Below are 70,899 nucleotides of genomic sequence, written 5' to 3'. Positions count from 1 at the left end.
GAAATGTGAATTGATTTGGCTCACTGAGATGAGCAGCTGCCCTGATTCTGGTCGACACAGGTTCGAGTCTTACCCGTGGTCAGTAGCTGTTTTTGATACTGGCGGTTTCCCAGGGCAGCATCGTGGTGGGGGTGGCATCAAGGACATGGGCAAAAAAAGTCGCTCGTATTCATGCTGCCCTGAAATCATGCCAGCGAATTTTGGGGATGGCATAGGCACGGATCAGTTTTCTATCACCCATTTGCTGGGAGTAAGGGCGCCCTCCGTTTGCGACGTGCGCCTGCTGCTTGCGGCACAGAGAGGAGAGGGCGGGGCGCCGGGGGATTCGCAGCATCTAATAGCCTACCCGCAAAATAAAACAAAATAAAATAAAACCCAACAAACACGAGACATAATGATACAGATTTATAATTTGAATTGATGTTTTTTCGAAATTCTATAAGCGAAAAGTGAGCGCGAGAGCCTTCGGTGCGCCTGCTTGCTACTGAAGTCAAAGTAAACTGTATTGTCATCTCCGCTTCATATAGTACAGTACATAGAGAGACGAGACGATGAGGCTCCAGTTATGTATCCTGAAACAATCAGAATCACAATCAGAATACTTTATTAATCCCTAAGGAAATTATGTGGGTCACAGTTGCTCCAAGAAGAAATGGTAAAAATAGTAACAGTAACAGATAAAACTCCAAACAATACATTATGTTACAGGTCTTAGACATTTAAGAAATATCAATAATATATACAGATTACTCAATTATAAATATCCAGGATTGACTGTGATTATAAATAAATATCAAGAAAATTGCCAAGAATATTACAGAGTAGAAAAGAGCGTGTGTAAAAAGGGTGTAACTACTGCAGTGTTTACAGTGTATTAGATGGAGGAGTTGTACAGGGAGATGGCCACGGGCAGGAATGATTTCCTGTGTTGTTCCGTGGTGCTTTTTGGTAATCTCAGTCTCTCATGAGCATGTTCCTGTGAGTAGCCAGCATGTCATGCAGTGGGTGGGAGGTATTATCCATGATTGTCCTTATCTTAGACAACATCTACCTCTCAGACACCACCCTAACAGAGTCCAGCTCCATCCCCACAACATTACTGGGCTTTAGGATCAGTTTATTTAGTTTGTTGGCATCTGTGACCCTCAACCTGCTGACCCAGCAGGTAACAGCATAGAGGATAGCACTGACCACAACCGAGATAGAACATTAAATAGTAGGGATAGTGAAAACTTCTGTTTACATTTGTTAGCCACTTGGCTATGATAGTAAACAGTAGACACTGATGTAGCTTACTGAATCTTTCGGACTGTGTTCAGCACAATATTAATTAGTGATTGTCAGTTGTTGATTTGTCCTATTCTCATTGTGTGACGAATTATGACGGCTGTTTGTTAGCCGTTTGCATACTATGCATACTCTCTCTCTCTTCATACATATGTGTGTGTGTGTGTGTGTGTGTGTGTGTGTGTGTGTGTGTGTGTGTGTGTGTTTCTCTGGTTAAATTCAGTATGGTTCTGACAACAGTTTTTACAATAAAATATGTTAATGTACAATCCTTAATATGTTTTATGTGTGGTTGGGGGGTGGGGTGGAGGGTATCGGGGCACCAGAGGGAGTGTTCGCCTAGGACGCCAAACAGGCTAGGACCGCCACTGCTCGTGGCAGTTGCTGCACAGCTTTCTTGCTAGCGCTCGTTCTGCATTCTTGACACTCTTCACTTTACCCTTTCAAATAAAGCTGTCTTCAGCAAACAGTTCAGCTTCTACACCTCTTCTCGGCAGATATTTCTCCTTTTTCAGCTTTTTTCGGCAGATAATTTCCGCTACACTGCATTCACGCTGCATTTTCACAGGAACTTTTTCTAGTCTTGTTTAGTATCACTTCGATTCATTAAGACAAGAAAACATTTACTCCAATACAAGAGAAAAAGTGGAGGTCCCACTTTTAACAGTGTAACCTTTTGGACAAAACATACTTTTGACTCTCCATTTAACATATTCCATCCAATGCTGACAAAGCATATCAACAGATACCCTGTTTTCTTGTCCCAATTTGCACGTTTGTGTGATTTGTTGATATTTTGTATTATTTTCCTATGGTTAACTAAAAAACTTTTGAAATGCTCTATCCTGTTCCAAACAAGTTTGACTCTTGAAACATCTCCTAGAAACCACTTTTAAAAGGTTCAATCAGCTCAGCTTCTCTCACAATAACACTACCATGTGGTCAGCCACACAGCTACATTTCAGAACACACTGCCTGTCCTTTATATTGCATTCAGTCTTCTCCAAAGTTAGTCCATATCACTGTTGGAAGACCTCAAACATTACCCATATGTTTGATCTAAGATAAGTTAAAATATCTGGAGGTGATCATTCAAAGCAACGGACAGTACAGATGACAGGTACAGGCAAGGTGGAGTGATTTGTGACAGAAAGGGATTAGAAAGAGTAAAAGGAAAAGTTTACAAGATGGTAGTGAGCTGGGTATTATGCATGGCATGAACAAAATGGAGGAACTGAAAAAAAGCTTACCGATGTCAAGCATAAGGGTGCTATAAATATTGCTGCTTGCTGAGACTGTACAAAAAAAAGTTAACACGTTTCACCGTAGCGTCAGAGAAACCAGCCACAGAGAGTAAACCAGACAGTTTAGTTTCCACCACATTCTACTTTCCTAAGAAGCCATTAGACCCAAATCATTTTTAAAATTGTTTAAAAATATGAAAGATATGTAATATGAAAATAAGTTAATATTGGCACCAAATTTAACTAGCACTAATAAACATGAAATGAGCAGATGGAGGTGAAAGATCTCAAGGCGCGGAAGGAGAAGTAACTATTTAGTTAGTCACTTGCCAATAAAAGAGACCAAAAGTTATAAAGTTAACAATTGAGCTGTAATATCCCAGGATCAGAGAAATTATTATTGTTAGAATATCATGTAGCTTGTTCAAGGTTATCTTAGGAAAACAAAGGAATTTGTACAGTTCAAAATATGTGGTGTCATTTGAGATTCATATGAAGCTTTTATCTTTCAGTTGTGACCACTTGATGCTGTGTAACTTCCTGAATCTACTTTGTTTTTACACATCGTGATGATCAGATAAAGCTCACTGTCAGTTACCCTGCTAAGAGGAACTTATGCAGTCAAAATGATGATCTCTTAAATATTAGTTGGTGTTTAAAATGCATCAACAATTTACAAAGAAGTGTTACACAGTGCAAACAATTTGTCTCAGTGTCACTAATCTACTATCCTTTCTTCTAAGAAGAAAAAGAGCATGAACATGGAAATGATGTCAAATCTAAATGCAGCGATATCTTAAAGACTACTTACATGTTGTAGTCTATGCAGAATTAATCAGTATGGAGTTTTAATTTGGATATTAAAGGAAAACGTATACATATGTCACCCCTTTTCTGCTCTTAGGGTGCCTCTGACCCCACTGCAGCAAATACACCAATAGTGAAATCTACTGGACTTTGTAATGTAAGAAAGTAATCAGTGAAACAAACAATGAAAGCAGCATAATCAATGCTTCAAATGTGGTGTTGACTTTTTTTTTCTCGTTTTTAGTAGCATAACTCTCAGGATAACATTGCTAGGAGGCACCAAGTCCTGCCCCATCTCACCTATGGTGGCTTTTGTTTTAAATGTGTAAACACACCTCTGTGCACCAAGATAAAAGCAAAATGTTTGTAAGTTACCCAGCTCAATAAATTCAGTTCAATTCAATTCAATTTTATTTATATAGCGCCAAATCACAACAAAAGTCACCTCAAGATGCTTTATATTGTAAAGCAGCTACAGAGAAAAACACAACAATCATATGACCCCCTATGAGCAAGCACTTTGGCGACAGTAGTAAGGAAAAACAGGAAGAAACCTCCAGCAGAACCAGGCTCAGGGAGGGGCGGCCATCTGCTGCGACCGGTTGGGGTGAGAGAAGGAAGACATGCTGTGGAAGAGAGACAGGGCTTAATAACAGATATGATTCAATGCAGAGCGGTCTATTAACACATAGTGAGTGAGAAAGGTGACTGGAAAGGAAAAACTCAATGCATGACAGGAATCCCCTGGCAGCCTACGTCTATCGCAGCATAACTAAGGGAGGATTCAGAGTCACCGGGTCCAGCCCTAACTATATGCTTTAGCAAAAAGGAAAGTTTTAAGCCTAATCTTGAAAATAGAGATAGTGTCTGTCTCCCGAATCCAAACTGGAAGCTGGTTCCACAGAAGTGAACTGAAAACTGAGGGCTCTGCCTCCCATTCTACTTGTAAATAATATAGGAACAACAAGTAGGCCTGCAGTGCAAGAGCGAAGTGCTCTAATAGGGTGATATGGTACTACAAGGTTATTAAGATAAGATTGGGCCTGATTATTTAAGACCTTGTATTTCCTTGGAGGCCATCTTGTCTTGGTGGTAAAGAGGAAAACTGCCTCAAATGCAGCTCTTTTATAGGAAATGGGCTGGCAAGAGTAGGAGTTTGGTTGGTCAACCATTTGCAGAAATTTAGTCATTAGAGATGTGTAAAATGACCTTTAAAATATGTATTTTCATACATGACACGTCTACTTTCATTTTTGACAAGTGATTGATAATGTTAGGATTATTTGTGAAAACTAATCTTCTTTGTTTGTCCCTCTCTGGAAGGATTATGTCATGGGGCGGTTTGAACTGAGAAGGCGTGGTCTGAAAGGGTATAAAGGTGGACTTAGAGAAAAGAGAGAAAATCGTTTGGGAGTCAACACCTCTTTTAGTCCACACTCCAGTTGGTGGTGGTAATACACCATTTTGTTGTTTGCCAACTGCCAATAAAACTTAAAAGAAGAAGAAGAAGAAATGGATAGGCTGCCATTTTGGAAGTTTCTGTGTGTGGGTGTAAAAGACTGGCCAATAAACTCTGTTCCATCAAGTCAGAGTGATGTCTGCTGTTTTCCATTCCACACCTCTCTGTGATCCAAATATATAATATAATGGCAATGGCATCAAAATAATGCATAATGTTTGTTTGTGTCATGTCCAGTGCTGTAGCAGGCAGGATGGGGACCCAAACGCAGGACTCAACAAAGTAGGCAGCTTCACTGCTGTAGAAACAAACTCCAACGCGTTATTAACTCATTCACTGCCAGCCATTTTCAAATCAGGTAACTCCCCACTGCCAGGGTTTTTGAGCATTTTTACTCATTTTTGAAGAGCCACAGAAAACTGTGTGTTATGATCATATAAACGCTGAACCTACCAAAATGAAGAACAGACTCTCTTCTTTCATCCAAAAAAAAAAGCTTGTTTCTACCATTTTCCATTCTTTAGTAATCAGCTGTAGAGGAGAGGTGGGTTCCACCAAAAATGCCTGTTTTGACCAAAAAAAGGGAGAAAACGAGCTTTTTGTGAAAAATACATTTCAAGCAGAAAAGTGCCTTTGACACTAATATTTCTTGCTCTGTGACACCTCTAACATATAAAATAGTTATTCACTTCTATAAAACAGAAATAACACTGAGAAAGGTTATGTTTTATCAAAACAATTTATTTACAAATATATGAAAAAATAAAATGTATTCTAGCCCCTCCCATTGAAAAACGTAATTGACGTCTATAGACGTCAATGGCAGTCAACATAAGTTTTTCAATTGACGTCTATAGACGTCAATGGCAGTGAATGAGTTAAGTAACGCGTTACAGTAACTACGTTATTATTGTGGTAACGAGCACGGTAACTAGTTATTATGCCAAAACCAGGAACGCGTTACTCGTTACTGGGATTTAGATAGGCTCGTTATTCGTTACTTCGTGTGGTGGCTATCGCGGAGCTTCCACAGATTCAATAACATTAGCAAGTGGTGGAGGCCAGCAGGTGGATGAAGGAAAAGGGAGGTAAGAGGAGAGACCCGAAGCGGCCACTGGTCCGAGTGTCAGGTGAACTGAACTTCACGTAAGAAGTTATAACCTGCAGTCCATCTGGGTCAGATATGAACCAAGTTTAGGTGGAGTTTATTTTCGTTGTGCTGACTTTTTCTAGCTAGCATGACGGAGTTTACAGCTGGGTGGGTGCTATGTTACTGATGTTGAACTTTATTTTGTTCATAAGGTTAATTATTAGAGTTGCCAACCGTCCCGTAAAAAATGGAATCGTCTCTATTCAGAGAAAATATTACGCGTTTCTTATTGAGGTGAAAAGGAACATTTTGTCCCGGACTTCAGCTAGAATGGAAAAAGACACAAAGCTGGAGTTTTTCTGCGTCTTTACGCTGTCAGCTGCCTCTTCTCCTCTCATTCTCTCCCCCCTCTCCTGTTTCTACTTCAATCATGAAACTGATCAATGATCAGCTGATCGGCTTTTGTCTCTTGTTTACAGTGGAGCAAAAAAGTATTTAGTCAGCCACCGATTGTGCAAGTTCCCCCACCTAAAATGATGACAGAGGTCAGTAATTTGCACCAGAGGTACACTTCAACTGTGAGAGACAGAATGTGAAAAAAAAAAAAATCCATGAATCCACATGGTAGGATTTGTAAAGAATTTATTCGTAAATCAGGGTGGAAAATAAGTATTTGGTCAATAACAAAAATACAACTCAATACTTTGTAAAATAACCTTTGTTGGCAATAACAGAGGTCAAACGTTTACTACAGGTCTTTACCAGGTTTGCACACACAGTAGCTGGTATTTTGGCCCATTCCTCCATGCAGATCTTCTCGAGAGCAGTGATGTTTTGGGGCTGTCGCCGAGCAACACGGACTTTCAACTCCCGCCACAGATTTTCTATGGGGTTGAGGTCTGGAGACTGGCTAGGCCACTCCAGGACTTTCAAATGCTTCTTACGGAGCCACTCCTTTGTTTCCCGGGCGGTGTGTTTTGGATCATTGTCATGTTGGAAGACCCAGCCTCGTTTCATCTTCAAAGTTCTCACTGATGGAAGGAGGTTTTGGCTCAAAATCTCACGATACATGGCCCCATTCATTCTGTCCTTAACACGGATCAGTCGTCCTGTCCCCTTGGCAGAAAAACAGCCCCATAGCATGATGTTTCCACCCCCATGCTTCACAGTAGGTATGGTGTTCTTGGGATGCAACTCAGTATTCGTCTTCCTCCAAACACGACGAGTTGAGTTTATACCAAAAAGTTCTACTTTGGTTTCATCTGACCACATGACATTCTCCCAATCCTCTGCTGTATCATCCATGTGCTCTCTGGCAAACTTCAGACGGGCCTGGACATGCACTGGCTTCAGCAGCGGAACACGTCTGGCACTGCGGGATTTGATTCCCTGCCGTTGTAGTGTGTTACTGATGGTGACCTTTGTTACTTTGGTCCCAGCTCTCTGCAGGTCATTCACCTGCTTGCCTATTGTAGATTCACTCTTCCCAGTCTGGTGCAGGTCTACAATACTTTTCCTGGTGTCCTTCGAAAGCTCTTTGGTCTTGGCCATGGCGGAGTTTGGAGTCTGACTGTTTGAGGCTGTGGACAGGTGTCTTTTATACAGATGATGAGTTCAAACAGGTGCCATTCATACAGGTAACGAGTGGGGGACAGAAAAGCTTCTTACAGAAGATGTTACAGGTCTGTGAGAGCCAGAGATTTTCCATGTTTGAGGTGACCAAATACTTATTTTCCACCCTAATTTACGAATAAATTCTTTACAAATCCTACCATGTGAATTCATGGATTTTTTTTTCACATTCTGTCTCTCACAGTTGAAGTGTACCTCTGGTGCAAATTACTGACCTCTGTCATCATTTTAAGTGGGGGAACTTGCACAATCAGTGGCTGACTAAATACTTTTTTGCTCCACTGTATTTATCGCCCACTTTGCGCCAGAAAGAGGAAACCAGCGGATGTCGCGATAAACAACAGCAGCACTTTTAAGCTTGATCAGCTGTTGTTAGAATTTATTTAATATTAATTTCTAGTATCAGTTGATGTTGACTGGAGCCACAGCTGTAAACCTGCTGGTCATGATATCGGTTTGAATATGTGGTGAGAGGGAAACATGAAGATGAAACCAGGAGATGTCCTTACTGAATCATCAGAGCTGTGATGGAGAAACAGGTTTACCTTTTAGTTAACATGAATGAGTTGAAGGGAAGTTATGAACTGTTTCTGAGAGACAAATAACACCAGGATCCTTTTCTAAGTAGCTGACAGCTGGTAACTGTGCAGGGGCGGATCTAGCAAAGTGTTGCCAGGGGTCCATGTAGGGAATTAAAAGGGAAAGGGGGGCACAAGGAAATACTTTCCTATTCTCATTTAAAATGTCTCACTTTTAAAAAAATAATTATCTGAGTCTTACAACAAACAATTGATAGATTGATACATATATACCATCAGAACAGTGTACATCACTGTCACAACAGTGTTTATTTTCATTCAAAGGCTTTATGATTTTTCCTATACTGGTGGGCCGGTCTCTAGTCAAAATGCCCGGGACGATTTTTTTGTCCCAGTCCAGCCCTGTATGCAGCTCATCTGCAGTCTGGTGTTACCTACATCTTCCTATTCGGAAGGCAGAATTTCCGAGTTCTGAGTACAATCGAAAGCACCACGACTGCAGTTTTTGTGTTGGATGTAAAAAGCAGGCTAGGATAGAATCAGGCGTGGGATTTCTCTCGTGGAAATGTGCACATTATCTTTTCCTTTCTATTGGTAGGTGGCACAGTGCACTTGTGGCAAGTAAGCAAGCTAGAAGACTGGCAATCTTGCTGGGTATCCAGTTACGGAAGCAACACATTAACAAGAGAATTCTGAGTAAAACCAAAGTTACTTTCCCTAGTAACTAGTTACTCTGAAAGTAACGAGTAACTTGAAGTAACTGAGTTACTTTTGATAGAAGTAACTAGTAATGTAACTGAGTTAATAATTTAAAGTAACTTACCCAACACTGCTCATGACAACAAACATATACTGCTGGTGTGTAACATGTTCATGTTCAGAACTGAACATGCTACATACCAGACAAGGAACTATCAAAATAAAACAGAAAACATGAGACACAGACTGAAATGTGGACTTGACACTGGGACCGAGGACGACTAGGTATGAAAGAAAGAACACAGGGGAGAGGCACAGAAACACAACCTAAATTCTAGAAACTACAAAGAATAACTGAGAAACAAGACTATGACATGAATAACACTAAATCAAAGAATATGTAAAATAACACCCAGTAAAAACCCATTTTTATTTATATCTAAATACACAATCAGCATGAACTAGCAGTTACAGAAAATGTAAAGTGATTACCTTTAATAAACACATAAAACAGACAACTTGATTAATGTACCCTTGACAAGCAGCAGACAGTTAATAATGAAGAAATGGGCGGGGCAAAGGTCTCTGTATTTATGCAAGGCCCTAAAGGAGAAGCAGCTATTTACTTCACCACTTGCTAATATGGTTACAAGAGGAGCATAGTTAAGAATTACAGTCTGTGTTGGACAGTAACCACCCAGGTGCTGAGAAATCATTTGTGTTTTTGTCAAAATACCAACAGAGGTGAATGTGTAGTATGTGTGCCAGTTACGAGTCCTGAAGACGATGAAGCTTTTATCTCTTATCTCAGACCACTTGTTGCTCTGTGTCTTCCTGAGTCTACTTTGGGTAAGTTTTTTTTACCATTCACTTTGATGGTGATCAGATAGTGAAGCTCAGTGTAGGTTACCCTCGACAAAAGGAAACAGTGCAGTCAAAACCACAGTGAAGCCTAAATGCATGACATGCTTCATTATGTATTTGAAACACTATAGTTATGTTTTGTGAAATACTGGTTTGTACAGAAATACAAGAACAACAAAATCTTGTTAAACGGCATGAAAATTCTGGACTTTTCCAGATTTTGAAACATGAATTTATTCCTTCTTTGCGACACCGATCTGTTTCCTCTGAGAACAAAAAGAGCACGAAAGAAGAAAATTCAACAATATCTTAAACACTTACACGATACAGACTTAATGATTTAATCAAATCAGATGTGGAATTTTAAAGAGTGTGTCCGAGGAGAAATGTGTTAGATATTTCATAGGCCAGTAACTGTAAGTAACTGTAGCTATAATATACAATATAATAATACATATGATTTGCATTTTTAGTAAAAGCAAACACTTAATTAATAGATTTTTTGCCAGCTCTGTGATTTTTATGTTACAGATGTTGCTAGTTGTAGAAGCTGACACATAAAATGCTAAAATAATTTGACACTGACTTAAGGTTTCTCAGAAACAGAAGAGTGTAGCTCACCTAATATTTTTTGAACTACAACCACTGTGTGTCTTTTCTTTTTCCGCTCCAGATAATGTTGACAGAGTGAATGTGACCACACAAAATGAGAACAGTATAACTCTGACCTGGAACAAGGTTAACAACATCTCAACATACATACTGCAATATGGTAATATAAGAGAAGATATTAATAAAACTGAAGAAGGACCCATAGTACATGTGGTCACTTCTCTGACTGCTGGGACAAACTACACATTCACTCTCTTCACCACGTCTGATGGACTCAACAGCAGTGGATACAGATTCAGTGCTGTGACAGGTTAGTGAGCACTGAATAAAACATTCAGTCTAATTAAAACATAAACAAAATACAAGATGTTGTTGGGAACATTGTTTTAGTTTCTTTTGTGTGTGTTTTTCTATTCTAGCTCCTCGTAATGCTGAAGAATTCGAGGCCGTTGGTCAAAATGAGACCAGCATAACTCTGCAATGGAAAACAGTCTCCAACAGTGACAGTTATCTACTTGTGTTTAATGAAAGAGAGATCAGCATTAGTAATTCTGAAAAAGAATACAGAGTGTTAAATTTGACCAGTGGAACCAGATACACTTTCACTCTCTTCACTGTGTTTGGAAATGTCAGAAGCAGTGGAGTAAACTGCATCGCAGTCACTGGTAAGATATATTTTCTCTAACATAGACAGATAAACCAGGATGGACCGGCTCATTAGTACTTGAAACTTTAGCTGATGGAGAGTTGTTGTTTTTTTTAAATCAAAGCCACTTTCCTCTGTTATCTTTAGCTCCACAAAGTGTTAATAATGTGACTGTGGTGCATCAAAATGAGATGAGTATACCACTGGAGTGGAACAAGGTTAAAAACATCCCAGAATACATCCTACAGTATAATAACATAAACATTTGTTCAATTTTCCAATTTGAATATGTCAAATACTAACCCGACCTATAATCCTAGACTGCTTACTGCTAACCTGGTGGAGGCTAACAGATTAAAAACATCTAAAACAGTCATAGTCCTTTAAAATGTTCCACAGTTGATGCTCCTCTACAACATGAACAAGGGCAGAGCTCTATAATGATGTTTAAGGTTTCTCAGAAACAGAAGAGTGTAGCTCACCTAATATTTTTTGAACTACAACCACTGTGTGTCTTTTCTTTTTCCGCTCCAGATAATGTTGACAGAGTGGATGTGACCACACAAAATGAGAACAGTATAACTCTGACCTGGAACAAGGTTAACAACATCTCAACATACATACTGCAATATGGTAATATAAGAGAAGATATTAATAAAACTGAAGAAGGACCCATAGTACATGTGGTCACTTCTCTGACTGCTGGGACAAACTACACATTCACTCTCTTCACCACGTCTGATGGACTCAACAGCAGTGGATACAGATTCAGTGCTGTGACAGGTTAGTGAGCACTGAATAAAACATTCAGTCTAATTAAAACATAAACAAAATACAAGATGTTGTTGGGAACATTGTTTTAGTTTCTTTTGTGTGTGTTTTTCTATTCTAGCTCCTCGTAATGCTGAAGAATTCGAGGCCGTTGGTCAAAATGAGACCAGCATAAATCTGCAATGGAAAACAGTCTCCAACAGTGACAGTTATCTACTTGTGTTTAATGAAAGAGAGATCAGCATTAGTAATTCTGAAAAAGAATACAGAGTGTTAAATTTGACCAGTGGAACCAGATACACTTTCACTCTCTTCACTGTGTTTGGAAATGTCAGAAGCAGTGGAGTAAACTGCATCGCAGTCACTGGTAAGATATATTTTCTCTAACATAGACAGATAAACCAGGATGGACCGGCTCATTAGTACTTGAAACTTTAGCTGATGGAGAGTTGTTGTTTTTTTTTAATCAAAGCCACTTTCCTCTGTTATCTTTAGCTCCACAAAGTGTTAATAATGTGACTGTGGTGCATCAAAATGAGATGAGTATACCACTGGAGTGGAACAAGGTTAAAAACATCCCAGAATACATCCTACAGAATAATAACATAAACATTTGCTAAATTTTCCAACTTGAATATGTCAAATACTAACCCGACCTATAATCCTAGACTGCTTACTGCTAACCTGGTGGAGGCTAACAGATTAAAAACATCTAAAACAGTCATAGTCCTTTAAAATGTTCCACAGTTGATGCTCCTCTACAACATGAACAAGGGCAGAGCTCTATAATGATGTTTAAGGTTTCTCAGAAACAGAAGAGTGTAGCTCACCTAATATTTTTCAAAAGGACCGATAAAAATACTGAAACTGAAGCCTCGCTCCATGTTTCTGTGTCTGACAGAAAATGTTGTTACAGTTTCTTGTTTGTGCGTTTTTCTATTCTAGCTCCTCGTAATGCTGACGACTTTAAGAAAAATGGACAAGATGAGACCAGCATAACTCTGGAGTGGAAAACAGTCCCCAACATCGACAAATACATTCTTGCATTTAATGAAAGAGAGATCAACATTAGTAATTCTGAAAAAGAATACAGAGTGTTAAATTTGACCAGTGGAACCAGATACAATTTCACTCTCTTCACTGTGTTTGGAAATGTCAGAAGCAGTGGAGTAAACTGCATCACAGTCACTGGTAAGATATATTTTCTCTAACATAGACAGATAAACCAGGATGGACCGGCTCATTAGTACTTGAAACTTTAGCTGATGGAGAGTTGTTTTTTTTTTGTGTGTGTGTGTGTTTTTTTTTAATCAAAGCCACTTTCCTCTGTTATCTTTAGCTCCACAAAGTGTTAATAATGTGACTGTGGTGCATCAAAATGAGATGAGTATACCACTGGAGTGGAACAAGGTTAAAAACATCCCAGAATACATCCTACAGTATAATAACATAAACATTTGTTCAATTTTCCAATTTGAATATGTCAAATACTAACCCGACCTATAATCCTAGACTGCTTACTGCTAACCTGGTGGAGGTTAACAGATTAAAAACATCTAAAACAGTCATAGTCCTTTAAAATGTTCCACAGTTGATGCTCCTCTACAACATGAACAAGGGCAGAGCTCTATAATGATGTTTAAGGTTTCTCAGAAACAGAAGAGTGTAGCTCACCTAATATTTTTTGAACTACAACCACTGTGTGTCTTTTCTTTTTCCGCTCCAGATAATGTTGACAGAGTGAATGTGACCACACAAAATGAGAACAGTATAACTCTGACCTGGAACAAGGTTAACAACATCTCAACATACATACTGCAATATGGTAATATAAGAGAAGATATTAATAAAACTGAAGAAGGACCCATAGTACATGTGGTCACTTCTCTGACTGCTGGGACAAACTACACATTCACTCTCTTCACCACGTCTGATGGACTCAACAGCAGTGGATACAGATTCAGTGCTGTGACAGGTTAGTGAGCACTGAATAAAACATTCAGTCTAATTAAAACATAAACAAAATACAAGATGTTGTTGGGAACATTGTTTTAGTTTCTTTTGTGTGTGTTTTTCTATTCTAGCTCCTCGTAATGCTGAAGAATTCGAGGCCGTTGGTCAAAATGAGACCAGCATAAATCTGCAATGGAAAACAGTCTCCAACAGTGACAGTTATCTACTTGTGTTTAATGAAAGAGAGATCAGCATTAGTAATTCTGAAAAAGAATACAGAGTGTTAAATTTGACCAGTGGAACCAGATACACTTTCACTCTCTTCACTGTGTTTGGAAATGTCAGAAGCAGTGGAGTAAACTGCATCGCAGTCACTGGTAAGATATATTTTCTCTAACATAGACAGATAAACCAGGATGGACCGGCTCATTAGTACTTGAAACTTTAGCTAATGGAGAGTTGTTGTTTTTTTTTAATCAAAGCCACTTTCCTCTGTTATCTTTAGCTCTACAAAGTGTTAATAATGTGACTGTGGTGCATCAAAATGAGATGAGTATACCACTGGAGTGGAACAAGGTTAAAAACATCCCAGAATACATCCTACAGAATAATAACATAAACATTTGCTAAATTTTCCAACTTGAATATGTCAAATACTAACCCGACCTATAATCCTAGACTGCTTACTGCTAACCTGGTGGAGGTTAACAGATTAAAAACATCTAAAACAGTCATAGTCCTTTAAAATGTTCCACAGTTGATGCTCCTCTACAACATGAACAAGAGCAGAGCTCTATAATGATGTTTAAGGTTTCTCAGAAACAGAAGAATGTAGCTCACCTAATATTTTTCAAAAGGACTGATAAAAATACTGAAACTGAAGCCTCGCTCCATGTTTCTGTGTCTGACAGAAAATGTTGTTACAGTTTCTTGTTTGTGCGTTTTTCTATTCTAGCTCCTCGTAATGCTGACGACTTTAAGAAAAATGGACAAGATGAGACCAGCATAACTCTGGAGTGGAAAACAGTCCCCAACATCGACAAATACATTCTTGTGTTTAATGAAAGAGAGATCAACATTAGTAATTCTGAAAAAGAATACAGAGTGTCAGACTTGACCAGTGGAACCAGATACAATTTCATTCTCTTCACTGTGTTTGGAAATGTCAGAAGCAGTGGAGTAAACTGCATCGCAGTCACTGGTAAGATATATTTTCTCTAACATAGACAGATAAACCAGGATGGACCGGCTCATTAGTACTTGAAACTTTAGCTGATGGAGAGTTGTTTTTTTTTTTGTGTGTGTGTGTTTTTTTTAATCAAAGCCACTTTCCTCTGTTATCTTTAGCTCCACAAAGTGTTAATAATGTGACTGTGGTGCATCAAAATGAGATGAGTATACCACTGGAGTGGAACAAGGTTAAAAACATCCCAGAATACATCCTACAGAATAATAACATAAACATTTGTTCAATTTTCCAATTTGAATATGTCAAATACTAACCCGACCTATAATCCTAGACTGCTTACTGCTAACCTGGTGGAGGTTAACAGATTAAAAACATCTAAAACAGTCATAGTCCTTTAAAATGTTCCACAGTTGATGCTCCTCTACAACATGAACAAGAGCAGAGCTCTATAATGATGTTTAAGGTTTCTCAGAAACAGAAGAGTGTAGCTCACCTAATATTTTTCAAAAGGACTGATAAAAATACTGAAACTGAAGCCTCGCTCCATGTTTCTGTTTCTGCCAGAAAATGTTGTTACAGTTTCTTGTTTGTGCGTTTTTCTATTCTAGCTCCTCGTAATGCTGACGACTTTAAGAAAAATGGACAAGATGAGACCAGCATAACTCTGGAGTGGAAAACAGTCCCCAACATCGACAAATACATTCTTGCATTTAATGAAAGAGAGATCAACATTAGTAATTCTGAAAAAGAATACAGAGTGTTAAATTTGACCAGTGGAACCAGATACAATTTCACTCTCTTCACTGTGTTTGGAAATGTCAGAAGCAGTGGAGTAAACTGCATCGCAGTCACTGGTGAGATGTAATTTCTCTATATTTTCTCATTTTTTGGGGGAACATGCTTATATACTAGCTTCTCGTAACATAAACATTTGTTAAATTTTCCTATTTTTGTCTGATGTACATTTATAACATTAGACAGGGGACATTAGAATTTGAAATTTAATTTTTATACTTTCTAAAGGCTTAGGAAACATAAATGGTTACTTAAGGATGAAACATTGTGAATCAGACTTTGTAAAATTGTCTTTATTTCATCTTTAGCTCCTGATATAATATATTTAAATGGACAATATAAGTCCAAGTCGATATTCTATATTTTCCTTCTGGCCTGCAGTGCCATTTATTCATCCTGGCTCCACCCACCAACCATATCTCTGTGAAGAAGGAAGTGTGCATCTAACCCTGATGATAGGCTTGTGCTTGTGATAGAGCAGCAAATATGGATAATGTGCTCTTAGCGAGCAGCATGCTTAATTATTATATTTTATACAATAATTATCTAATTATTATATTATTAGTACACACTATTTATTTATTTAATTTTGACTGATCTGATCACCTGATTGGAAACATACATTGATGCTGAGCCATTTAGCTCACACACCTACTCAGACTTAAGTATGTAAAAGCTTGTGATAACTGAACTAGCTCTATACTCCTGTATGTTACACAGTCACATGTAGCTATTTCATTTTAAAAGAAAAAGATGAACAAATTCCACTTCTGAGTTTTGTTTTTTCAGTTCCACCAGTGGTGCCTTGGGTCAGTGTGACTGAACGATTTGCTAACAGCATAACTCTAGAGTGGGAGAACATGAATAAAGCCTGGCAATACGAGCTTCAAATCAATGGTGGTGTGTCAGATAGTGTGTCAGACGTCTCCTCAGATACAATCAGAAAAGTAGTGACATCTCTTCAGCCTGGATCACAGTATGATTTCAGCTTAACCACAGTGTTCGCTGGACTCAGGAGCACTCCTTATACGAATTTCACAGTAACAGGTAAAAAAAATTATCTCTGTTAGACTTTTATAACTTTTTCTTGTCTCTTTTCAATGAGTTGTGTAAAAAAGAAGAAGCAGGTTCATGCATATAACTGTTTTCTCCTCTATTTCAGCCATCGACTGTGCCAGTGCAGACTGGAAAGTTACCAACTCATCAATCAAAGCAAAGATTGAAGGCTTGTTCTCGACCGCAACGGCCCGTAATGGATCTAACGTTCATGTCAGTGATGGACGTGAAAATGTGTCGTTTACTGGACTTTACCCTGGTGCCACCTACAATATCTCTCTTGTCTATGAAAAGTCTTCCAGAGTTTTCCTGCAGTGTGAACACAAATTAACAATTCGTGAGTACAACAGAAACCATTTGAAGGACTAGCATATTTTTAATCTGTAAATTAGTTTTTAAGATCTTAAAGTATTCACTCATATTGGTTACAGAAAGGTTATCTGTGAATTTATTTAATTTAATTTTTAATTTTTAGTTTTCACCCTTGCATTCAATTTTTAATCTTAAAAAGGTTTATTGCAGAAAAATAATTTTGTTAACATACCTACATACCACAGGTTAACACAGTTACATAATATGATTCAGTATTAATATATGAGCTTTAACTAACTATCATTTTATTACTAACTGAAGAATTCATTCTGATGAATTAGCTCAAGAAATTAAAAAGGTTAAAACAGAAAATGAGTAATTCTTTCAATATCTAATGTGTCAATGTTGAGGTCTTTATTTTCTAGTTTTTATATGAAAATCCCAAAAATTATAATAAACTTTTTAAACTGTAGGGTACTGCTTTGAATTAAAAGTAAAGCAAATAATCTTTCTATTTGAGAACAAATTTTAAAATGATGCACTTTTCATAGACTCTGTTTTATAGTATAAAAAGTTTAATTATACTCACTGTAAGTCATATATTTTCTGCTTTAGTTGTGACTGTAAAACCTTTTTCTTGTTTTACTCAGTTCCTCCTAATCTAAATGCTCACTGTGAGTACTGGGCAGCTGGATACTCTGTTCTTATTAAATGGACAGTTCCAGAGGGCGAGTGGACCAATGCGGAGGTGAATGTGGCTGGAAAGACTCACACAGTAGCTAGTCCTGAAACTGAGATCATAATCGATGGATTCCAACCTGCCAAAAAATATAAGGTGTCTGTAACTTCACTGTCTGGGGTGAGGAGTTCTGAACCGCATGTGTTTTACTGCCAAACTGATCCAAGGGGTGAGTAAAAGTAACTACATTACCATGTTACTGCTTGTAATCATAACAACATACAGTATTTTCAACTTTGACTTGATTACAAATCGTTTCATTTCACTCAAGTTTAAAAATAAACCTCTACATTTTTTAACTTCGTTGTATTTTAATAATGCTTTTGCTCCCTTTAGAAGTTAATTTACTTGAGTTATCTTCGTCTAATATGAAATGTGTGATCTGAAAAACCTCATTTTAACAAATATGCAAAAAGCTTAGAAGTCATAAAGAGAGCACTGTATACTGTCCCTAAATGCCATTTCATTGACACAGCTATTAAATTTGACAAAACATAAATAGTCTGTCTCAATGCTACAACACAAAACATCCCTAATTTAAATTTAACTGGCGCCCACTCAGGTTCATTTGTGCTGAGACTCTTCCGCCATCTAGTGGTCTTCAGTCCTTACTGCTTTTCTACTGGTCTGCTTCTGTCTATCTACTGGAGCAGGAAGATGACAAACAATCCAGCTGTCTCCATGGAGATGACCAAGTGTGATGGAGGAGGAGATGAATTATATGAAGACTATGACAATGTCACAGTGCTTGGCACCGAGCATGACTTCTAAGCAGAAGAGACCAGTTATGTACTTGGTTAGTTTAAAAACTAGATAAAAAAATATTCTACTAAGTACTCTAAGTACTCAATTTAGATTAAAAAGTACTCATTTTTAGGCAAGAAAAGTACTAGTTTCATATGGCGAAAGTATTGTTTTAGTTTAGTTTAGTTTAGTTTAGTTTAGTTTAGTTTAGTTTAGTTTAGTTTAGTGCGCTCTCTGCCCTGTCTTAGAAACCACACTTTTTCCCGTGGAGGAAATGTAATCTGAGGAGCTGTCCTGTCAGCACTTAGCTTTGGCACAAATTGATGCAGAAGACACTGCCAGTGCCAAAGTGCCTTTTGACTTTGCTTCATGTGATCTGTGTGTGTTTGTGACCGCTTAGGCTTTCTCTGAGGAGAATCTGTGAATTGCTTTGTTGACCGGTCTCTGCTGTGTTTGTTCCTGTGTTAGTTAGTAGTAGCAGCCCGGCACTTACTTTAAGATTCATCTTTAATAAAAACCTTTTGTTTTTGCTCGTGATTGTGTCTCACTGTCTCCTTTTTTAGACAATTGTGTTACTTCTCCACATAACCCTCAGTGTTGCAAATTTCATGATACTTCCCATGTCCTCTGTTTGCATCTATCACCTTCTGAGCCTTGTTCAAACACTGCATGTTGATAGATTTAAAAAAGAAAAATTTAGAAGCATTAGAATGAATGTCCTGTGATCAGTAAGATGGGAATGTTACTGTAAAAGTTCACCCTGTGTTCAAAGAGGGGGAAAAAAATTGCAATCGAAGCAGTTAAAAAGAATGCGCTCTCTCATGTTTAAGAAATCTGTTTAACCATGTAACATTAATATGATGAAAAACTTGTTCCAAATCGGCTCTATAGGAGTTTACTTTTATGTAATATTGTTATAAAACCCCTGATGTCTTCAAATGATCCAAAATTTTAGTTTGTAGTGTTTGCTTTTATTTTTAAAGACTAATCTATGGTGCAAAAATATGTCCATCCAAGCCGAACAACTGCTGAACATCTGGCTGTATTGCAGAGGAGCTATTACAGTTTCCAGATTTGTTGGGATATGTTGTTCCTAATGACAACCAGTAGGGGGAGACAGAGACAGCTTTTCCTTACCCACAAATAAAGCATGGTCCACATTTCTATTTGACAGTTTATAGTAGGAGTCACAATGGCACAGTATCAGCAGTAAAAGAAGATATATTTAATTAAGTTATTTTGTTGGTTTTACTACTACTAATAATAATAATAATAATAATGCTCAGATTATGACTTCAGTTAGACTTCATACAGATCCCCGTGCAGTTTATCCATGAAAATTCTCAGTGCAATCCTGTAATTACTGATCCTTATTCCAGTGTTATGAACATATGTCAGCACTAAGTTTGGGTCCATACCTTCTGCCTAATTTACCGCCTATCATATCTATGTGCTCGCGTGCAGCCTTGTTCATTACTTCTCAGGATCTGCTTTCATCTCACCCGTCTAATCCTCTAACTAACTCCCCTGCTTCCTGTTAACAAGGTAAGGTTAAGAGTGAAGAGGTCAGGCAGCTGAGGTACAGTTTGAACAGTTCATCTGACACTGATGGATTAACGTTCCCAGGAGAGTATAGAGAAGGGGAAAATCTCCTGGAACGAGAAGAACGTTAATGACATGCAGTGGTTGCAGCACTGAAGGACAAGATTGAGGAAGGGACCAGAGAACCCTATAGAGGCCCACAGTGTTAGTGACACTACATACTGATTGTCATGGTCCGGGTGAGTGCCGGGTTTTTCCAGAGTCCACGTTTCCACCTCTAAGCTGAGTTGCTTTGATTTGTTTTGTTTTTTTGTTGTTTTTTTTACATAATAGAGATATAATTAATACCATCATGTTCATTAATGTGCTCATCCTGTCCAGAACAGAGGGGGCCTATTAGAGATGGAGATGGATAAAAAGATAAATCTGGTTTATTTGGTTTCATTTGAAGTGGAACCAGATTCCACTGTTGTTTTAAAAACATTACTTTAAAGTAAACACATTTTTCTTTATTCCTTTATTACTAGTTTTATATAGAACTTGTGTTCCCATTTTATATACTGTTTTTGGTAGATTTTTGGTCTTTTCCCACTAAGCAACATTAATAAAACATACTTATATTTATTTATTTAAAAGTTTCAAATGATCAATGCATTTGGTTTATTATCATCATGTGATTGATGAAACAAAGTATTTCAGACACAGATGTAAACACTTGGGCACTCTGGGACACTTCTGACACCACAGTGCATGGCATGCACGGCATGTACTATTTAATGTCAGCACTGCAATCAGCGCTTCAGTGAGTCATCTGCTTGCACATGCAGGAACACAAGAATCATGAGGCAGCCTTGACATGAGGTTTGGCAGGTTGCCGGAAACAGTAAACACCTCAGTCTGCCGTGGAGAGCAGAGAGATGATCACAAGAACGGGCTTACAATCAGTGACATGCTTTTTTCTTTTAACCCGACCTGTTCACATTGAGGCATCTGTAATGGTGAACGGTTTATGAGGAAGTGATGTGGGGCATGAGCACAGCTGAGCCTGGTACGATGAACCAAGGAACCTCCACTCAGGCAACTCCCTGTCGCAGTATTTGGGTCACACTTAGTCACATTAAATCCGGTTTTCAGGATTAAAACTTGAACTTGAACTAGTTTTGCATGTGTGCTGATATGTACAGTGATATGGATGTTGCATAGCAATTGTAAATGCATTTTAAAAAGTGAAAACAAAAAGAATCTATCCTCTTTTCAGGTTGCATTAGTATTTTAAGTAACAGAATTTTAAGAACATTTTACCATAGTAACAACCTTCGTAATGATAATAATTTAAAACAGTTAAATTCATATCTAAAGCTACTTGTAACTGAATTTATTAGTTTTTTATTATTATTTGTATTGCTGTAAGGACATAAAGTATCATATCTAAAAGCTAAAGTTGTTTTTTTTAGATTGGTACTTAGAATTTGTATGTGTGTGCGTTTGCATAGCTTTGCTCCCACATACATCCACCATAAGTACATCAGCACTGTCAGTGGGCAATGTACAGAGATCACTGGAGGTGATGTAGAGAGAATAGGGTGGGGTTTACTTGGTAAAAGGGGCGTCCTATGAGACGCCGAAGAATCCTTCTATACTTTAAAAGGAAAACATGCATACACAGCTCTCATTACAAACCTCCTGCCTCCCCTTCTTTTCTATTGGTAACTTTTATCTCTTATGTCACCACCAATGATGATTCCTTCATCTCTGTCCTGCACCAAAGGTATATAAGCACTGCATTAAGTTGTCACATAGTCCAGTCAACGAATACTCTTCATCCTCAGTGAGACCAGCCACATCAGGTCGAGATAGACTCAAGCTACTCAAATAGCAAGCTGGTATCAAGATGCCTAACACCAACAGAATCATTTCGGAGACGAGGAAGGCAGAAAAAGGTGATTTTTTTAAATATATTTTATCTAAAGATATATAACTTTTTTTTCCTTTCCTTTTTCCAGCATGTACATACTACAGTGATATGCTTTAAATGTACTCACTGAGGTGAACCAAACTGCATTTTCAGCAGTGAAGTGTTTTTCATCCTCACAGGCAGATCCTGAGAGAACAGTTGACCAGAGTTTGTCTGTATAAAAATGTCTTTAAAAAAACCTATATTTATTTACAATACTTTCACATTTCTGCTTGTTGTTGATGGGTTTATAATGGTATTATTCCCTGGGAGCAATGGTTTAAAAACAAAAAGCATCATCTGCCTGAACCAGATGTAACCCATGGGAATGCATTTATGTATTATACTGTAAGTTACAAGAACAGCTTCGAAAATGGTCACATGTTTTCAGCCTCCACTGAACAGATACTGTCTTTACAAATAGTGTCTTTGCAGATCTTATCATAGCTTATAACTTGTCTGTACTCATCTTAACTAATGCAAAACAAAAGTCAAAGGGTCGACAGAAACACGGTAAATGAATCAGTACTATAATTTAGAAAAAGCCAAAAAGAATACATGTATTACAGTTCCAGGTATCATCTACTGTTTTTTGTCTAGTCTGTTTTCTGTCACCACAATTTTCAGATATATTGCAGCAGATATTTTAAACCATTTAGATATGAGCAGCTACATGTTTGTAGATTAATATTCTGAGATGATGCGTGTTGATATAAATACATCCCATTACTTTTGTTTTTGAAGGTTCATATCTTAATGCAGTGAAGATTAAGTGTCCTTACCAAAACACTGAGACTGCATCCTTATGCGTGACAGCAAAATATCACTTTCATATCTGGCTTAAGTGCCTGTTATGCAACAATTAATCAGTTAGAAATTAAGAGGGAAGTGATTTTGCTAAGATCAGCCTTCTGCATTATTAATTTTAGGGATGCCCATGTTGCATGTGTTGCAATCCATTATCTTCACATTAACTCTGACTTTAATTCAGCTAGGTGTGACTTGACACTTGGATGACTTTCCTATGATCTTGTGGCAATAAGCTAGCTTAGGATCTAGATCCCCAACTTATCTGATTTGCACAGACAGATCATGTCACTCTTCTCATCTCATAATCTGCTTTGAGCTTCACGCTGCACTCTAGTGTGACTGAAGCCAACCCCAACAGCATCTGAGATGTCTTGGTCATTCCAACTGCCTGGCATGAATCCACCACTGACTCTGGAAAGCATGCAATCTCTGATGTGATGATCTGACAAAGGCAGATGCTTTTCTAAGTATACCCAGTTTTCCTGTGGTTCACTTCATCACCGCTTGAGATGCACCTGTCACCTAATATTTATACCAGTTAAGAATATTGATGTTAATAAAGGTTTCTTTGGTTTCAGGAAAAAAGGCCAAAGTGGTAAAAACGCCCACAGGTAAGACTTGAATCCTACCACAGGTTGGATTATCTTTTTGATTTTCTTTTTTAAATCATGCCTTCTTTAAAGGCTGGCCCCACTATGGTTCATCTAACGTTTAGTATCTCCTGATATTTATTGTTATTTTACTCAGCAGAGAAGATCCCAGGGTATGAGACAAATATCCCTGAACCCAAATGTAGAGCTGATCTTATCAAATGTAAGTTTGATTGTGCAGTTTTTTTTTTTATAATTCTTTCCAAGCACCATTTGTTAAGTTATTGTTTATTATTATTTATTTTTTGCTTTGTCAGATTGGATTAACTTGTCTCTGGATGACAAAACAGCCAATAAAATGCTGTGGATCACAGAAGGTGGTGCCAAAGTGGCCAGAATGACTGATAACCTCACGTGTCCTGTCTTGGACAGACCAGAGCGATATGAGTGCGCTCCACAGGTAGAGTATGAGGATGCATTTAGCCAGAAATGGCATACATTACAAATGTATTTTCTGCTCATTTTAAATGTTTACAATGGTGTAAAATTAGATGTGCTTGGAAACAGTATGTACCCCAAGTTTATTTCAAACCTGAACCTACTGGTGTTGTATTTCCAAAAGGAGAAAGCAATGCTGCTTGTATTATAGTGACATTATCACCTCTGTGCATAAGGTTCTTTGCAAAGAGGGAATCCTGGGAAGCCGAGGCTACTGGGAAATGGAGTATTCTGGATGGGTTGTGATTGGAGTCGCATACGAAGGAGCTGGAAGAAGGAACAAGGATGGGCCCTGTGGCCTGGGAGAAAACGAGGAGTCCTGGGGTCTCGGCTGGAGTGGTTCCAGCTATCATGCCTGGCACAACGGTCGCATTACACCGATTGTGGAGCTTCCCAGGTGCTCCACAATAGGTGTATATGTTGACCAGCCTGTTGGTGTCATTGATTTTTATGCTGTGGAGGATGTGATTGAGGGAGGAGAATGCAATGGGAAAAAGGAGGTTAAACTTTTGAAGCAGTTTAAGAGCTCCTTAAAGGAGAAAATGATGCCAGGTTTATGGGTAGGAACAAACTCTGACTGTGTAATCAAAAAGAAGGAGGAATAAAGGAGTGGAAGCATAGAGGCAGATTATAATCATATCTAAAATTGAGTGGAGCTGAACTCTTGTTGGGTGAGGAGTGAAGTAGCTGTTATCCTATTGCAATAAAGCTGCAATAAAGCTGTTTTATATTTTACCAAAACACTACAGTATCTCTGAGGAAAACAGAAAACATTTTAATCAAGGGAGCAAAGTGCAATTAGAAGATATTCAGAAAGGAGTCACCTTCTGAATGTTGTCCACACTGTTGGATTTTTCTGAAAACACAGGACCACTCAAGGTTTATACTAATATATATGTGTGTATTTGTATTTCTCTATTGTTATTGTTTGCTAAGAATGTATATTTAGTTAGACATAAGTGTATGTAAAATGTTAAATATGAAAAAATGTTAATCAAAAATAAAGTATGGAAAAAGGAGACTTTTTTTCTTTTTTTTGCTAATGTGAATGTTGCTATAGTATGAAGACAGCAAAAATATGCAAAAAAACAAAAACAAAAAGTAGGGACAGAATCAGGATTTAAGCAGTACAGTAGTACACTCACAAGGTGCATGTTAGACTCATTGTAAAATCAGACCAAGTCCCAAATCTAATTGTGATTCCCCAGAGTGCTGCTATGGAAATTACATAAGGCTGGTGTCTAACTGTGTAGTAGGTGTAAAATTTCAATTGGCATAAATGAAATATAAATAAATAAAATCCAAAAGGGATATTGCAACAGAATTAAAATGATGAATCTAAATATTTGAATTAAAGCTTATTTTCTTACCTGGCAGAAAGACTTTCTCTTTATTCCTATTATCTAATATAATCGGTATAATTTAAATTAATTAAACATGCAGCATATTCAAATTTGGATAAATTCGGGATTACATACAATTCATCTTTTTGAGATTTGTTTTTGGTTCTATACTGAAAATGAAATTAATTGCACGTTTTCTGTCTGTGGTCAATGTCTGAAGCTTTTTAAGTAGTTAAAATAAAGTCGTATGCACAGTGTTAAGTTTGCACAACATAAAACTCCTTCAGTGTTGTTCAGTAAAGAAGACTGACTAGAAACTGCTTCCCTGGAGTTTAAAGGGGCTCACTTTGACATGTGAGATGCTCCAGCTCGAACATTAGTTTCTGTCTTTGACAGCTTGACCTTACCTCCCACTGCTTTCAAAACTAAAGCATCAGCTTAATAGGAACTAAAAGTGGCACTCATTTAACTGTTATCCTGCCCACAAGGCACCCACAGACGTCAGTGGTATATCAGCTAAATATGCTGCAATTTTTTTAATGTAATGTAATATTTAGACAGAGATACTGACCCCTTGGAAGACCCCAGTTGGATGTTAGACATATTGATATAGATTTAACAAGTGCCAAGAAAAGCCCCAGTAAGCAATGCATTCAAGTCAATCAGGTATTTGACACACTTAAACTGTTGTCATTGCTTCTGCATACTGTACATACAATGACAGTCATGTCAGCGTTGAGACAGCAGAGGACATACAGACATTACCCTTCCAGAAGCAGGTCAGTAGAAATCTCACTCTTCAAAGGGGGTCAAAATGAAGTCACGTGTAGTCAAATCAATGCTTTCTGTACTTTATCCATTTACTTATTCTTAATTAGTAATACTCAAAAACTGCACCTCTAGCTTTAGGCAGTTAAACACCAACCAAATTGAGCTTAGCTTAGTTTATTTAGGCTATTTCAGTGTGATTCTTGTGATGAGTATATATAAGAATTTACAGCCAGTACAGTTAAACCGATATGACAGGTACAAACATCCATCATTGACCAAAGAAAATGAAACCGGAGACTTGGATCCAAGAGTAATAAAACCCACGGTGTCACCTCACTGCGTGTTTTGGATGTGTATATGTGATCATATGATAGGTATGAGAGTTGGAAGAGTGGAAACTCTCTGCTGGTGTAATGAGCAAAGTGATATATGCTATAAAGCAAATGGCACATATGGTCACACATATAGCATGGCATAAGGAGGATGCAGGGTGAGGGTGGGAGGAATGACCAGCAATCCCTGCTGTTGTGTGAACATGCTTTGCAAACAATACAGACAGAATTTAAAATATCCCTTTAAATATTTTTGAATTGAATGTTAGAACGTTTTATGTATCTTCCCGTAGGAGCGTGATATGATGAGAGTTGGATTTTCTCCAATGTCCTGTTTTCAAACACTCTCCGAGCTTTTTGTGTGCAGCAGATAGAACCAGTTACTGACCAGTACTAAGTTCTGTTTGTTCCAGTGTGCTTCCACAATATTATTCCTTCATGGTTCCGCACCACCTGATCGACAGCAGAAGCTACTCAAGCATTACTGTGATGAAGTTATACTGGTTCCAAAAGATTTGTTGTCACGTATCTACTAGCCCACATTCACACTATCTGCAGTCTAACATGGACTGATAGGGTCACCAGTTTCATGTTGCTCTTTCGCTCCATGTTATCTATACATAACACTTTACACTGTTGTCATGCTCTGCTGCTGGACAAATGTTTCACATGTATACTTTTCTGGTTGCAAGTAGCAATTGTGGCTTTTCTTTTCCAATTGTGGCTGTACTACTCTCTATTTACTATTAAAACATACAATAATAAAGTATTTTAACATGAAGCTAATCAATGTATTTTTTAAACATATTTTTATTTATCATATATGCCCATAATGAAAAGTGCCCTCAGCAGAAACAGTGATGGACGAAATTATTAAACAGCACCACCTGCTGGATCGTACTTGTCAGTACACCACAACAGAAAACCAAACCACGTGCACACAAAAATTGATTTCTCTTTTTTGGATCTTTCGTTTTTGTATGGAACATATGGAACATCACAAAACATGTTAAAGTGCTATTGTGTGTACTTTTTTTCTCTAGAAAATTAATCATGAATGTTGTTTAAGGGAATATGGGGAAAATTATGTTCTATGTTATCACTTGTCACATAGTGTAGATCACGAACTTTAACTATTTTACCTATTACTTCGCAACACAATACTTACAATGAATAACAAATTATTATCTAGAAAAATTGTTTTCATAGTAGGAACTAATTCAAAATGACCTTAAACCTTATTGTAGATTGTAGATAATCTATGTGTGTATTATGCGAGATCTACATTATTAGGAAAAGTCTAATCAATTGAAAATTAAATAAATAATTAATTAACAACAAATTAAATAAATAATTAACACGGTATAAGCTCAATCAGTGAACGGGCATCAAACAAGGTCGCTTTCAAATGACAATACCAATAACAAACCTTTGACCAGAGAAATCTTCCTGTGATTTAATCATCTGATGGATGCAGCTGAATAAAATGTTGTTGGTGTGATTTATGCTTGACCTTTGGCCTTTCAAGCTAATGTTGCCATTTTTTCCTCACTAAAATAAACTGCATTTCCCATAATCCTATGAGAGGGCCCCACAGGTTGTTAAGCGTGTAACAGGAGACTATTAGTAGTCATGCAGCTGTCTGTCACTGCATGCGGGCGACTGCTCACTATGTTAAAAGGGAGTGGTCAATAATTACTGTAGGCTAGCTGATTTGTCCCACGTGAGAACGGGACATCCTGAGCATCCTGGATAAAGACCTTCCTGGATAAAAGCAAATGGCCTGGACACGTGAGCTAATTATAAGACAGCACGATTATTATTGAGTGTTGAGAAATAGCTTGAGTGTTTGCGTCTAGGTCGCAGGATTCTGAAAAGCTCATTTCACAGGAGATACTCTTAGATTAAAGATACTGCCAACCAGGCTTCAGGACGCTCCTGCTTACACTTGACTTTTCTCTTGTCTCCCGTGTTCTTATCATACCACTTAAAATGCTTTTGATATCTTACTCCTGTGCTACAATAACACCAGCTCTCCTGAGGCATGTGTACACTGCTGATTATCAGCATTCAGCTTCTCTTTGAGTGCCTTTCTTCCCGTTAAGCTTTTGTACATATAAGTATATAACAGGCATAGTTTTAATTACTCTCAATCCGTCAACCTTAAAGCGCTGTACTTTCTTTCTTCTTCTTCTTTTTTTATAGCTGTATTAACGGAGCATCATTAGTTTTCTTCTGTACTCTCTACAATCAGCTATACAAGACGCTGACTTGGCATAGCAGAAAAAATATATAAGAAGGGACCATCTCGGAAAATTATTTTTGCCTAATTGTGGGAGCCTTTCAAGTCTAGACAGGCTAATTATAAAATAATTGGTTATCTTATATTTTAATGCAGCTTCTGAAGGTTTTACATCTGTTCTTAAGGCTTCTTTTTCTTTTAATAATTTAAACTTTAATAGATTTAAAGTGCCTAAACAATCCATCAACCAAATGTCAAATTGCTTTCCTAACTCAAAACTTTACTTTGTCTTGCACATGGCATGGTTTTGGAAGTAAGCCAGAGCCTTAAAGCCTTTGTCTCATTGTGCCCCTCATTCTCTGAATATTTTGGCTTTTATTGGGGGTGCTGACTCAAGACTGGCATCCAAATCTCTGATTGTAGTAAAGCTACACTGAGAATTTAAATAATGCAAGGGGCAAAACAGAAGCACGAGAAAACAGCTGTTTTTTGTTTTTTTTAATGTGTGTGTGGGAATTCTTGAGTCACAAACCCACACTCAGCAAAAGACAGAGAGGCTGTTAAGGGCAGGGCAAGAGGGAGGGACAGTGAAGAAGAAGAGGGGGAGGAAGAAAGAAGGGGCTCACAGAGAGTGCACTGTTAGTGGACAGAAAAACAGACTGAGTGCTAACCGCCAGCGTAGGTAGAGCACCAAGCGAGGACTGCTGCTACAAGTCAGACCAGAGTGAAACAGTCGACAACAGAGAGGGAGATTCACACGTCCACGGAGAGCAGCGGAGTGTAGCAGAAGAGCGTTGTGACTGTTTGGGCAACAGGAGCTCGTGGTAGCCAAGAAGAAGGCTGCCAAGCCTGAAGAGATGCTGTGAGGAACAGTGCCAAGTGATGGAGCTTGAAGCAGCCAGCAGGCAGGCGCGATTAGTCAGGTATATACAGCAATATGGCATCTTTATTAACATTTATGTCTCATGTAGTTCTAGATGGTTGCACAGTTAAACATCACACTTCTTAATCATTTATCTTTATTTAATCTTTGGTCAATAATGTGACAAATTGTGAGCAAAGTTGCTAAAGGTTAACAATACTGTGAAGCAGCTTTGTGGCTGATATTTATTATCTGTGGCTGAAACACTCAGTGGCCCCCTGAGGGACCTCTTTGAACCTGTGCTAAACTTTTCTGTAGTAACTCAGCAAGTTTTACTCTTATAAGCATCAACTTTATGGCTTCAACACCTTAAAATGTGCAGCAACCAGCAATCTCGTGTCCTCAGAAATGACAGCCCAGTTAAGAGTCGAGAGAGTGTCCTACGTCACTGCTTTGCTTATCAAGGTCAAACGTATTTTGATAGCTTTCGTTGGCTTTTAAAAGTATGAGAATGTGGGAGACATGCAAATGTTTTTGTTGATAGAGAGAGGGAGAGGATTATTTTCTGGGGCAATGTATTCAACATGGTCTGTGTCCAACTTCACATGATGCTTCAGAGTCCTCGGGCATCACAAAGCGCACTCTGTGTCGTGCACAGACCCACCGTTTGTCCTCCCCACCATCCCTCTTTAGCATTTTAAGTCTTCTCCTCTCTGAGGTGGCGACCCTCACTGATTAAAAAGGAGATTTTCCAAATATTTCACAACACCCACAGAACCCCCAGTGGCTATGAGGTTGTTGGTCTCTAACAAAGACGTGACTGAGTTCTCTCATTTACTCCATGCCGCGCTTGTAGGGAAATGTGGTTGATACCGGCAGAGCTTGTGGATACCAAATCATATCAAACATCTGGTTCATCCATGCAAGTGTTTGTGGTGGCTCAACGTGAGATGCTCCTCGTGATTTATTTTTTCATCTTCAAGTTCATCTGTATTAGTGTTTCACAAAGGTCACAAATGAGCCAAGAAGGCCGTAAAAATACATCTTTGATAAGGAAGCTTAAGCAGGTGTAACTCGAAATTTCAGTTTCTCCATTGGAGTTATTTTGCTGTCAAATATTTATGGACGAATGCAAATGCCTTACATAATATGCACACACAAAAGAAATGTAAGGAATATTTTTGTTGTAGTACATGAAGAAATATATAAATATATACTGCACACTAATAGTAAAAGAAACAGTAATAAGAAAGTAGTTTAACATAAAATACCAAATCCACTGATTGTTGTATATTGTCACATATAAACATGCAAAAATTTTATTTTCCCTTTTATATTTAATTTTTTATACTACTATAGCATTATTATTATTATTATTATTATTATTATTATTATACAAAGTAAACAACTTTTACTTTCCCACCACCATGCTCCTTTATTTGGGTTTTCTATTCTCAGCGATCCACACTGCAGTTATGCAGTTTGGACCAGATAGTGTCTCATACCAGCCCCGTCCCTGCTGCCAGATTGGTTTTCACACAGTCCCAGCCCCTCCCTACCACCACAGCGACGCAGCTGTCACCTGTCAGTTTGCATGGTGGGGATGCGCATCGGCCTGTTATGGCTCAGAATAGAATTGTGGGAGAGTTTTTCTGGAAGTATGGGGCAACCACACCAAGTCCTTGAGAGAATGAACAGTTGAGCAGGGAAAAATCTCAACTATATAGGAATGTGGCATTTGTTACGTCGGAGCTTACAGGGCTGCTGGTCAGTGGAGTGACTGACTGCTTCTACAGAGGGGGACACTGATTCAGATTGTACTGGTAAGCGGTTACATCTTAGCCATACCAGCTTCAAGTAGCTCATTTGAATATGAGGGCAGAGTCATCTTACAGCCATGTATCTTGGTATTCAGGGGGTCTATGTGGAACTTTATGGGGTTTTATTACTGTGTGACTATTTCCTTTTAACTGTTGTTTCCATCTTTTTCCTGTGGTCTGAACACATTTATTTGTCACCCTACAGAATGGATGACCACGACAGAGTAAGCCAAGCGTCCAGCGTGGCCACAATATCTTATTTTCCCGTGGTAAAGTTTTGTTTTCAAATTACAAGGCTCCCGTCTTTGTACGCATGGGTGACCTAGTGTGATGCTGTTAATGCATAAGCACATGTGTGCACACAAATGTATTTTTCCCTGTTTTGGTAACAGGAAAGTGATGGGAAGGTGCAGACATTCGGGAAGAGGTGTCAGTCTGCCAAGAGAGATCCCAACTGCTCTGTGGTTATCAGAGGATGGCTCAACAAAAAAGTACTTTTGCATCATTTGCTTTCATGATCTACTTAAAAAGATCAACAACTTCACTGTTGCATGCGGAAGAGTGTGTGACTGAGTTTACTGAAGAGCAGAGCCTAATTGATCTTCCTCCCGCAGGATAGCTCTGGTTTGAAGCTTTGGAAAAGACGATGGTTCGTCCTCTCTAACTACTGTCTGTTTTACTATAAAGGTAAGAGATCGGCACTTTGTCTGGAGGAGAAATTATATCATGTGTGGTGATGCATCCCTTCTTTTGTTAATGTCTCATCCATCCTCTTCTCAGACAGCAGAGAAGAATCTGTTCTGGGGAGCATCCCACTGCCAAGCTACAAAATCCTGTTCTGCACGCCGAGGGAATGCAAGAACAGAAAGTTCACCTTTAAGGTATTATTATTAAACCAAGTCATTGCGAGGATATAAGGCATTCTCCAATCATGCGTATGTGCATGCAATATTTAAGTGTATATGTAGATTAGGAAATGTGAATTTTTAATAATGAAAAAAACAATTTGTGAATAATATGTGTCAAACTAGGTAGTGCATCAGGGGATGCGCTCTTATTTCTTCAGTGCAGACACTCAGGAGGACATGTTGGGTTGGGTTCGAGCCCTCAGTCAGTCTGCTGCAATGGAGCCAGACAGCTCCATGAACAGGTTCAGTTCTATTCAAAATAGTCATGAGGTTTTACATTCGGTCGTTTTACACTATTTTGACTCATAAGCATTTTTCTGATGCTTTCAGGCGCTGCTCAAGTTATCACGACTTTACGCAGATAGGTGGCAGCAGTGAATCAGTGGACCTCCCTAAATCTCCCTCTGATGATGAGGGTCTATCCCAGAAACACAGGCACGTCAGCAGGACTCTGAGTGAACCGAGTAAGCTCAGTGGTGGAAGGATGGGGAGATCGCACTCAGAGCAGAGGGAGAGGCGGAGCATTCATCAAAGAAACAGCAGGTTGTCAAGTCGTCTGTGTGTGTGTGAATGGCATATCCAAGTGGTTTTCTTAAAAGCTGAAACAATAACTGCAAAGGCTGCTTTGTGCTGTTTCTGCTATATTCACAAACAGAACACCGAGCCCAGATTTAAGCAGAAGAAGAGCTTGTGGTCCAAACAAGGAGGAGGATTTTCTCCTGGGTCAAATCGCACCGTCACAAACAGATGTTATGGCAACAGGTTCTTTGACCTCCAGAGGTCAGCTGGGATCAAGACCACACACACCGATGGGAAGGGTTGACATACGACCCCATGATGACCCGATCATGCTGCCACATACTCTTTACTATGCACCTGCCTCACCGAATCTGGAGTTCAAATCCAATCCCAGCACTCCAGGCTCAGAAAGGTGGCAAAGTCTAAGCAAGGTTGGAACTTTCAAAAAAAGATCTTGATATTTAATTGTTTCATGAGAGTCAATCTGTATAAAACCTAATGCCAAAACTCATCTTATCTCAGAGAAATGGCCTCCAAACAGGGGGATTGGAAAGAAAGTATCCAAGTTGTATCACGCATTTTATCTAACTTGACTAATACAGTGTATTAAAAAGCATCAGCTTGAGTGGAATGGCCCTTTTAAAGCACAGTTTTGTGTTAACAGCTCATGTTTGTCAACCCTTTCTCTTTCCCTGTCTTTAGCCTGCCCCTGTATATGGTTCTGTTCATCATAGCAGTGGGCGAAGACCTTTAGGGAAGGTAAGCAATTAAAAAAATCTTTGTTGTTATTAGTAATGTTAAATTTAATTGAGTAAAATCTTCTGAAACAGATCATTAAAGTCACCAATAACAGTTTTTACTCTCTCTGCACAGTAGCACAGTGTTTGATATTGTGTTCTCTTTTCACATACATGCGGTCTCCTTCCTCAGAGTTACTCCACAGGGGCACATGCAGACTTACTGCCCCCTTTACCCCCCTCATCGAGAGCCTCACATTCTCCACACCCCCCACAACACCACCACCATCATCACCATCACCGCAGCCATTTATCTGTTTGTGTGCTACCGCCAGCTATGGTACAGCCCAGCCTGCTGAACTGTGCTGTATTCTTACAGCATTTTGTGTGGTACAACATGCTCAGTGGTGCTGTGGTGTCACGTGTCCTACCCCTTTATTTAAAAAAGAAAACACTGTAGACTTTTTCTAAATGTATTAATACAGTTGTCCTGTGTATGTCATTGACTTGTTATATGTCTGTCACTGTCTTTTATTGTCACTAAGTCTGTTTTTTTTGTTACTAACAAACTGTGTGTTTGTTATTATAATTGTGTTTTTCTGTTTTATTATGTATTTATACTGTTTTGTCTGCCAAGATTATGCTACATGTACTATAATGACTATTACATGAAGTTGGTGTTTGATCAGTAATCTAAAAATACATGTGTTTTAAGCATTTTCAACATTTATGTCTCTGATTCATGGCAATTCATGCTATAAGCAGATGGTTGCAGTGTGCTAAAGCTTGTGCAGTGTTCTGCAGTGTTAAAACAGCTGAGTTTTAACATTCAGGCAGTAACATTTAAGCATTAATCTACATGTTTCCCTTAATATGATTTAACATTAGCAAGATTTTTTTTTTTTAATTTAAAGAAAATGTTAATATATATATATATATATATATATATATATATATATATATATATATATATATATATATATATATATATATATAGGTATCTAATGATACATTGAAGGTTTGTGAAGAGGAAGGAGAAATATTTTAAAATCATTGTTAAAAAAAAAAAAAAAAGTACTGTGAAACAAAAGGGTGACTATGATGATTTTCAGGCCCCAAAACCTGACCCGAGGGAAATGCCACCACTCCGGCCTCTTGAAAGTGATGCAGACGTGAGTGTTCATAATTTCAGCATTTGGGTCTTAACAGTCACCAGACCAGCGCAAACTGAAATCATTTGTTAGGTTTTTTTGTAGTCATGAGTTTGATTTTGTCTCCTCAGGCTGTGTTAACAAGGTTGTGTGGGTGTGACAAACTGCTGCAGTCTCTGTCTGTAGAATTGGCCCAGCTACAAATGGATAAGGTCGGAAATTCAAAAGATTTAATTCTATATAGACAATACATGACCCAAGCATTTAATCTAAAGACACACACACACACACATATAAACTTAGCACAAACAGCAAGGAAACTTTTGTGTGGTCGAGTATTTGTTTGCTGTAAAAATGCTTCTTGGAAACAAATCTTACACCATTTAATTCCCTTTAAATGGTGTAAGATTTGGAAGGAAAACGTATTCGTGGGTTGAGCAGCAGAGTTGAGTATGTGGATCGCACCCATAATTAACTTACCAAATCTTCTCTGCCAATCCCAAACAGCTGTTTCTGCTTTTGACTCTTTATTGGTGTCATTTATTGGATTAGATGATTGAAGCCTTAAAACAGAAGACATACTGGGCCTCAGTAGCATGTGGAAGAACCATACACAGCAACAACAGCCTGGTGCGTCCTTCTCGTGCTGCTCATCAGCTTTGTCACACACTGCTGTGGGATGGCATCCCATTCTTCAACAGCATTTGTTGCAAGTCAGTGGTGTGGCGTGATTGTGCTGATCACTCTGGCACGAATAGCACGCTCAAGCTGATACCACAAGTGTTCAGTGGGGTTGAGGTCAGGACTGCAAGCAGGCCATTCCATCCTACCCACTCCCAAATTCTGAAGGTTGTTTCTGATAAGCCCCACTCTGTGGGGGGAAGCGTTGTCTTCTTGGAGGATAGAGTTCGGTCCAGGACTGTGGAGATGTGTGACTGCCAGTGGTTGCAGAATCTCATCTTGATATTTCTCTGACTTTAGTTTGCCTCCAATGATGACATGCCTTGTTTTTTCAGTTGCCTCCACCAAAAGCCATTACCCTATCAGTGCAGCAATCAGCATAGCGTTGTCCACATCTTCTCCACACTTTGGTCCTACAATCCACCTGCTGTAGGCAAAATCTTGGCTCATTGCTTAGCGTAAACAGGCCTGGCAGTGAAGTGCAGTCCTGGCAAGCCTCCTGGCAGCCCTATGAGACCAGGGATTGGTTGTATATAGGCTGTTCTGCATTGTCTGGGTAGAGAGTAGTCAGGCATATTGTCCTGCAAACCTTGACTATAAATTTGTAGAAGACTATCTATGGTGCTGACAACATGAGGAAATGGTCTTCTTGTGGTTAACTTCTTGGTCCTGTCTCTAGCATCCACTGTTATATGGAACTTGGCCTTCAATTTGGAGACGATACTGGGATTCACTCCAAATAATGCTGCAGCTGGGTTTTGCAGAACACTAGCTTGAAATTGCCCTATGGCACAGGCTCTATCTAGCTTAGAGCAGACACTAACTGACTGCTGTAGCAGGGTCCCTGCTCACAGGTGCAACCCACCTACTCTACCTACAAATGGATTTTCCTTGTAAATATGGCACCATTTAAAGGGAAATAAACACGCTCTACAAAGGAATAAGATTTATTGGCAAGAAGCACTATTACAACCAACTAATAATCAACCAAACACCAATTTCTTTACTTTTGGTTCCACTCAACTAATAGAATTTAAAAAAAAAAAACATATAGGTTCACTCCCAGTACATTTATTTATTAGGACACTGTGACTTTTTAAGAACAATTATTACAGAAAAAATAGGACAGTCGTAAGAAAAGTTACTGAACTTATTGAGTAATTAAAACATTTGTGCAATTAAGCTACGAGAAGTACAGCCAGATTTTGTTTATGTTTATTTAGAACTTTACACACATATAAAGGTCTTTTCCTCACATCTGCGCGTGTTTCAGGACAATGTCCAGTGTGCTTTGGAAGTTTCCAGACTGCAGCTAGAAGAGTGGAAGAGCCATGGACCCCAGGCCCACGAGGAAGCGCTGACCGAGAAGGCTTTGTTACAAGAGGAGCTGGTGACAGTCCGGGCCAGAATGTGTGACGTATCACTGGTGTGTTAAAAAACAAAAAACAAAAACCCTCATATTAGATTACAATAATATTTCTTCACTGATGCTGAATCATCAACTATGGGTTATTGAACTAATCCTCTGATATTTTCTTTATATTCAGGAAATAGAGCGGGTTTGGTGCCAGTATGAGAGGATGGAGAGTGAACTGTCTGTTGTCCGTTCACAACTTCAGCACATCTGTAACTTTGGAATGCCACAAGTAATTTTACACTACAAACCAAATAGTTTTTGCCTGATAAGACCCATGGCCTCCCAAAGAAACTTTGTTAAAGTGTGCACAACATCTATTGAAAAGTTTGCCTCAAATTTGATGATCCTCATGTGGGGAGTGGGGCTCAAAATGTGAAACTCTCTTATATTTTGATGTTCTATGTGGATCATGTCCATGTTCTATCCAATCAGGAGCAATCTCAGGCTCAGAGAGAGCTGTGGATGATGGAGGACATACTCGATGGACTAAAATCCAATCGGAGTCACTTCCGCTACCTGCTGGGGATACAGAGACATCACTGTGAGCATCAGCTAGACATCCTACTGTAATATTCAGACTCTTACTGCACAACTTTGCTTTCATCCATTTATAACAGTCGATCTTTGCCTGAATCTTTGCATTTCTGAACAATAACAGCACATTAAATGTGACATTTAAATGAAAAAAAGGTTATCAACAACACCAGCTCATTACACTGTCTGAGCTACTGACAACCCTTAAACTCATGTACTCAATAATACAAATGATTGAAATACCATGTTTTAAAGCAAGACACGTGATGTTGTTATTCAGTGCAGATCAGTGCCACATAGCTAATTATAATAATAATTGCTCCTGGCTGCCACTTGGGGCCACCAGTGTATACAGCAGTTTCCTGGTGTAACCTTGATACTGCACATGGAACCTGACAATAACCTGACAATGACCAGAGTCAACACTGTGACCTTTTCTGTCTCTCCCTCAGTGTTTCAGTCCACAGCTCCGCATCCTGGATCCCCTGGCTCTCCCACAGAGTGTCTTCCAGTGGTATGACACTTGTCCATTGTTCATTTGTCAGTGGCCCCTGACATTTGCGCTCTGCTTATGAACAAGCAGGGAATTGTTGTCCATTCAAGTCATTTTGCTGGCTTGCTGGCTACATGATGTTTTTTGGCTTTACAGCATTTGATTTTAGTTATTGATAATATTCATCGTGTGAGGCTAGTTGTTAGAGAGTAAAAACAGAACAGCAAGATTTGCACAGAGCAGCATTCATTTATATGACTATGTCTGGCACAGATAAATTGGCTTTTCCATAATAGTTCCACAGTGTTCATCACATTCCTATGATCCCTGCAGGACGTGGAAGAGGAGCCGCCAGTCCGCCCACCGTTACCCCAGGAGCTACAAGAAAGCCAGAGCAGGAACATGAGCCATGGATGGGCAGAGTCCCCATATGAGGTGGGCAATTTTTTAAAATCCGCCAGAAAAGACATTCAAGTTTGGTAATATTTTCATGGATGTTTCTGATATTTCTATGCTTATGTTTCAGGCAATCTACAGCCACACTGTTGATCCTGTACACAGAAGAGGAAACAGCCAGCCTGCCCTCCTTAATGTGAAAGCACATAGAGATCCCTCCGGTTGGCACAAATATGCTCACTACAGAAATAGGCTGATATTAATACACTGTGCTGTATATGAATTTTTTCTGTCATATCTATTATTAATAGCTTTAGTAGGTGTTCTATGCATAATGCTAAATTATCCCACAGTGGCTTTCTACCCTTACATTTCTTTATACCCATTCTTTTTCCACTTTCCTCTATTTTCATCTCATTTTTAGACTCTCAGTCTGGTTCAAAGTGGATCCCACCAGACACAACCAACCAATCGACCAAGGTTTGATTCTTCATAATTTCCTGTGTGTTGGCATGCGGTGTGATCCAAAATGCTCCAAATATAGAAGCAGTCAAAGCTGATATTTCCTCATTGAAATCACAGCCAAATTCTAATTCTTTGATTCTCTCATCCTCCTTGCAATTAGGGCATGTTGCAGTACCTGTTCTAGACGAGAGGGGGAGGTAGAAGCTCACGTCTCAATGCAGTAGCTCAGCTCAACTGTAGCCACCAACCCCCTCTTTCTCACCTGCACAAATGCATATATATAACAGTATATATAGACAGGCATAGCGAGCAAATATCCATCATAATTTCACACACACAGATTCTTCTGCACAAACAGATTCAAACATAAAGCTATTTTAATCATCTTTATAATGGCTGACAGGGTTTCTCGCTTTATGAATCTTTGAGCTGCAGTCATCATAAATGACTCATATTCTAAACAGCCCATGTTTTTTTCTAGAAGCTGAAGATGAAGATGAGTGAAGAAGAGCAGATTGAGAGAATGAAGAGAAATCAGGAGAGGGTGACTAATAGGAAAAAACCTCCTGTTCCTGCTCCAGGTGCCCAGACTCAGGGTCAAAGTTCAGAGCCAAAAGCAGAGGTTTGCCAAGTAATGAATGAATGAATGAATGACTATATTGTGTTGTATATATATTTACTTTTCTTACTTGGTATTCTCTCAGGCCCCTTTTCCCTTAAGGGTGACGCGAGTGGTTACAGCTGTACTACCGTCTTCGCTTGTGGCCAGACGAGTTTCTGTCGAGGATCCTCCTGCTGAGCTTGATGCTCCACTGGCTGAGCAGATCCCATCTGAGAAACAGCTAAATCTGGCTGAACAGGGTAAAAAACTGTTAAGCAAACCACCCAGGAGGCCCTTGTTGGAGAATCCTGATCAAAACTGGTCCTCAGCAGAGATGGACCAGGATCAGCCCATTAAGAAGACATACAAAGATCAGCATCAAGGAGCATCCAGGACCTCCACGAAAGAGTTACTTTCAGAAGTGAGCAGAACTGAGAGTTTAGAGACGTCAAGCAATCAAATTCGAGATGACGCCGGTTTAGAAAATGGAAGCGCAAGCTCAAATATAAGGGTAAGAAGAAGACAACATTAAGATTCATATGATTAATAAACTAAAAGGATACAATACGATAAATCCATCACATTTAATTTCATATCAGATTGCAGATTAATTTGACTCAGTCTGAATGAGCTCTAATGTGCTGTTGACAGTAGATTTATCTCCTCTGTCGGGATGTATGACAATTGCACATAAACCATTTTTCCTTTTGTTTTTTGTAAATATGCTTTATTTTTTACTTTTTATTTTACTTTCTTGAACTTAATATGTGAACATTGCATTAAAGTTTAATGCGGATATAAAGCTTGTTTAAACAAACAGCTGGAGATTCTAGATGAAGCAAGAGGCCTTGTATCAGTGTCTGTACAGTAATTCTGAACTACAGTTAATTCAGTATCACTTTTATAAGTGACTCAAAGCCTAATAAAATGTTAAAGCTATATTTGAGCTGTTATAGAAGGCCTGATGTGACAGATATGTTAATATCATTGCATCAGTTGTGTCATTCAGCAGTATTTATCAATACTGCATAGAAAATTATAAATGGCGCTCTTACAATTATTCTTTTAGTTAAAGTTATTGTTATATGTGCATTTTAATATAAATCCATCTCAACAGAAAGTGGAGCAGTCTACTGCCCTTCTGACCTCAAACATGGACTATGACCTCTGTCTGACCCATGAACAGCGAGAGGCCAAGCTCCGGCGAGTGGAACGAATACGAGAGAGAGTCATAAGAAGGTGTGGGGGGGGGGGCTGTTTTCTTTTTTACACAGTGTAAATGTTCTTTATATTGATGAAAGTCTCAGCAAATTGGCTGTTGTCTGTCTATCAGCGCAGTCAGAGAGAGTGCCACTACACACAGTCAGCTCTCGGTTATGGGAAAGGAGAAGGAAGTTCACCATGTTCCCTCTGATGCAGCGAGAAAACAAAGATTGAAAGCAGGTACTTACTAATTTAGCAATACAGTATTGATTTATATAGATTTACTAACATTATATAGTAGTTGAGTTAATAATTAACTTGTCACTTAGGACACTTGGCATTATTAACAATTAAAGATCACTGAATGTATATAAAAGACAGACATGGACTAGGAGTCTGAAATTGACTGGAAGCATTATTTTTTATAGCCAGCAGGGGGCAACACTTATGGATTCAAAAATAGATTCTATTGAACTCAATTTCACTCAATTTATGACTTCAATCAGCATTTTCCTAATAAGTTTATGTTTTTGATTGCCAGCTTTATGGCAGTTTTAAACAAAAAGATGTTAATTTTGTAAATTGTTGTGACATTCAGAGGAAAGAAGAAAAACAGTAGTAAGGCCCTTGGCTACCTTGTTGCTATTGTATAAGACCGTGGACAATCTGATATCCCCATGTTGGTCTTGTTCCTACATCATAACAATGTCGGTCCAGGATGAACATTGCAGCTGAACAATCTCATTATCTAAGCAGTCTGTTCACATTAGCTAAGAAGTTAGCTAATGCTATTAAAAACTATCACTAGCAAACCAACACAAGTAAGCTAAAGTTGCTTAACAGCAAGCGTAACTTGATTCTATGTCTGTTATATTGCACAAATTAATTAAGGAAACACTTGTAATGTCTACTATTTGTTTTACATAAACATTTTTTTCTTATTCCAAAACTGTGATATTACAACAATGTGATTGGTTAGTTGCAATGTTAGTCCTGGGCCAACATTATAATGATGATACAGCAGCTGAACTTACAGCTTTTAACAGTAGTCCACTAGCCAGTGGGTGGCACCATGGTGGCTACGTCAAACTTCTATGATGGTTTCTATATTAGTAGAAGTGCTAACTGCTAACTATTGCACCTGACAGATTAAATCATCTGTGTTTTCAGGCCATGATGGCCATGGAAGCTGTGGGGATAACTTAAGAAGTTCTGGAGAGCTTCAGCTTTCAAGTGCAATATCTGAGGATAAAGAGGAAGAACACCAGCAACTTAATAATCAGGCCAAGTTAGAGAACAGAACACAGCACAGCGGGAGACCGGGGGTTGCCAAAAGTAAGATCAAACGTCCAGCTTCACCCTATCATATCTCATCCATGACTGTTTATCCGAAAGATGGAGGGAAGAGATTCATAGGTCTCAAAGATGATGAACAGAAAAAGGTTGAAGACAATCCTGATGGTGATGATAATGAAAGTGATTCTAAGGCCTCTGATCTGAGAGCCAAATGGTTCCTTTCCACAAACCAGTGGAAAGGATTCATACCTCTACAGATCCCTGCCACAGAAACACTGTGTAATGAGGAGGCAGCAGACAACCAGGCAGCTTCATCTGATGGCATTACTGATTCAAATGAAATGTTATCAGCAGTGAGCGAGAGCTTAGAGAAGATGAAAGAGAACCATTCACTCTTCTATAAGATTGCATGTGACATCAGTATTTCAGATTCAGACATAACAAAGAACGATGGGAATTCATGTGCTCAAACATCATCTGGGCCAGAAGATAAAGACCCACTGTTGATCACTGAGTCTGTGCCAGCCGATGCTGCCAGTAATGTTGGCCCTTCATCTGACCAAGAGAATAAGGATGTCACTCAGCCTGTGTCATTAAATGGTAATGAAAGTAGTGGGACAGCTGCTTCCAAACCTCGAGATTCAACAGTGGACCTTCAGGAAAAAGCAACAAAAGATGCTTCTGTTTTTGAAAAGAGCGCTGCAGATGAATGTGAGCACAACTCAAGGTCAGAAAGCCAGCTGAAAGTTAAAGAAACTACTGGCAGAGTTTGCATTGGGGACACTGATCCCAAACAGACACTGGATGGAAGTGCAAGTCAGACAAGAGAGGAACGTAGTAGAGCGAAAGAGTCAGGGGACAGGAAGTTTGGGCGAGTGAGATCGGAAGAACTGAAAAAGTCTGCTAGTTTATGCGATGAGAAAAATGAGAATGTCCCAGAACAAGGCAACAAAAGCTCTGCTGCTCTATCCAGCTCTGTGCGTGAAGCCGGACGTGTGATTCGGAGTGCTTCTTTCGGAAAGGCGAGAGTAACAGTATTAAGGACAAGTTTATAAAAGAAAGCACAGAGACGGCTTAAGGAGCTTAAGTGAACAAACTCAAGAAGGACAAGAACACAGTTTAGAGTGACTGCAGTGAAAAATGTTAGAAGAATTCAACTGACTGAAGGAGTCTGGACCTAATTTTAAATTACAAATTGTATAATGGGAACATATAGTATCAGAAACACCTTTAATATTTGGTAAGTTTAAACATTTCCACTATCTACTGTTGAACATTTATGCAAATGCAATGGAAAGTCTTAATATTTCATCATAACAAAAACTATGTACTGTATGGAAATTGTATTGTTCATGCAGTGGAAAAAACCAAATACCTTCTCTATAGCCGCTGTCTATACACGCTCTGTGTTTGAGGCTAACATGATCATTCCTCTCAAAATATGCATTCAACATAGCGCAGGAGTCATAGCTAATGGCTGCTCGTGATTGGTAACCCTTTTATTGTTCCTGCTGCAAAATGTGTTGTTGTTTTTTGTATCTCAGATATCCTGATTAATAAAAATGCTGTGTGCCACGTCGAGACCCAGACTCGAGCTTTGTATGTGCCAGAATCACATTTATGTTTTGCTCTCATTTCAGCCCTTTTTTTCCCACCCACTGAAGGTCCCCGTGGTGTTTAGGTGCTTTTCTCTGAGGAGACCTGATGCAGAATTACACGGGGTTGCTGAAAAAGCCTTTGTCACTTTAAATCCTTGCCATGTCTCAGTCGATGACATCATTGTCTGAGAACACATTACATCACCACTTCCCAGGCTCTCTCTCTTAAAGACAGCACCACCTTATGTTTACTGAGCCACACACATATACACACACATGCAGACATACACTGAGAGAGAGACCCACTGATCTGTTTACAAATGTGATATCAATATCAGCACGCATACTAATAACAGTGAGCATACACACTATGTATGGGCTGGTGAATTAATTTGGTGTAAATGGTAAATTAGGAACAGTAATCGTAAATATAGCTTGTTTCTAACAGGGCTATTCACTTTAAACATATTCCTGCAGTCATTAAATATCATTGGCATGCATTCCAGACACCATTACAGGCTGTTAAATGCAGTCCTGAATACATTTAAAGGAGGAACCAGTAAGTTCTGATATAGGCTACAGTATTTATTGTGTGTTTGCAGCATAAAGTGAAAAAAGGTGGTGCATAATATAGACATAATTGTGACTTTTAGAGGCTTCTTCCATAACAATCACAGCATATGCAGACATATTTAACAGTTAGCAACACATAGTTTTGAGATATATGTTAAACATTCACGTGACTTTTTCTAATGAGCTGAAGTTGGACATCCCACAGCTTGTTTTTGCAGAATCATTTATGTGCATATATATAACTGCCTTCTATTTAACTGGTGACTCTGTGGGCAGATTGCAGCCCAGAAACACGGGCAGAATTCGCTAGTGTCAAGAAAAATGTCAGCTGGTTATTTGCTCTTCTCTGATATACATACACACTGTATAATTAATCAGGTGTGTGGCCGGCCCGGGAGTGCGCGTGAGTGCGTGGCGCGCGCGTAAATCAGAGAGATGCGGAGAATGCTGAGAGAATGTTTCTTTAAGACCCATTACCTTCCAATCCGACAGAAGGGGGGTCTGTGGTAAGGTGGCGTATCGTCTCTCTCCGCGTCCCCTTCCTCGCTGCTTAGCTACATGTGGGCAGGGAGAGACGGGGGAAAGGAAATAATAATAATAATAATAATAAAACATACACTAAGCTTTATTTCGGCTCTGGGTGAGGGCACGCACGCCGAGGCGGGATCCGCGGGGGATGGATCTAAGGAATATTTAACATCAAACATGGACACTACAGGCTCCCCCCTGATGACTGTGGTAAGGATGGAACTTCACACCGCCCCATCGCAACCCAATTTCAACTGAGAGGGATAACAGTGTTCGTCGAAAGACGCAGAAGAGGAGAGGGGAGAAAAAGGCATGCATGTACTAATATATCGGTGGATGCAGTGCGCGCGTGCAAGCGTGTGATAACAAGTAGGATGCCTTGCATTGTGTTGTCACGGATCGAAAGGGGGTGCTTTACATGTGTTTGTGTGTGAGTGTGCGTTTGTTTGCGTGTGTGCTGGTTGGGGGTGGGGGGCATGGTTGTATTTGCTAAAAGCACGGGCAGTTATTAGATAGACTATGCAACGCGGTATGTCGCTGTCGGGCATTGACAGGTGTGTTGGCAGCACACGCCAAGATTTATTTAGGGCGCGCTTGCTCGCTCCCGTTTGCATACAGTTAGGTGAGGCGATAGCTACTTGCGAGGGAGAGAGAGCGAGATGGGGTCCTCATAAGATGATAAGATGCCACTGTATATTGGCCTGCTATGTTTTGCTTGTAATTAATCATGGCTGCAACTAAGCTCTTTGCCGTTGGGAGCTTTTTAGTCAAACCACCCAGCTCCTCTCACTGCCTTATGGCTTTATAACTCCATAATGGTTGAGAAAAAAATTGGTCTGAAAATGTGCATTGAGTATTTATTTATTTATTTGGTAGGGGGACATAGTCCACAGTTTTAGTCGACCAGGATCTCTGTGGAGCAGGCATGGATTTATCTTCCTCCCAATCTGCTTTGATGGCCATTTTAACAGCCGAAGTGACAGATCTGAGAGCTACAATACACAACTGCCCTTTTTTTTACTATAAGAATGTAGATGTGCGCGTGTGCGTTCGTGCGCCCATCATCAGATGGTCTTTCCTGCATACATTCAGAAATGGAGGTGCAGGCTGGCTACAGCTTGGTCGACCTGTCAGTTTCCCCCTTTAGCCTGGTGTGCAGTGTGAATGCCACTGCAAATGAAAGCATGCTGGTTCGGATCCCGGTGTTTCCATTCCTCCACCCAAGCTGCCGACAATCATTTATCGATTCCAGTGATGCGTCTCTTGCCCAGGGGTACCGTTAAAGGGGGAAGAGTGGGGTATGCGTCCATTATTAGTGGCTATGCTCTGCTTTTAATGGAAATGCAAATAATTCACTGGGCATGCATGCATTCTTGGCCGTGAATGTGATTTAACATTTAAGAGGATGTAAAACCGGCTGCAGAGCCCCTCATTCTTCAGTTTCTCATTGTTGGCGGCTGTGGGAGCCTGCAAACCCCTCTCCCCGCCCCAGTGTCTGGTGGAAGAGAGCTGTTTTTGCAGCTCTATCGCCCCCTCTCTCTCTTCCTCCCTCCCTCCCACAAACACACACTCAGAGCACACAGTTTTTCTTTGCCCATTTTTTCTTTTTTCTTTTTGTGGAGACAGGGAATATTTAGTAACACGATACCACGCCTAATTAGGGGCCTTGTCCTAACTGGTCATCTAGTAATCACATACTGTAAAGCCAGTCTGTCCAAGCCAGAGAAGGGAACCCATCAGAATTCAGTGTGACTGTTTATCACTTGTGATGATGATGATGATGATGATGATGCTGGTGTGGGCAATCACATTCTCGCAAGTACATTCGTTTCAGTGTGGTAAGACTTCAGCTGAGACTTCAGTAGTGACACTGTGCCTGAGCTCACCCTTTACACCAATGAAGCGGATACATTTTAGGGAAATGTTGCCACCAGCTCATTGTTTTCTATCTGCTTTTCATATTTCTACAGCAATAAGGAGAAAAGAGAAAAGGTCTAAGTAATGCTACTATGCTGCTAAAGCTTGTGGCATGATAACTATCCTACAGCAGTCTCTCTTGTTTTGTCTCTTCTGCACATGCTCATAAAGACAGATCCTGAAGCCCAGTGACCTCACAGCTGACGCTTCAGTCAAAACTGCAGGCTGCACAGTTATGTTATGCCTGCACTGAATCAGGACTCCAGCTTTTATTGCCGTTTTACCACAACAGACTCATCATATGACACTGTAGGAATTCAGAGAAATGTTAATGTGACCTGTGCATTGACTAGTATGGCTGAAGTATTTACTTTAGCCCTTTCTGAACTAATGCAAAGGTGCTTGTTAGGATGGGTTATACCAGCCAGCGTGGATGAAAGTTTAATTCTGTCCTTAGCAGTGGCCTTTCTGTGCGCCTCAGTGTATGTTTTGGGTAGTTTGGAACACAGAGTAACTGCCAGAAGCTGTTGTTTATGTTACATTGCTGGTTTGAAGGAACCACTCGGGGAAAAGTCTGAGCAAACATTTGAGGGTCTTGGTGCAATTTCATGAACAGCATATTTTCACTAAGCTATGTAATGGACCTGATTCATACACCCAAGCCAGAGGCACCATCACCAAAGGGTTTTCAGTTCATATAGTACATTTTGACAAATATATTTGGTCCTTTTTAATGTAAAAAAGATGAATACTTTCTAATCCAAACAAAATGGTGCATTATTAAATTTCACAACAACAATGATATCAACAATTTTTTTTAAAAACACCTAATCCAAGGAAATAAGTATAAACATTAATGGCTTTATTAACAGACATACTTTATCTCTGATCCATACTGAGCCTCATCATCAGCTGTCTTAGTGCTAAGGATAGGCTGTAAATAACAGCCACCGTCGTGTCAACCACTGGATTGTAAAATCCTAACATGCAGTGATAAGCTGTCAGTCATAGGGGTCATGCCCTAAATAAGCCCTTAATAATTAAGACCTAATGCAATTTTCTTTCTCCTCATACTGTTCAGTCAGACAACTCATGTTTGAACTGACTGATTTTAGAACCCAGCTGATTTACCGGCTCCGCTGCTCCCAGTATATAACCTATTGCTGATGTATCTTTATCTTTATAACGACTCATAAATCAAAATTTAAAAAGTAAAGAGGAGAAACACTTTTCAGCCATATTATAGGTGTTGATGGCACATAGTTTGTCCACCTCAGACACATGTTTGGAACCACAGAAAAACCAGCTGACCCATGCAGGATCAAGCAGCGGGTGAACGAGTACAACAACGAGTTGTTGTAGCAGTAAAACAGACTCATAAATAACTAATAATGACACATAAAAATGCTAAGTTTATGCTTTTTGCGAATGAAAGAAAAAAAATACCGCCATACAAATTAGATTTTTAAGTAATCAGATATTGGTCTTAGTTTTAAAAATATATCATTCAGGGTCTAATTTATTTATTAAAGCAGGAGAGCCTAGTTTGGCATCTTGGCTATGAACTCATTCCTTTGCATAAATATGATGCACATAGAAATCGGAGTGATAAGTAAATCTCTCTCCCTGTAGTCTATAGGTGGATGCTGAGGTGGTGGAGGGGGTGAACCAGCAGTCACCCATGCAGGGCAGCAGTGTTACTGATGTGTCAGAGAGAGAGAGAGAGAGATGGCAAGTTTTGTAGCTAAAATAGATTAGATCCAAATTATGGTGTGTGATGGTGAAAGTGAGCAGCGTTAGTTACCACAAAAAGGGGAACTAGCTGGAAATTAAATGTATTTTTACAGCAAAGTTTAAGGATGTTAATTTATGCTGTAAAGTTTTGAATTTTAACATGTGGTTGTGAATGATTGGCGTCAGTATCATTTTGTAACCCCAGAGGCTATTAGATATTCAGTGACATTTTTTGTATCAGAGAATTACACACCTAAAGAAGTTTTCCCACTATGAAGCAGATTATCACCTTATTATTTCCTGTGTCTGTGTTGAAAGGCCTTACCTAAAATCTCACCCTTTCTTAATATGGAACGCACACTGCGGTCTTGATATGGTTTATTTTTGTGTATGTGGTCATCAGACTGCAGCTATTAATCTGTCAAAGAAGTTCAAAGCTGTTCCTGAATCAGATTTTTATTTTGAACTGTATTTTAAGGATATGCAGGCGATGCCAGGTCAGTCTTGCGTCTTAATTATCCACCAGCGGAGCAGGAAAGGAAGTAAGCTGTTTTTTAGTGGGACACACAGCAATATTGCCAAGTGCTCTAGCCAGCTCACCAGCATGAGAAGCTAATTCAGAGCTGTAACAGACCTTAAATTACCAACCAACAGCTACCCCATTTGTGGTTCCTGGATGCCCATATAACAACGATAAGCACTGATTTTACAGGAAAATCTGGACCATGTTGCCTCAGTCCCCACCGCCCCATTCAACCTCCAATATTCTGTAAATACATACAGTGCTGCCCCTTAATACACTCATTTACACTGCCTTTAAGATTGATGTGTATAAAGTGCTTTAAGTGCACAATATGGCATCTGAGCATATTTAAGACGCCCTTCTTAACATACTGTAATACCGCCAAAAGGCTTTTACTGTGAGGTTTTATATCATTTTAATCAGTTTTGGTTGTCAGTGTTGTTTCTAAGTTGTTGTTTCATGATATCACATCATAAATACCCAAATTCTTTAGGCTGAAACGTTTTGAATACAAATAGTTCCAGTAATTTCTAGTCCCATTTCCACAGGTGAATTAAATAAAGCATTTGACATGTAATCTCCCTTTACAAAATTGGGTTGTCAATCAAGAATAGGTTGTTTAAAGAGGTCAGTGAATTAACAAGTCAGCCACAAAATGACAGACCACATAAAACTACAGAGTGGGGTCGGTGAGTTTTGAGGTCCAAAGTGTGTAAAAGTCGTCAGCATGCGGCTGAATCAGTAACAGCAGAGTTTAAATCCATAAACATCAGCAAAAACAAGCTGCTTGCTTGGAGCTTCACAGTGTTGGTTTCCATGGCTAAATAGCTCCTGTAGGTGTAAGTGGACCAGTAATTTTGTTCACATACTGTTTAAAGCTGTTTGAGTACTTATCCGGTATTAGGATTATATGGAGATCCTCTGAATACTCCAAATTTAAGTAACATTGCACAATTATTAAAATGTACAATTACATAAACTAAAAATGTTTTAGGAGCTGAATTTTTTTAACACCAGTCTTTTTTCACCAGCTGATTCACACTGTGGATGAACACCAGCTGATTCATTTTTCCAGCAACTATATACCTTTTATTTTTGATTTTTTAAATTCAAATTTAGGGCTGTCCTAAATACATAGTGGGGGTATTTAATGCTAAACACCAAAGGTTTTTATAGATTGATAGATTTTTATCAATCCCCCATTTTAATTTATTATGCTGTCCCCTTTATCACCGAAGAGACCACTAACTGAGTTATTATCACTGGTGCTGAGCCCTGTGGCCTAAATATGGTTGAATTACAAAAAAGATTATTTTTGCTGAACTCTGAAATTCTTCATTGCACTTCCTGTTTTGTTTTTTTTTCAGTCTCACTGATAAAAAAGAATTATGTGTAGTTCACCACATGAGTCCAAACCACTCGAAAGTATAAAGTGCGAGCCCTTAAGTACTCCAGATAAGACAATAAAAAATATTTGTAGAAAGCAGACTCGAGACAAAATAATAATGCTGATTGCTTGGAACTGTATGATTTTGGCCCACTGTTTGCAGGATCAGACACAGGCCTCATTTGGTAATTTAAAAAAAGGGTAATTTAAGATATGCAGCTGATTAAAAGAAAACCAGTGCAGTGAGCTCACTTCTTCATACTTAACTGCCTTGTTTTAGAAAAGCCTTACATTCTCAGTCCATCCAGGTCATGAAAAAAGAAGGCAGTTGAACCAAAAGAAATTCAGCTGCTTTCTATTTTCAACTTCTCAAAAAAAGCTTTGAAATGTAAAAAAAAATTAAAACTTGTTTTGATTTTTCCTAAATTTCAAGATTACCTTAATGCTTTAACTTCACTAACATATTTGAATGTTTTGTTCATTTCTTTTTCTTGTGGCCAAGATCAGATTCCAGTATGAACTGGTCCAAAGCTCAACTGCATGCTTAGCAGAGCTAAATGACTCTTAGATTTCTCACTAAAAAGTTAAGCTCACCATAAAACAAGAATCACGTGAATGGAAGTGGCCCAAATCAGAATAAGAAATATTAGATACAGTTATGAGTTGTGCTCATATCACAAAAAGCAAACACTCTTGTTTGCTTTTGTAGCTAAAGTTTGAAAAGTAGACTGATGCCACTCTCTTATCTGTCCGTAACAATATAACGCTAGTGCATCATAATGCTAATGCAGCATTTTAGCATAAAAGCTAACACTGTTCCACCTGAAGGTAAAAACCCATGTATCCACAGTTCAACGTGATTCACTGTGGTAGATTTTGGAAACGTTGAATCAAGCCAGAGGCAACTATTTCAGTCTTTGGGGCAGATTTACTAAATGGGACAAAACAGTGTGCTAGCACAATCCCCAAATAGGGCTCATAGGTGTATCTAGTTTTTCAGTTGATGTGCAAAAAGGTGTGCATTTTCTAAACACAGGCACAGTCAGTAATTTTCAATGTCAAGCACAAAAAATAAGATGCTTTTGTTGGGGTGGAGTATTAGCACAAGTAACAGTAAACTGAGTTTTGCAGATGTTAGCAAATCAGATTTAAATATATCCCTCCCTATATTTTTGAGTCTTCAGAAAGGAACTCAGAGAAAAAAACATATGCAACTCTCTGAGTTTCCACCCTCCTTGGGTGTTTTTGTTTTTACACCATAACCTAGTTTATGACTTAGCTAGCTAATTTCTAGCTGGTACTTTACACTGTATTTCACAAATAGATATGAAAGTGACATCAGTCTTTTCATATTATAGTGCGTTATAACCCCGAACTTGTCGTGACAGATGACTGTCACGCATTGTATAATGGAGGTTTCTTCCTGTTCAAAGGGAGTTTTTCCTTACCACTGTCGCCAAGCACTTCCTCATAGGGCTTCTTCTGATTGCTCTGTATTACGTCTTCACCATACAATATAAAGCACCTTGAGGTGACTGTTGCTGTAATTAGAACTCTTGGTGTTTTCCAAAGTATTGAATTATTGTTTCAGTTACCTTTTAAAGTCAGAGTCTATGTTTTGTGGACTATAACTGAGTTGAACAGCATTAGTTTAAATTTTCACTCATTTCTCATGGTCCATGAATCAGTGTGAATTGTATTCAGATTCTGTTCATTTCATTGGAGCTGCCATTGCATTATTACATATTAGGTCAACCTGTTTGTCATTTTGTCAGAAATGCTAATTACAAATCAGCAGTTGGCTTCATTGTCACCGTTCCTCACATTTTCATTAGTCTTGTTGTCGCAAACTACCAGCTCATGCTTGTACAGTACTTTCACAGTTGTTATACTCACAGTGGAATTTATTGTGTGAGATCTAATACAATGTGTGCTTTGATTTTTCAGCTCTTACCAACGACGCTTTGAGGAGCCCTGCCTTGTGGACACAATTTAGGTGCATTGGTCCTCCTTTGTCCCTTCCTTTCCCATTACCCCTTCCCTTCTTCACCCTCAGCCAATCCTACAGCCACCCACAGAACGACTTTCCTGCAGTCCCTCTTATATAACAGGGGAACACATAAGCCTTCTAATCATTTGCCATGCAGGTTGGGACTGAGTGATGCAAGTCTAGTGAGCAAAGACATACAAAAGTAAGTGCAGGAGAAAACAGTTTTAAAAAGGCAATAAACACAGGAAGATGTAGGAGTAGACATAAACCAAAAGAATAATATTTTTGGAAAAAAAAAATGTAAAGATTTATATTTTGTACATCAAACTTTTGGCTGAAGCTTAACAAAACCCAAGGCACGACAACAGGCGTTTTGCACGTACAATCCCCCATTTAGTTCTCTTTTATTACTTGACACACACGACACGGTCTCATGATGATGTGCGAGGTGATGCCCACCATATCCGAAGATGGGCGAAGTGGCACCGGTGGAGGCCCCACCTCACCCGCCAGCGCGGGAATCGGAGGCCCAGGAGGAGCAATGGGTGGAGGAGGATTCAGTGGCAGGGAGCCCAGAGGTGGAGGAGATGAAGGAGGCAGCACAGGGAACTTGGAGTCTCTAATGGTCAACATGCTGACAGAAAGGGAAAGGCTGCTGGAGAACCTGAGGGAGACGCAGGAGAGCCTGGGTACAGCTCAGCTCCGCCTCCGTGAGCTTGGCCATGAAAAGGAGTCGCTTCAGAGGCAGCTATCAATTGCTCTGCCACAGGTAAATCTGTACACGTATATATTTACACTGTGCTTGTGTACGTGGGTTACAACGTTTGGGTGTGTTTTCCTGATGCAAGTGTTTTATGGAACATTTCTGCCTGTAAGGTAACTTTTGCTTATTCTCTGCGTTATCAGAACTGAGTTACATATGAGTCTGCATTTATGAGTGTGTCATCATGAAGCGAGCTCATGAGACAGTAAGCCTTTGCAGTGATGCCTCGTGGAGAGAGAGAGACACTCAGCTCCAGCTAGAACAGGACATTAGACACTTCCCCCACTGCATGCTTAGAGTCTTCACTAATTCTGTTTCTAGTAAATGCTGTAGGTTGACGCTCGTCTGGCTGTCAAGTCCAAGTTGCATCTGCAAATTTCCCCTTCGTTGTGTAACCAGGTTTTATTATGTTTGTTAATCATATCGTTAGTGGGTGATTAATGAGAGTGGAAGATAATATGTGCTTGGGCCTTATCTGAACTTCAATAAAAATGTAATTTATTGGAATTCTCTGAGCTTGCCTGATAAAATTGCTTATTGATATTAACTGGAATTTACAAGTTTTATCCTACCATTATTAAAAAAAACTCAATCTCTCCTTTCTCCTCATCTAAAGCTGAATGTATTGTAATTATAGTATGTAGAATTTAATGTACACGTGACCCCTCTAGCCACTAATATACAAGGTGTGTCAGGACAAATAATAATAATAATAATATTTTTTTAATTCAGTCAGATTCCTTTTTATGCCTTTTTGATAAAGTCCATTTCTGACTTGACTGTTGTAATGGCTTTCTTCCAAACATTTAGGGTTACTGATGTTAAGTTAATCCACTGAGTTACTCACGGTTCAGTTTGGTGTCCAAAAGTAGTCCAGAGTGAGTAGGAAGTCAAAGAGTGTGTGTGGATAACAAAAAGGTGCCGCAGCAACCCAAACTAAAGAAAGTGATTAATGTACAGTATGTATACAACACCATATACTGACCACGCAGTTTAACACAATACTTATTTATAGCAGGCAGTTTTACGTGTCTCCTTAGTATTAGGCTCTAACACTCGTCTAGAACATCATACAATCTACATATGCTCTCCAACTATTTTGATAGCTTATTATAGTTTGCTTATTTTGAACAAAAATACCACACATTTTCCCCTTAAATTTCCATAATAAACCTAGTTTAATATCATATACATCCTCCTACATGTCCACTATATGGATGTTGAAATGTGTTTCTTTGTTTTCTCAGCATATCAGTTTTTCCATAAATTAATTTACTGGTTATAATAATAAGCAGTTATGGCCTTGAACACCTCGGAAACAAGGTTAAGTATTAATGTAAGAGCCATATTGTTGGATGGAATTCGAATGTACATGTGTTCATGTGAGTGCAGCATGAATTATAAGACAATGTGTAATTTCTCCGCGACATAGGGCCACGTGCACTGTAGACCAGGAATTCAAATTTATTCAAACAAATGGAGGCCGTAGCCTGTAAAGATAGAGTGAGATGAAATAGAAATGAAACGACAAGGGGACAAGGAGAGCCAACTGCGAAGCTGACCCCTATCCAAACAAGAAACAATCCCATAAGGCCAAGAGCCAATAAACACGCTGTGTCACCATCTGTATAGATTTCTCTTTGGCTCTTTCTCTTTCCCCCCTTGTAAACACAAACCAGTTTCATATGCCTACCTTTAAGTGTTTGTGAATCCTAACCCTAAACATCTGCACACTGTCACTCTTAAAAGCAGCTTCTAAGGCCTTAGATGCGTTTTATGGAAATAAAAAAATCTTTTACCGTCGATCCTATGAGTTTTTCTCACTGTGCAGAAATCGTGTAGTACTACCTCTCCTTTTCGGGCTCACTTTCAGCACCATGAAGGAGTTGCGAGCGCATTCCCAGTGGTGCTGTAAATGACATATCAATGCTGTGTTTTGGGGGGTCTCTCCTGTGCATTCCAGAGCCGAGTCATTGTGTAACAGCGTGATGTAATCCATGCATGAATGCGAGTTCACAGAGGAGGATGAGCACGATGAGAGCGGTGGTGGAAAGTGTGTCATTGATTTACATGATTATTATGTAGGTTTACATCATGTTTGTCCTCCTACATTGCTGGTCTCAGGTGTTTCACAGAGTGTGTAACTGTAAGCCTTTGGTTCTGTATATTTTTAGCACTATGTGTGCATTTGCTGTGTGTGTGCATGCTCGTGTCTCGCCTAGATCAAAACTCACTGCAGCTGAACTGCCTGTGCCGAGACCACTTAATCTATTAAAGCCATACGTTTGTGTAGTTTGTTTTCTTGCCTCTGAACGCAGCTTGTGTGTTCCACAGGAGTTTGCTGTGTTGACTAAAGAGCTGAACGTTTGCCGGGAGCAGCTTCTAGAGAGGGAGGAGGAGATCGCTGAGCTGAAGGCAGAAAGAAACAACACACGTGTAAGATGTTTAGCAGCCATTTTGCTTATTAGCACTGTAACAGGCTCTGTGTTATCTTCCTCACCCATTGTGGTTGTGTGGGTGTCACACTGTTTCATTTGCTTCTGTTTGTTTTTCCTTCTCTTGATCTTCTTTTTTTTCCTAATCCACGCTCTCTTTTCTCTTCATGGCCCCTTTTCATTGTCCATATCTGCTTTCATTATGTCTTTTTTTGCTGTGCTGAACGTTTCTCGTCACTCTTAAAACCCTCACTGCTCTGTGCCGCCCCTGAGCCTACTCTCTTTTTTCATGATCCCGGCAGTTACCCTGTAATCTCTGCTCCTGTCTCTAATTCCTGCTCATTTTGTATGAGCTTTTTCCTTCAAATTGCCTTTCTTACCTCTCTCTCTCTCCATCCTTCTCCCAATTAACCCACTCAATCGTTCAGTTGTTGCTGGAACACCTGGAGTGTCTTGTGTCTCGCCATGAGCGCAGTTTGAGGATGACGGTGGTGAAGAGACAAGCCCAGTCCCCTGCAGGGGTCTCCAGTGAGGTGGAAGTCCTCAAGGCCCTCAAATCCCTGTTTGAGCACCACAAGGCCCTGGATGAAAAGGTGTGTTTGAAAGGCTGAGAGCAAGAGATTTCACTCGCTCAGACCAAAAATTGAGCCAAAAGATTATTAAACTCAAAGTCATAAGTCACTAGAAACATGCTTGAGGTAAAAAGGGAGGTGAAAGGACAGAATCGGCAGGTGGCAATAGAGCCCACTAGCAGCACGGAGATGTCAGAGGGAAAGATGGGAGACTTTCCAGATTAAATAGACCACCAAAGTGTGAGGGTGTGTTTGGTGTATAATGTGAGAACAGAGAGGCAGGATATACATATATATACAACTTGGCTGCTCAAAGTAGCATTCAGGCTGCAGGTTTAGCTCACATGTTTCCGTATAAAATCAAATATTATTGCTTTATGACAATGAAAATTTACTTTGACGTTGTTTGCTGTGATGATCATATAAAGGTCCACTTATAATGAACTGCTCTTCTCCCGAGTTAGCACTAGAGCATCATTTACTGTGATAGACGTGAATAAATCAAGTCCTGTCAGCCTTAGTGATTGTCTCATGAGGATTGCTCACACCCAGTGCTGAGTTGGGTTCAATTAAAATGCAGTGTGGTGTGCAGAAATTCCCAGTGTAGCTTCCGTGGTGAGCTTCATCTCTGATGCGTGTGTTTTGACCTCTCATGAACTCTTATTTGCTTATTTGGTAGTGATAAAAATGTAATCACAATCTTGATATTAATTCCCCGGTGTCAAGTTGACTTACTGCATGCCATTTCGTATTGCTTCACCCCGCAGGTTCGAGAAAGGCTCCGTGTGGCCCTTGAGAGGGTGTCCATGCTAGAAGATCAACTCGCAGCGTCTTCTCAAGAGGTAAAGTCTAACGTGCCAGGATTGTGATTTGACGTTAACGAGCGGCTCAGTGTGAAGGGAACATTTATTTGGATCGTCTGTTTATCTCTCTTTTCAGGTAATCTCTTTAAGAGACCAAATTAAAAGACGTCAGCAAGGGGTGGACGGCGGGAAAGATGTAAGGGAGGGTTTTATGCATGTTGGTTCCAGTTGTTTTTGTGTATGTGTTAGCGTCCAGACAGTCAGTAGAAAGTAGATATTGGGTAACATGGTGTGTCAGTGTGATTTTTAACTCACCTACAGTTTCATTTACGTTTTTCTGCAATAACAACCCCATTCTAACTCTTTTTTTTCTTCATCACTCTCATTTCCTGCTTTATTCTCACCATTCCAGCGACTGCCCAATGGTCCTTCCTCTGGACTGGAAGATGGGGAGCTTGACAGACAGAGAGAAGGGGAGATAGAGCGGCAGAGAGCTGAACTCTCCCAGCTGAGGGAGAGGCTGGCCCTCATGTGCCGGCAGGTTGGTGTTTGTGATCCTCTGTGTCGAACTTTGTGAGAATGGCTTTTAGAGTTTGCATTGGGTTTCATGTCTTAAACGGTACGCCCACAAATTCTCTGTAAAAATCCAAAATAAAATATAAAAGCTTCTAGCAAAGTCCTGATTAAATCATTTACTATTGTCCACACATCCACAACATGCCTGACCCATCCCAAACGGCCTGAAGGAAAGCAGGTGAAACTGTTTGAATTCCCAGCTACATTTCTGTCTCCCCTTTGTTTGTAAGTTTGGTTTATTATATAACCCACCCTGGCTATCGTAATAAATCAGTGCCAGCTCCTCACTAGCAATTCCAGCAACACAGCATATCCCAAGGAGGAGGATAACTAATCACAGTACTTCTCCTGGTCACCCTCTTCCCTCTTGTGGCCGGTTACACTACTGCAGTTGCTTTAAGACACCGTATTCATCCCATATAGTAGGCTATATGACGCCATTTGATTTTAATAGCTGTACGTAGCACAAAATCTTACATAAGAGATCAGAAATGTTTAGAGTAAAATGAGTAATGCTTTGCTCTAACCTTCAAAACATCTTAAAACCTTTTGCGTGTTCTGTGCGTCACCACGTTACACCCCCAGAGTCTCGTGTGGACCCAACTGGCATTTGTAATCAGTCACTGTCTTGTCTGTTTACACTTAGTGCCGTGGCGGTTAATACTGGCTCACGTAGGTTCAATCTGTGTCATCTCTGGTCCCTTTGTGTTGTCACGTTAGGTCGGGGAAATAGAGGAACAGCTTGCCGCCGCCAGGAGGGAGGTGACGAAGTCAGAGGAGGCCAATCAGAAGCTCCAAAGGGAAGTGAAAGAGGTTTGTTGGGCCAGTCTGTCTCTTCATGGCCAAGACCCTGAGATCTCACAGCACCCAGGGTTCCAAGAGTACAACGCAACAGGCATATGTATTAATATTTATTATTCCAAAGGGGGATGAGAGTAAAATTAACCGATATCAAAGAAATGCTGGGCTGAAATGAATGCCATAATAAATATTAATATACTCCTGCAGTCTAACAATAGAGTGCTCTGTGCACGTATTCAAAGAAGCGTAGTAGAAATCTCTTACCTGGCCAGTAGTTTTCTACGTGATAAGCACTCATGTGTTTTGTATATTGCAAGTTTTATATTTATATCATTTTGTTTCATGAAATATTACCAGGCCCTTTGCCAAAGAGAGGACATGGAGGAGAGGATTACAACACTAGAACGAAGGTATTCTTTTCTTTTCTTTTCTTTTCTTTTCTTTTTTTTTCTTTTCTTTTCTTTTCTTTTTTTAGTCTTCTATTTGTAGCTATCTTGTCTATTTGTCATCTATTTGTAGCTTGAAAGAAGCTCAAGACCAGAAGACCAGAATTTTATGCATAAACTATGATGCACATAGCAGAAGGACCATATGTTTCACCTGTTGGCAGGCAATGCGTTGCAAAAGCATCGTGACGCCTCTTTATAGCATCTAAGCTAGTTTTACATAATGACATTTGCATTCACTAATGATTCAGTGAATATTTGGACAGAAACAGTAATTAGTTTGGATGTATTACCCCTTAGATTTGATGTACCGGGTTATATTAACATTTGTTTAGAATTAATACTCCATTAAACTATCTAAGTTCCTGTTTCAGATTAGTGCTGTTTCAGCACCAGCTAACTTAAAACAGTCACAAACATTCATATATGTCACGGTATTTCGATTTAGGACCGCTGCAGCATTCCTCTTTGATGGCGGCTTTGTGTTGCAGGTACCTCAGCGCCCAGAGGGAGGCGACTTCTCTACATGATATCAAAGACAAGCTGGAAAATGAGCTGGCGAGCAAGGAGTCCCTGCACAGACAGGTAAAGTTTGGCTCAAACAAGCCAGTATCCAGCTGTGTTGGTAACAAAAGTCACGAACGTTTCTGTGTCTGATGAATGTTTTCTTGACTGTCTAGAGTGAAGAAAAGAACAGGCAGCTACAGGAGCGTCTGGATGAGGCGAAACAGAAGCTCCAGCAGACCCTGCAGAGGGCAGAGACATTACCTGAGATTGAGGCCCAGCTTGCACAAAGAGTGGCTGCTCTCAACAAGGTGGGCAATCAATATCAACCACTAACTCTTTTGAATAGAATATTCCAGCTTTTATTCGAATCTCATTTCAAATATTTTAACCAGCATCTGCAAATATCTTTCTGTTCTTACACAAAAGGCTGAAGAACGTCACGGAAACTTTGAGGAGCGACTACGGCAAATGGAAGCTCAACTTGAGGAGAAGAACCAAGAGCTGCAGAGGGTGACATTAATCATATTTTCCTGCTGAGACACAGTCTGATGTGAATTCTCAATTCTGAATAAAGTTTAAATTTTATCTCTGCTTTTATTCCTCCTCTCCTTCGTGTCTTCATTCCAGGCCAGGCAGAGGGAGAAGATGAATGACGAACACAACAAACGCCTCTCAGACACTGTGGACAAGCTTCTGTCAGAGTCCAATGAGAGACTTCAGCTGCATCTCAAAGAAAGAATGGCAGCACTAGAAGAGAAGGTAGAAAAAGAAGAGTATTGTGTATAAACCACTGTACCACATGAAAATGCATATGTATACTTTTTGTTTTCTTTGCTTCTAGAATGCTCTTTCTGAGGAACTGGTCAATATGAAGAAAATCCAAGATGATCTTCTTGCTAATAAGGTATTCACTTTTGTATTTTTTGTAGTTACAGATTAGAGGTGAGACACCCCATGATATGATGTTATCACAATACTTCACTCACGATACGATATTATTGCGCTTTTTTACAGTTTGCAATAACTAATACTTCGATGAGTAACCTTTTTTTTAATAGTTAAATAACTTATCTCAATTAAGTTATTATGCTGCCAAAAGAGGCTGTGAGCCAACACCAACACCGTCACTAAAATCTGCCATAGAAGAATGAATGAGGTCAACTTGGTAATTACATGTAGTCTGTTACTGATAGTGCAGATAAATCATCAAAGCTAAGTGTTGGGTGATTTTTCATTTGAGACTATTTAATCGAAGCCCTTTTTAATTGTTTCCAGAGTGTTCGGACTTGTTTAATAAAATATTAATATTTGTTGTATTGATACAATATCCCCACGCAAAATTTCATGATATGATGCTGTATTGGTTTTTTCCCCTACACCTATTACAGATGTTTAAACCTTTGGCGTCATGCTAAAAGTGTTTTCTCCTCTTTGTTTTAGGAGCAGCTGATTGCTGAGCTGGAGCGAGTCCAACTGGAGCTGGATCAGCTGAGAGGAAGGCCAGGCTCGTCCTATTCCAGGTTAGCTGACATGAACCCTCACGGCAAAGTATTTATGCACCGTGCCCTACATTTATGAATACTCAAAGTCTCCCAAAGAACACAGCGCTTATGCTGAGTACACCATTTGTTTACACTCCTCTGCTTTGTAAAGTTGTTCACATTGTACCTGGAGGCTGTTGGGCTGTCTGATAAATACACAAACAAATGCTTTATTCATAATTTTATAGCTTTTAGTTTTAAATTCCTTGTTTATTTATGGGGGAATCTTTGTGTGTGACAGTGCTGTGTGTTTGCACACTCACCCACGAAATGTTTTCAAGTGCTGCTGCTTAACATTTGAATTCTGGATCTCATCATAGGGCGGGCAGCGTGAGCTCACTTCCCTCCACCCTTTTTCGAAGATCTCTTCCAGGGAGTGCCTCGGAGCTGCGGTACCCTCAGGGTGGAGGCTCACTCCCAGCTGGCTATGGCAGCTCCTCTAGTGGGGTCGTGGTCAGGCGTCACCGTGGCCGTTGGGGGACTCCTAGAGATGATAGTAACAAGGTGTCGATCTCAGGCTGAGATAATGATGATGTGCATATATGCAACGTTATATACAGCCATCATAGGCTTAACTTTGTGCTCTGAATGATTTCTTTAAAATTTTCTTTTTTCCAGGGTGGTATGATTGTACAAAGAAACAAGAACTGGGTGCAAAAGTTTGAATTTATTTGGGATTTTCTCTGATCCATGCAGGGTTAAAAGTGTAGAAATACCCTCACTAATGTTTCATATTCCAGAAGCCTAGTGGGTCAATACTAAACATTTGCAAAGTTGCAAGATCATCAGTTAAAACAACTGTATGTAAAATTAAGTTATTTGGATTTGTCACCACTTCGTCAAGATCTAAAAGAAGACCCAAACTGTTACCTTCAGTTGAAAGGAAATTGGTTAGGATGCTCAGGAACGATGCAGGAATCACCAAGGCCTGCTATGAGCTGAGAACTGCCTTAAAACCAACATCACTTCCATACTAAAGTGTGTTTTTCATCACTATGGGCTAGGAGGATACAGACTAAAATCGGCATCTTCAATTTCAATTTCAATTTGCAGCTGCCCACATGGACAAGCCAAATGTGTTCTGTAGAAAGATTTTATGGCCAGACAGGATAAACATTCAGCTATTTGGCACAATGACAAGAGCTATGGTTGGGGGCTTTTGAGCGTAACAACACTATACACAAAGTGGATGGAATAATGAAGAAGGGGGAATTTAAATGAATTTTACCAACTCTGCCAAGAAGAGCAGTCACATATTCAGTCAGAAATATGCCAAAAGCTTATCGATGGGAACCAAAAGTGTCTGGTCAAGGTGCAATTTGCTAAGAGACATTTAAGCAAATATCAGTAGGGAATGTGTATAGTTTTGTGTAGAAAAAAATCCCAACTCAGTTCAAAGTTGTGCACCCAAATCTTGGCTTTTAAAGACTTTAAAGATGCATGCCGCACAATCATTCCACACCGGGACGTGAACAATTCAAATAAATCATTCAAAGCACCAGATTACCAAGATATATAAGCCTTTGTAAACATTTGACCACAACTGCATATACTGTGATATGGTGCTATTTTCTGAATGACACCATTGTCTCTATCCGTTCTATTGTTTTTCTCATTTTCCAGTATGGAGAGTGGGACAGCAGCACTATGCTGGGTCCTGGGTTTGAGGGCGGCGTGGAGGGAGGCTGCTCTGATGATGAAGAGGATCGGGAGACTATGTTCGGGTCGGAGCTGCTCTCTCCCAGTGGGCAGACGGATGTACAGACTTTGGCCATCATGCTACAGGAGCAACTGGAGGCCATTAACAAAGAGATTAAGTAGGTTTTGTGTGCAACAGTGTGTAGATGAGAGTGTTGTGAGATCCTAGGATTGTTTAGCCTACTGTTAAAATTCTTCTCTCTTCTCCTTTAAGGCTGATTCAGGAAGAAAAAGAAAGCACGGAGCTGAGGGCAGAAGAGATTGAGAGTCGGGTCAGCAGCGTAGCCCTCGATGCCTCAACTCTTCCACCCTCTTCACTGGGTGGACGTGACAGTGTCGGGAGGGGCTACATGACTCCCTCCATCACCTCGTCCACATTGGCGTCACCCTCACCACCCAGTTCTGGACATTCCACCCCCCGCCTGCCCCATTCACCTGCCAGGGAGAGCGATAAGCAGGTGCTGTCTCACTGCTGTTTTATACCAACAAATGAGTGAAGTTACACTGAATTTCCCCATATAAACCTTTTGAACTTTGTCCACCTTACAGAACAACAAAGACGGTGAAGAATGCAGAGCACTCGCCCTGATTGACTCCACCCCTCCGCCTGTTCCTCGAGCCCTACGGTTGGACCGAATGACACACACTCACCCAGGGGCAGGCCTTGATGATCACCGTGAATTTCGCAGGTACTCAGAATAATATTAACATGCAGTATATTTGGCTCTGAATTTAGCCCTGAAGTGGACTCAGTTTTCCGTCCCTCTGTTTGTCCAGTCTTTCTGCTGACGGTGCCACCACAGCTAGCCAGGATTCCCTTCACAAAGCCAGCAAAAAGAAAAGCATCAAATCCTCTATTGGTCGTCTCTTTGGCAAAAAGGAAAAAGGACGGATTGGTGCACCTGGACGTGAATCTGCCTCACTGGGTGTGTGAACAGCCTGGACACTAGTCATTCAAAATGCCGTCTCTCATGTCCAAGTCATACATTTATCTGTTTGCAGTGAGAGAATCATCAACAGTGAAACCAATACAGGAAGTAATTATTATTTTTAACCTATGATCTTTACAGCCTCCACACCCTCTGATGACCTGGGTTCAGCTGATCCATTAGGTCTGGCTAAACTTGGAACTGGAACAGTGGAAAAAGATCGCCGCAGCAAAAAGAAGTGAGATCAGTCATCTTTCCACACGCTTCTCATGTTGTAGCGACATCTTTGATCCTAATGCGATATAGCAATACATTTCGTAGTTTAGTATTAATTTAAACAGAAAAATGTACGCCTATGCGGTGCCGCAAGGCTGAAACGTTTTTAACTTCTCGTGTTGATTTTCTATTTATAAAAGAAGACAGTGGTAAGGTGAGATATGAAGAAATTAATCTTCTGTTTTCCACTCTCCTTGCCAGGCACGACTTATTAGAGGAGGCATGTCGTCAGGGTCTGCCTTTCGCCTCATGGGATGGCCCGACTGTTGTTACGTGGCTTGAGGTACGTTTCTGAGCCTCAGGACATAAAACCATCAGACTGATTTGGACCAGTTTATGTAAAGTTTAGTATGTTGTCATTACCGACATATTACATTACCGGAATATATATTGTATACATGATGGTAGATGATAATATTATTTAAAGCCAAAGCTTTAAATAATGAGGTCAGTGAATGCACAGGTAGAAGTCTCTTTGGAGAAGTCTTTTTTTCCACTCTTGGTAAAGCAGCCCTACTCTACTGCTATTAAAACCTTCTGTCTGTGAAGGGCAACCAATCAGAAGGAAGCCAGCTTAAACGGAAGGTAGCTGGGGAGAAAAGCTAAAAATGCTCGTTTCAGAAATAGGATGTATTTTTTTTGGTATTTCACTCACAAGGTTTTTGTCACCAAGTCATACTTTATTTGAAGAATGTTACTGTTACTGTTCGTTGTGCACCACTTCTGCTTTCTGTTGTCCCAGCTGTGGGTCGGGATGCCAGCGTGGTATGTGGCAGCATGTCGTGCCAACGTGAAGAGCGGCGCCATCATGGCAAACCTGTCGGACACAGAGATCCAGAGGGAGATTGGCATCAGCAACCCTCTACACAGACTCAAACTTCGCCTAGCCATTCAGGAAATGGTCTCCCTCACCAGTCCATCTGCACCCGCAAGCACTCGCTCTGTAAGCCTGCGTACAAATCCCAGTTAAAAAACACGGCACGGGGGGTAGACACAAACTAATAATTTGTGCGCTGCCGTTACAGTCAACAAGTAACATTTGGATGACGCACGCTGAGATGGAGTCTCTCACTGCTGCCACCAAACCAGTAAGATTATATTTCATGTGAAATACAGAGAAGCTGTTTTTATATTGCATTGATTTATTTGACACATTTGTTATGTCGTGAGCAAACTGTCCCGTTAATAAGGTTTCTTCTTTTTTTTTGTCTCTTAATTAGGCATGTTTGGCTACACCTTTCCCTTGCTGTTCCCTAAAAATCAGTTTTGATGTAGTGTTTTCCATCTAATTCTCACTCACTAACAAAGCTTTTCCTCCTTTTGCCTTCCCTCTCCTCCTCTGTCCCGACACTGATTCATTACAAACACAAACTCTCACTGGTGACCTTTCCCTCTCTTTGCAAATATCTGCTCCTTTCCTCTGTACGCTCGGCCTGAACCGTAAGGAGCAGAAGGAGTTCAGCTGGGATCAGGTGAGCTGCTGAGAATCCACAGGCCATCACATGATTTGCAATTTATTTTTAAATAAAGGCTTACCAGGAAACCAGGAGACACAGCCTTAAAGGGAAGAAGAGCTAAAACGAAGTCTTTAAATATGCATCTGTGTGTCTAACGAGACATGCTTATATAAATCCAGGTTTGAAGGTTGTAGACTGGCACTTATTTTGCCTTTTTTTCATCTCTCTCTTTAAATAATCAGAAAGTGAAGGAAAACAAAAAGCAGCAGAAATACTTTACTTTCATAGGTCTAGAGTTAACACATAACTAATTATTTGAGACATGAGTTACACTTTAGCGGCGCATTTTTAGAAAGTGAGACCAAATTGTTTTTGCCATTTTAGGCTACAAGTATACTGTTTCCTGTTCCCAGTAATACAGAATTTGTGTCAGAGAGATGTTTAGCATGACCGCTGAGTGGCCAGCAGTGTGTATACACGAGTGTGGTGTATATAGAGCCCACGGGAAGGAGAAACAAATGGAGAAAACCCTGCATGGCGGGGGATTTTGTTTTTATTACACTTTCAGGTTTCCCTTTTACTACTATTTTCTCTGCACTTTATCTGCCCTGTTCCAAGGAATTAAGAAGTCACTAAATATTGTTAATACAAACACATTGTAATTTTTCCTGTTTCATTATTTAGCTCAAGTGAAACACACAAATTTGTTTTATATTCAGAATGTTACCTTTAGGATTTTTTTTTTCATGTTTATTATGCATCTTGTTTACTCTCATGTCTATAAACCTTGTTCTCCAGATCCTGGCCTATGGAGACATGAACCATGAGTGGGTGGGAAATGAATGGCTGCCCAGCCTGGGTCTACCCCAGTACCGCTCTTACTTCATGGAATCGCTGGTTGATGCTCGCATGCTCGATCACCTCACCAAGAAAGAATTGAGGGGCCAGCTGAAGATGGTGGACAGTTTCCATAGGTGAAAGAAAGGACACCCACGTTATTGGATTAATTTTATGTTCTGCATATTTCCACCCACTGCATGTCTTAGGTCTCTGTCCTTACTACTTATAGGGTGAGCCTTCACTATGGCATCATGTGCTTGAAGCGCTTGAACTATGATAGAAAGGAGCTGGAGAGGAGGAGGGATGAGAGCCAACATCAGAACCAAGGTGAGGCCTTTGGATAATGCCCCAAACTTGATTTCAAAGCATTAGTTTACTCACACTGGTGTGTTTTTGTCTTTGTCTTTGAATTTGTGTTTCTCCAGATGTGATGGTGTGGTCCAATGAGCGAGTGATGTGCTGGGTGCAGTCTATCGGTCTAAAAGAATTTGCTGACAACCTGTTAGAAAGTGGGGTCCATGGGGCCCTGCTGGCACTGGATGACACCTTTGACTACACTGACCTGGCCCTCCTTCTTCAGATACCAAATCAGAACACACAGGTAGACTACCTCACGTGCTCTACAACAGCCGGCGATGTCAGATGCTCTTCTGTTATCTTAATCTACAGGTGTAAAATTACCCGAAACATCTTTTCGTCTGTCTCTTTCAGGCAAGACAGCTCCTAGAGAAAGAGTACAATAATCTCATCTCCATGGGAACAGAGAGGAGGCCCGATGAGGTACAACAACAGGAAATATTTTCAGGAAATATTTTTTTTGCCCTTTGTTTAATGTGCTATGAAAGATAAATTTCTTTCAGGGTTAAAAAGAAAGACTAAAACATGGCTTTTCCTTGTAAAGGAAGGCTTTACTGCTAGTGAACTGCTGGCAAGCCACAGTGGTTCAGCTGTGTTTACACGGGTGCTAATTGCTTAGTTACAGCTTGTAGGGCTAAAAACTGTGCAACTGTGGAATATTGTCACAACAAATACTGCTTTGTCAAATACTGTTTTGTTAAACCCCACTAATGCATAATGAATAAGGGCCAGTGAATGCTGTTGTTTTGAATCACTAGCATTATTTCCTTGTCTCCACAGGACGGCACAAAAACATTCACACGGTCACCGTCATGGAGGAAGATGTTTAGGGAGAAAGACCTCCGTGGCGTTACCTCCGATTCCTCAGAAACATTACCTGCCAACTTCCGTGCCTCTGCCATCTCGACCCCGTCTGTCACACTGAGAAAAGTCCAGAGTGAAGGTGAGGACTTGAGCATGATAACAACAATACTGTCAGGATCAGGGATTACACAGCAGTTTTTTCCTGTTTAAAAAACCCCAAAGGAACAGTTCACCCCAAAATCAAGTTTCTATCTTTTATTTCTCTGGCTTTTGCTGCTATTTATCATTCTGAAGTATTTGGGTGTGAGTTGCTGGGATGTGGAGATATTAACTGCAGAACTATGATGGAACTGGTTGCTCCAAGCACCAAAAAAAACCCCAAAAAAACCTGACTCTACAAACCTTGCTGTGAGCATGTTATTTATGTGCATGCTTCCTTTGTTTGGCAAATAGAGACAGTAAAAAGAAAATAGTTCCTGCATAAATTTGCTAACAACAAGGTTTTTTGTGATTTATACAAAGAGATATTTTGGTGCTCCACATGTACCATCTGGATAGATTATATTTATATTTAAATACAGTGCTGTGCAAAACCCTTGAGTCAACCCTCATTTCTTTATAATTTCATTTCAAAGAGCCAGACTTGGGTTTTTTTTTTTTCTAAAATGGACTTTTGAAGCTTTTCTTTGGACATTGGCTGCTTTGTCACTCATTTTCAGGTGAACTCTTGTACCTGACCCTTTTCAGAGAAGTGATTTTTGTTTGTTTAAGTCAGTTAACATTGGTCTATGAGTCATTCAAGAATAAAAAAAGATGCACCTAATGGATGAAGTCTATACATACCAAACATAACTGAAACATGTGCAAACATATATGGAAATAAAACATAAAAGGCAAAGTCTCTGGGCCAATCCATGCCCGATATGTTCCTTTGTGTGTTTTTCCACCCAGATATGCTTTTACCAATCAAATGGTATCGCATGGTGGATCTGATGATCCTTTTCTTATTTTGAAAAGAGCTCCAACACCATTGGCTGAAATGCCTCCACCATGTTTTAGATGAAATTAACAGAAATATCCAGTATTTCTTTAGAAAACGGTTTCCTGTTCTTTTTCTTCATAACCAATGAAACTAAAGATGTCTGTAGACATTGATATGGTTTGGACCAAAATTTTCAAGTTTGGATTCAGCACTCCAAAAGTGTCACATATCTCATCCTTACTCCCTGTTTCACTTTCTTAAGAATGGCTTCTTCACGGCTCTTAAGGAAGAGAAACAGCAGCTGCACCTATTTCCCATTTTCTTTGCAAAATATAAAGCAATGAATGGTGATGCAAGACTTTTATATTAAAAACGCATTATGCAGAAATATAAACAAAGTCTTGCAAATGCTCCTACTTCCTACAGTGATAATAACAATTTAGCAGTTTCATTGGTTATGAAGAAAAAGAACAAGAAACAGTTTTTTAAAGAAATACTGGATATCTCTTTTAATTTCATGCAGAGCAGTAGATGAGAAGTTTAACATGATTTGCTTTACAGTAAATATGAAACTATAGCCAGTAGTTGGTTTTTCCTGAGGAACAGTAAGCTTTATTAGCTTAACAGAGCAAAATCGGTGTTTCCCTAGGATGCTGTGTTTCTTAATAGTTTATATTTGGAATACAGAATTTAAAGCTTAGCAGTGCCGTTTTTTTTAATAACATCAGTAATGTTTTGCTTTACTGACTTGTATCTGTTTGTCTTGTATATTTAACAAGGACTAATCACCTTTTTTTCCCCCTGTCAGCAAACTCTGGTCCAAGAGCAGAGTCGGGGTCTGTGAGAACATATTCCTGCTAAAAAAAAAAAGAAATAAAGAAATAAATAAGCACACCAGGTGAGAAAAGCACTCTGATTGATCATAGCTAAAAATAGCTTGAGCGGACACCACATCAGTCACGTCTATACGGTGCCATTATGACTCTTTAAATGTCTTTTCTTATATTTTCATAGAACCCCGCCCCCAAATCAACCCAAGGAAAAACACATTTTAGAGGAAAAAAAACCTGAGGAACAAAAGACAAAAAAACGAAACAAAAAGGACACTAGAAGATGACCAACAACCTTCGAGCCACATGTCTCGAAAAATCAAAGATACAGAGTGAATGATTTAAAGATGTTAAAAATGGAGTGAATGTCTGTTTTACCATCAGTCTCTCTCTCTCTCTCTCTCTCTCTCTCTCTCTCTCTCTCTCTCTCTTTCGATCCATAGTTGTGGCATGATGCTGTTTGATTCTGTAGAAAGTGGCCTGTAGAAAGTGACCAATGCCTATCGTGAATTCATCTTCTGTTTTTCCTTTTTTTGGTTTTTTGAGTGTAAGACGGCAATATTGACACAATGAATTTATAGTTTTTAAACTGGAAAATGCATTCCTGTTCCTATCAAGAGAACAATAGTCCAACACGCATCCTTTAAGTTGGTCTGACTGCGATTTAGATTGATTATAGAACATACTCAACAACGCCAAGTAACATCACAATACAGTATGGTGTGGCTAGGGGGGAGGTTTAAGGCCAGAATGTAGGAGTACACAAGGAGGACGATATGTATGTTCTTAAGCCATAACGGAGGTGAGATGCACAAATGTGAATAGGACAGACAATGAGACAATTAGCAAAGTGCTTTATGACAAAATCCTGTTTAAACTGGGGGAAAATGACTTGAGTTACGGAGCATTTGTGTTAATATGCATGCCAAATTCAACCATTTTAGAGTGAACGTCATGATATCGATCATCAAATGATGTGAAAGCAGGACTTTGTAAAATGTGTGTATTTTATTTTTATCATTTTTTATGATAACTGCTATTGTTTGTATGTATGTATGTATGTATGTACAGTATGTATGTGTGCGTATTAAACTGTACGTTCATTTCATACTTAGTTTTAAGACTGACTGTAATTTCATTTTAGGTTGACAAAGGAAATATGTTTTAAATTATGGACATTTAAGATATGCTACTTGTATGTGTACATTTTGGACAACAAATTGTGTTATGATTTCAATTCATATTATTGGAGAGTAGTGATGATAATTGATTATAATATGATAACAATAATGATAATGATTGTAAAAGCTGTAATTAAAAACAAACAAACATACCTGTATGAATGTTATTGAAGGAGTTATTTCAGAGTTTCGCCTTCACACAGCCTGCCCACAGAAGATCACATGCGGGTGAGTCAATAGTTATGAAGCTCTTAGTAAGAAATATGTTTATCAGACTAAAATATATATATTTACATTTATATTTACCACACATTTTCAATTTCTGGCACTTTAAATTAGATAAAACGATGACTGGAAAATTCTAGAAAAGTTACAAAACTTTCTTAATGTGAGTTCATCAGTGGGGAGATTTCATAGTGATATCAGTCACTTAAACGTTTTAATGGTAAATTATGTTTTCCAGTAAAAATGTTAAAGTTAATATGCATCTCACAAAATTGTTTCATTTTTTCCCATTTTCACTGTTTCATTAAGGAACATTTTTATACCGAAATAAATGAGAGAAATTGACTTTTTATGGCTATCCATAACATTTTCTGATATATGGCAAAACAACATCCAAAATTTCCTTTGTAAAGACTTTTGCTTCTAATATGTACATGAAAGGAAATAGAAATCTTGAATCTGACTTTATATTAAATAATATTTAGTAATAAATGACAATGTCTGTTCTGTTTAAGCAAATTAGTGTACTGTATGCACTGTAGATGGATAAAATTGAGTTTGTAAAGCAAAAAAATAGATGCTTTATGTAAGTAATCAAATTGGGAAGTTGCATGGTAGCACTTTTTTTTTTAACATTTATGTTCCTGTCGTGCTTGCCTGCAATTTGGTCCATAACAGAGTGATCTATAATAAGACATGTTGGTGATATGTAAACAGCCTGGTTTTTAATATTATATTAGAGCAAAGAGATTACTGTAGTGACACTATAATTGCAGCCTATGTTACAGGGTAAATTTAGCACCACATGACTGGAAATGAGCCAAAGCAGATGGCGGATTATAGTGGAAGTTATAAATAGTGCAGGGCCGTTTATCGCAAACAGTTGGACAAATACAGATTGTTTTTTTTAAGGTGAGAACACAGAGGCAGAACATATTTTTCCAATCGTTTCACTTCCATAACTCATTATTTTAGGTTATGGGAATAAAACCATCCAACATACGCAGTCTAAATGAGTCTATT

At 39.4% G+C, this 70,899-nt stretch overlaps 4 protein-coding genes across 8 annotated transcripts; all 4 read left to right on the top strand.

Moving 5' to 3' along the window:
- Positions 1–5,050: 5,050 nt before the first annotated feature.
- Positions 5,051–18,465, top strand: LOC309713181 (receptor-type tyrosine-protein phosphatase eta-like; the record flags this gene model as incomplete). The annotated part of the gene is made up of 18 exons (XM_082544582.1): positions 5,051–5,079; positions 9,500–9,606; positions 10,295–10,543; positions 10,653–10,898; positions 11,027–11,169; positions 11,279–11,306; positions 11,414–11,662; positions 11,772–12,017; positions 12,596–12,841; positions 12,990–13,109; positions 13,377–13,625; positions 13,735–13,980; positions 14,559–14,804; positions 15,401–15,646; positions 16,377–16,634; positions 16,750–16,980; positions 17,606–17,863; positions 18,257–18,465. The coding sequence occupies 18 exons, from the start codon at positions 5,051–5,053 to the stop codon at positions 18,463–18,465; spliced, it is 3,606 nt and encodes a 1,201-aa protein (XP_082400708.1).
- Positions 18,466–21,795: 3,330 nt separating this feature from the next.
- Positions 21,796–24,611, top strand: LOC309713191 (stonustoxin subunit beta-like). 2 transcript variants are annotated; one of them, XM_082544596.1, is made up of 5 exons: positions 21,796–21,920; positions 23,323–23,355; positions 23,495–23,557; positions 23,652–23,794; positions 24,009–24,611. In XM_082544596.1, exons 1-5 carry the CDS (start codon positions 21,872–21,874, stop codon positions 24,435–24,437), a joined length of 717 nt encoding a protein of 238 aa, XP_082400722.1. In that variant the 5' UTR covers positions 21,796–21,871; the 3' UTR covers positions 24,438–24,611. The 2 variants fall into 2 exon arrangements, with proteins under 2 accessions (XP_082400722.1, XP_082400721.1); XM_082544595.1 differs by having other exon boundaries at positions 23,492–23,557.
- A 4,528-nt stretch (positions 24,612–29,139) lies between these two features.
- On the top strand, positions 29,140–43,184 carry plekha4 (pleckstrin homology domain containing A4). Of its 4 annotated transcripts, none has more exons than XM_082545048.1 (24): positions 29,140–29,443; positions 31,408–31,471; positions 31,595–31,693; positions 31,817–31,889; positions 31,983–32,083; positions 32,234–32,352; positions 32,441–32,653; positions 32,766–33,060; positions 33,332–33,388; positions 33,560–33,706; positions 34,479–34,538; positions 34,649–34,729; positions 36,472–36,624; positions 36,746–36,844; positions 37,048–37,156; positions 37,602–37,663; positions 37,976–38,077; positions 38,169–38,259; positions 38,463–38,518; positions 38,985–39,125; positions 39,208–39,615; positions 40,222–40,343; positions 40,438–40,547; positions 41,478–43,184. In XM_082545048.1, exons 1-24 carry the CDS (start codon positions 29,403–29,405, stop codon positions 42,656–42,658), a joined length of 3,984 nt encoding a protein of 1,327 aa, XP_082401174.1. In that variant the 5' UTR covers positions 29,140–29,402; the 3' UTR covers positions 42,659–43,184. The 4 variants fall into 4 exon arrangements, with proteins under 4 accessions (XP_082401174.1, XP_082401177.1, XP_082401176.1 ...); XM_082545051.1 differs by having other exon boundaries at positions 40,443–40,547; positions 41,478–41,590; XM_082545049.1 differs by lacking the exon at positions 29,140–29,443 and adding an exon at positions 30,992–31,205.
- Positions 43,185–44,196: 1,012 nt separating this feature from the next.
- Positions 44,197–69,798, top strand: LOC309712655 (liprin-alpha-3-like). Its single transcript, XM_082543625.1, has 32 exons — positions 44,197–44,512; positions 51,811–52,622; positions 54,951–55,052; positions 55,480–55,644; positions 56,391–56,465; positions 56,563–56,622; positions 56,839–56,967; positions 57,723–57,815; positions 58,161–58,213; positions 58,741–58,834; positions 58,930–59,064; positions 59,183–59,266; positions 59,384–59,515; positions 59,598–59,660; positions 60,197–60,276; positions 60,618–60,801; positions 61,921–62,114; positions 62,210–62,453; positions 62,545–62,684; positions 62,773–62,921; positions 63,066–63,162; positions 63,402–63,483; positions 63,943–64,143; positions 64,226–64,288; positions 64,646–64,672; positions 65,456–65,631; positions 65,727–65,824; positions 65,923–66,098; positions 66,209–66,277; positions 66,635–66,797; positions 68,449–68,538; positions 68,655–69,798. The coding sequence occupies exons 2-31, from the start codon at positions 52,287–52,289 to the stop codon at positions 68,499–68,501; spliced, it is 3,717 nt and encodes a 1,238-aa protein (XP_082399751.1). The 5' UTR covers positions 44,197–44,512; positions 51,811–52,286; the 3' UTR covers positions 68,502–68,538; positions 68,655–69,798.
- Positions 69,799–70,899: the final 1,101 nt, after the last annotated feature.

The sequence above is a fragment of the Aulonocara stuartgranti genome (assembly GCF_965226115.1).
Source record: "Aulonocara stuartgranti genome assembly, chromosome: 8".
In the NCBI taxonomy this organism is placed as follows: Eukaryota; Metazoa; Chordata; class Actinopteri; order Cichliformes; family Cichlidae; genus Aulonocara; species Aulonocara stuartgranti.
The sequence above is the reverse complement of the archived record's forward strand: the minus strand, read 5'-3'. Positions and strand labels throughout refer to the sequence as shown.

Coding starts and splice junctions, on each gene's coding strand:
- plekha4 (XM_082545048.1), top strand. CDS start 29,403: ATGGAGCTTGAAGCAGCCAGCAGGCAGGCGCGATTAGTCAG. Junction 31,472..31,594: donor CAATATCTTATTTTCCCGTG/GTAAAGTTTTGT, acceptor TTTTGGTAACAG/GAAAGTGATGGGAAGGTGCA. Junction 40,548..41,477: donor AAAACAAAGATTGAAAGCAG/GTACTTACTAAT, acceptor CTGTGTTTTCAG/GCCATGATGGCCATGGAAGC.
- LOC309713191 (XM_082544595.1), top strand. CDS start 21,872: ATGCCTAACACCAACAGAATCATTTCGGAGACGAGGAAGGCAGAAAAA. Junction 21,921..23,322: donor GACGAGGAAGGCAGAAAAAG/GTGATTTTTTTA, acceptor CTTTGGTTTCAG/GAAAAAAGGCCAAAGTGGTA. Junction 23,795..24,008: donor GATATGAGTGCGCTCCACAG/GTAGAGTATGAG, acceptor TCTGTGCATAAG/GTTCTTTGCAAAGAGGGAAT.
- LOC309712655 (XM_082543625.1), top strand. CDS start 52,287: ATGATGATGTGCGAGGTGATGCCCACCATATCCGAAGATGGGCGAAGT. Junction 64,144..64,225: donor CACCCGCAAGCACTCGCTCT/GTAAGCCTGCGT, acceptor CTGCCGTTACAG/TCAACAAGTAACATTTGGAT. Junction 66,099..66,208: donor TACCAAATCAGAACACACAG/GTAGACTACCTC, acceptor TGTCTCTTTCAG/GCAAGACAGCTCCTAGAGAA.